Source organism: Galendromus occidentalis, unplaced genomic scaffold (genome assembly GCF_000255335.2).
Source record: "Galendromus occidentalis unplaced genomic scaffold, Mocc_1.1 scf7180000076295, whole genome shotgun sequence".
NCBI lineage: Eukaryota > Metazoa > Arthropoda > Arachnida > Mesostigmata > Phytoseiidae > Galendromus > Galendromus occidentalis.
This window is the reverse complement of record NW_003804284.1, coordinates 338187-399134: the sequence shown is the minus strand read 5'-3', so window position 1 is coordinate 399134 and position 60948 is coordinate 338187. Positions and strand designations below refer to the sequence as shown.

Sequence of the window (60948 nt, the reverse complement as noted above, 5' to 3'; positions counted from 1 at the left end):
TTCGGAAGCGTCCTCATAATTGAAGTTCTCGCCTTATCAATTTATTGGCGGCGATGTTTCTATAGAACCCAGGTGATCGGTCATTCCGTATTTGTAAAACAGAAGCTTCGCAAAAAGTTTCGTAGTGGAACAGATCTCAGTCTCGCGGATCTGGTTTCGTGATTATCTCGCCGATCTTACGCGATCGACGTCAACGTATAGTGGCAGTGCTGAGTGATTTCTCCAGCCGGTCAGAGGAATGCTATCAAGAAATTAAAACTTTATTTCATCTCTGCTCTAGAGGAGGAACCCATCAGGCGTAAATCAAGCGTACTTAGGGACGAAGACGGAGTCGGAGATGTGACAATGGTTCACCTTGTCCCTGGATATTTTGGCGTAGCCATGTTGGCCCCAGAGCGGGCCCCAAGAGTTTCTGATGATCCAATATTTGCCTTGAGCATTCGAACCATAGCCGACAACCATGACTGCGTGGTCGTATGCTCCGGGCTCGAGGTTGTCGCAAACCGCACTCGAGAAAATATCATCTTCACCCGGCGTGAAGTCCTGCAGACCGGTCATGTTGGTCCACATGTATACTGCGACGGGTCCGCGGAAAGCAACAGCTCGCAGAAGAGCTTCATCGCCATGGAGAATCTCATAACCCACGAGATCTTTCATGTCGAAAAGGTCCACATAGGGTTCACGGCAAGGCTCTTTCGAAAGCGTGTAAGGATACGAAGCCTCTGAGGGGATCTTCTGCTTCTCGATCACGAACTCCAGTGCCTGGAAGAAGCAGAAGCATATGTAGAAGTTTTGACGAAAGATTCGTCCCGGTCCTCACTGGGCTTTGCAGCGGTTCCGGAACCGCAGGAACCGCACCAAAAATTCAGTTCTGGAACCGCAGGGGAGACATCGCTCAATTCCAGGGGGAGGCGATAGAAGGGTTCTTCGATTATCAGTCCTCTGAGAGATTTAGTGCTTCAATGCCCGTTCTAATTGGAGAAGGGCTCCTCCGGGAGCGAGAGCCCTCTTCCAATCATCTCGCACCCGGGCATAATGAAAATCCTTCGAGTCGCGCGAGTTTCAGAGGGACGAGTTCCCCGGATGGGGGTACTTTTCTCTTGAATGGAGGTCCGATCGCAGTATGAACATGCACGTATGCGACTCAAGCTGACACAGATGATCGTGGTCTGATTCGTGAAGTTCAAAGAAGTGTAAATTTTTCGAGAATCCATTGCAAGAATGAACCGATCTCCATACGCCGATAGGCCCAAGAGCTAGGTTTGGAACTGGTTCGGGAAAAATTCCGACCAAGCACAGTGCGTCGTTTGTACGGAGGTGAGCTCCTTGGAGTTCGATATACATACAGTGGCGGTCAAAATAATAGAGCCACCTAAAAACTTCTTCTTCTTTTTTCGGAGGTCCGTAACATTTTAGAAAATCTACCGAATCGGACGTTTTTTTTTTCAAATTGAAGAGAAATGGATGGGCTTTCCAATGAACACGTCACTTCAGACATTTGAATACGTTTTGAGGGAGTTACAGCCGTCTCAGTTTCGCTCATTTTCGAAATTTCCAATGTCATTTCAAAACCCTCATAAGTCGGGACGAGGGTATCGCATGGGCTCGGTGTGGTCGGCATCTTGTAGCGCAGGAAAAGAACTGTCGATTCGTATATTTACTTTGAAAAATCCGTTCACCTGGAGCTGGGAAAAAAATCGTCTGCTATTTGGAAGTAACGGTCGAAAAAATAGAGCCACCCTCCATAATGGAGCTGGAGGACGAAAATTCGACTCTCCGTTACTTGCATCGGAAAGCTCGTCCTCCGTACAGCGGAATCGCTCTTCTATTTTCCGAAATCGGACCAGTTTTCGAGGAGCTATGCAAGGATCAACGAGACGACCTTTCGCCTTCCCTTCCAGCTCTATTATGGGTGGCTCTATTTTTTTGACCGTTACTTCCAAATGGCAGACGAATTTTTCTCAGCTCCAGGTGAACGGATTTTTCAAAGTAAATGGACGAATCGACAGCTCTTTTCCCGCGCTACAAGATGCCGACCACACACCACACCGAGCCGATGCGATACCCTCGTCCCGACTTATGGGGGTTTTAAAATGTCATCGGAAATTTCGAAAATAAGCCGACAGAGCGTCGAGCTGTCGAAATCGGCATGAGTTCAGGGCATTGCGGAAAATCGACGTCGGATGGGAGACTGTCGCTTCCGAGACTCTCCGAATCACCGACCTTCCGAAGGCTGGATAAGTTCGAGATAAAACAGATCCCAATTGATGAAAGTGTTTTTTCGCACGCTTCATATTGTCTCCTACTTCGATCCCTGGATCTCAAGAATGTAAGAAACACGAGTACCCGAAACATTTGCTGACACAGCACGGAATCACGGAGGACAGCCCCATCCCCGGATCTTCGATCCCCAGAACCGAATCGTGAACGCCAAACGTCAACCGGGGGTCTCTGCGAGACCCACTGACAGAACTCGCCGCGGAGGAGGAACGTCCAGCATTCCGAAAGGAACCTGCGCGGAAGAAACAGGAACAGCTTCGGGAAAAATCATTCCTTCCCACGAAGAATTCATTGAGGAATGATATAGCAAGATTGATTTTCGAATCTAACTTCAGCATTAACCAGATCGTGGCCTCCGACGTCCTAAGAAAGTTGCTTTCTGGGAGGTACCCAAGCGACCCACCGCTCCCGAAGGCACACAATCAGGCGTTACTTACGAGGAGATGCTGAGATTATTAAAGAGAAACTTCGCATCACTTTTCGGGAAGCTCGCGCGCCAAATATGCAAACTGGGACTGGACTCGGACCCCGGAAACATGGATCGATGGATTAATGAATGGTTGATCCGAGGTCCCATTGCTCAGGTGCTTCCATAGCTTACCATTTGAATTATGAGTCACAATGGTCACGAAAGCAGTGCCCGAGGGAACAAGGTTCGCTCCTCCAAGATCCGAAAACTACTCAACTACTTCCACGAGCCTCAAGTTCCCCACGACCATCATCACGTATCCTAAGTGGAAAATCGCTTCGACTCCGGGCCTTACCCCTATCCTTTCCTTGCACACGAACAGTTCAAGATTATCGCATTCGATGGAAAGGGACGGGGTCGAACTTACCTTATCAATGTGACCCCCTTCACAGCTCCGATTGTCTGCGCAATTCACGAGATATTTCTCTGAGAACCTCTGCTGCGTCCCTTCTCTTGCGCAGTAACGGAACTCGAGGAGTCCTATCGTTGCGAAGGCCCAGCAGTTCCGAGAGCATGCGGCCGTACTGGCACCTTGGTCTTTCGGTGGTGTGAGGCACGGATTCGTCCGATAGTCGACGGAGGCTGGAGGTTCTCCCTCCCAAAGCTCGGGACCGAGATACTCAGGTGGCGCGGAGAAATTCGCGGTCGGAGGAAGAGCCCCAAGGAAGCCCGAGCGCTCTTCAGCAGTCATGTCGGAGAACATGGTCGGACCCCTTCGCCACGTGACAAGCTTCAAATCGTAGAGAATGTTGTGCTCGATGTTGTTGCGTGTGGACTCCTCGTATATCTGACGTCGGAAAGCATCTTCAACGGACGAGTAGTTTTTGTTGAATTTACGCTTGTACGATGCCCAGTCCGCACTTGAGAGACACCACAGACCGACGACGAACGCGACGCGGAAGAACATGGTGATGTCTCGGTAGGGCCTCTGATCGAAGAATCCCAGCTGATCCGCAGTGGCCGTTTGGACTCTTTTATTACACACAAGCGACCGAGGCTCGAATATTGAGATTATCGAGGAGTCTTTCTGCACCAGATAGCGTGTGCAATCGCTGGCCTTCAATCGCCTCGCCGACAGAGATTCGGACGGGGAAAAAACTCTATCGCTTCGTGCGTCAACGGAGGCCACACGTCAAATACAAGCTCTTTCCCGCGTCTACTGAGCGGGTGAAATGTTTGATAAACCATAATGAGGGAATAGACCGCCATCGACGGCCCTTCTGATCATTCGCCAGCGTCGACAAGATTCGACGCGATTTCCAACATTCATCCAATCATCGCCATGTTCCAGTCGACGTACTCACTCCTTATCTCATGAGAAACCTCGCCCATGAATTTTCGCGTCGAGGTCGAGATTCGCGCCAATGCCAAGAACTGGCCGCGATTCCTAATCAATCTTTGATAGAGTATCATGTCAGACATTTTAGACCCGTCAATGCCTGAGAGTTGGTGATTCTTTGCAGCTATCTCAAGAGGGTCAGCTCGTAAGTGCATCGCTTTCTGAGCGCAGTAGCAATTGAGCGGAATTTCTATCTACGATCTGGAAATGATGACTCCAGGGGTTGAGAGGTGAGACAAGAGGCCCGACATGTCAGGTTCTGTTCGGCACTGAATCCTTCCTGGGATGGAAATCGGACAGCTTGGGTTAGGCTTCATGGTTCGCAGCCCGACTCGAGTTAATCTACATTCTCCCCTGCCTAGGATTCGGATAGCCTAATACTATCATGCTCCGTTCGTTCTCACCGAACCCTACCTCACACTACTTCGCGCGAATCAGCTGGCTCTTCAGCAGGGTCTACTGATCATTTTCAAAGGAGTCGTCCGAGAAAAGAGTTGAGAGAGCTGGGAAAATGAATATCGGAAGGAAGATGAGAAGGCATAACATGAAGGCTGCGGTCTTCTGAATTAGACTTCAGTTGAACCCCAGACCACGATCGAGTCGAGTACCATAGATATTCATCACCGCGGCCTTCATCACTCATTGACTCCGAATTCACTCATATTCCATGAACTCACTCTTGATTCTGGTCATCCCCTGCAGGCAGGAACAAGTGAGACAGAGAGTCCTCCATATAAGGTTGTTCCCTCGAGATTTTCCCCTTCAGCTCGGGCATTCGTCTTTCAAATATGAGCTTCTGTGAGACGACCCTCTCGCGACAGAGGACTATCTATGCATTCTATGCCTCCGAACACCCCCGAGATACGCCAAACGTTCTCGACATTTTTTTCTGGTTCCCACAGACTTCACGTCCACCAATATGTCTTTCTAGATTCGCATCCTCCGAGTTCTAGGGAATTTTGCTTCCCCCAATCAATCCTTATCCTCACAAGACAGCGAGACAATCCACATCCCGTACACCGCAGCGAAGCTCCCGGTGACATTCCCAACGAGGTTCCAGACCGATGATAAACCCACCTTGCAATACCTTCCTTCGGCTCTGAGTCCTGACATCGAGGTGCCCTCCGATGATGACTAATATCTCAGAGGATTCCGCTGGTGCCGAAAAAAGAATTTTCCCATAATCTCCCCGACGCGACGCTAACGCCTGTGTTCTATGTATACATATAACAGATTTATTCATCAGGTATTGGCAGCAATTGATATCTCTGTGTTGATGCTGGTGAGCTCTTCCACCGCTTCCCTGAGAGAGGATTTTAGGGTACATGTTCAAGTCATAATATGGTATCTACCTATGTCGGTAGAACCGCAGAGTTCGCGTGTGCATTCTTCAGGCTCAAAACAGCCCGGACTCAAACACATAAAATGGTGAAAGCCATGCCAGGTCACCCGACAGACGATGCCAAGCGCGTTTAGCAGTGCGCCGACGAAGCTCTTCCCCCCGCTTCTTCTTCGGGCTATTCGTCTCCCACATTCGTCGCTCCTCGAGCAGCTACCGAAGAGGCGTATCTTATTTTACTGATGATCTGGGGGTGCGCTCCGACTGTGTCCACATCGCAGCGCGGCGGCGGTGAGAGCGACCTCCCGCTTGGAGCACTCCGATGGCGGCAGCTCTCGGAATTTCGGTGTGTACTCCGAGCCCCGAGGGTCGATATTTCATCGGGCACAAGCGATTCGTGTGAACGAGCGCCATCTCCCCTTTCTACCATTCTTGAGTTGAAATCGCGGGAACTCCATCGTCTGGCATTCTGCGGATTCATCTCCCTGTCGAGGGGAACAATCGTGGGAGATTCGAGCGGAGTTGGTCGGACTCTTCCTTCCGAATGAATACGAATCGTTTGTCTCACAGCGCCGTAAGAGAGTTGGCTCCAAAAGCTTTGACGTCATCAATCCCGCCGACTTGCCGTTTTCCCGCAACGCGACAGGAGGTACGAGCCCGTCTCGTCGATTTCAGTCTGCGCAACTTCGTTCCGGTTCAGCGTGACCAGGTAGATCGCCATCGCCGTTCCTCACCCATGACTTATCGAAAAGTCGCTCGTCAGCTCGTGTACTAAACGGTAATTCCGATGCCTGCCCGCAATACTGAAAGCGCGTCGAGAGCTTATATGAAATGTATTCATGATTGTGCAAAATGTGAGCACCCAACTCGAAGGAACTCGGCTAGAGCAGAGCTATATAAGCAACTCCACATATTCCGAGATATCATTCGCACTGCAATATATTTGGAAACCTCATCTACGATCCTTGATATTGATTTCCTATCGGGCTGAGGGAGCCCATTCAAAGGTTGAGGGAAGATCGTTCAGAGCCCCCTCGAGTCACTGATAATTAATTTCATGCAATTGAGCATTGCACACGATTTGCGAACTTTTATCAGTCAGAGCAATACCGATACCGCAGTTACTTGAAGCCAATCGCCCGCGCTAGAGAAGTCGCATGATGATATTCAGCTGACAGCTGTGTGACGGACCGTGAAACCGAGAACGCCCTCTCGACTGTGGCGAATACTTTCCTGAGCACACTGAAAGCAGCGATCTCTATCCCGCCCCCGACCCTTTCCGGAGTGCCCAGCCGTGCTCGGGACACTATGTGACTCCAGTAGTACCAGCTGAGTATCTCGCCAGCCGAGGATACGATGCTTATTTTTTGTTGAAGGAACTCGCTCGGGAAGATCCCCTGTTCTGCGAATAGTGATCGGACGACACTATTCCAAGTATTCGGACATATGTGCAGGGCCGTACCCAGCATTTTCTCTAGGAGGTAGGCTGGGTTTGGACCCGTGTGGGGCTGTGATCCAAAATGGTGATCCGTTCCTCTACTCACGCTCGACGAACAATTCCCGGGTGCGGGGGAGGGCCAGATCCCCATCCAGCTCCTGGGTGGATAGTGGGTAGGCTGCTGCCCAGGTATCTTCCTTCGGTATCACGCTATGACTCATTCTCAGCGACCGTCGAGACTTCGTGACCGACAGGCTTTCGGAGACCCTAAGCAGTCCCGAAACTCGCTTCTGGGAAGGGGAGTTTTTCTAGAGGCGAAACACCGCATTCTCCTGTGGCCGGACATATTGTATCGGGTGACTGGGTTCAAATCCGAGCAATAGAGGTTTTTCTTGGAGCGCCCGTCGAGAGCTGGAACGACGGAAAATCGGCTCCCCTGCTCGCCTGCGGTCTAGGAAAGTTGGCACAAGACTCCGAAAGCTATCCGCTCTCGGAATTCTAACATTTTTGAGGTCCTGAGAGAATCTGTTCTTGTGCGATCCATTCTGCTCTCCACAGTGGGCTCGCGACAGGAAAATGTCAGAACTTACAAAATCCATTTTGGGAAGAGCTGATTCATTGAGCCGAGCCAGCGAGATCGATCGAAAATACTAACAGCTCCTTTACTGTTATTCAGATGGATTCATTCGTGTACCAGAACGACCTCGGAACTACCCACTGCTAATCAAGTTTTATGACTGAGCGCCCACAGAACCTCGTCTTGACCTTCGAGCCGCCCCCAAAACTCCTTCACGAACATCTGACTCAAGGAAAACTGCTGATTCGAGACTTTCTGCATGAAGTCATGCCCCCATGCTACCACGAGAGGAGACAGAATGCCGGATATTTACGAAGCTCGAAGTTTGCCAGAGGTTTATTTCTGAATCCCATTCCCATTCTTGGATAGCCCCAGGGAAAACTTCCCCCGGAAGACGGCCGCTCGAGCTGATGGCGAAGTCTCCAGCAGAGTTTGTCGGTTCCCCGCGACTCCTGAGCTTGAGGCAAGGGAAGGCGAGTCTTTGAGTACATGGAACAAGAGATAGTCGATCCAGCGCATCGATAGCTCGCCGTTTGACCGGGCAGGGGCGTCGAGGGCGCAATCCACGAGATCCCTCATCAGTTTTCACGCTCGGTATTTCTTCAATATTGATGGGAGAAACCTGAAGTGCCGAATGCCGAAAAAGTTCTCGAGCATCCCTGAGAGCTCCGGCTCCGCTTCATCGCTTTAGTGATGCAGAAGCTTGCCCACCGGATCGGCGAGAGGCTCTTATTGGTCGGATAGATAAGGGACGGATTGTGCAATGTCAATGCGGCGTAAGAAATTCCTCATTTCTGTCCGAGTTCCGGTGACAGACGAACGGCCTTTCTGAGTCAGGTGAGAAGGTCCGGCCAGACCTTCACGCATCGCTTAGCGCTTTTGGTCACAGGGTACGTATATTTAGCTCGGCCGACTTCTTCACAGACTTGTCGTGATGTTCCAGTCGACATGTTTCTCCTCCGTGCGGCTTCAACTTCGGTGGGACTAGAAGGCGCAGAGCGGAAAATGCCGTGGCGAGAGATGGATATGGACAGAGGGGCTGTAGAAAGAAAACTAGAAAGTGACCTGTCGAAACCTCATAACGTAGGAAAATACGACGGCGGAACGATAGGGTGCTCGAATGCTCCCGAGCTGTGCAGAGGTTCAGGGGTTGCCGTGGATCTTTGATCGACCGATGATCATGGATCTGTTTTGAAAATCAGGCGGTATACGACTCGGATCGGCACGATCCTCCAATGCGAACTTCGGTGTGGGACCAGCTGTTTCGGACAGCAGAGTCTAATTATTGTGAGTCGTTCTCACACGCGCGACAACTGACTCTACCTCATTCCAAAATTGGTCAACCTCATCCGGATTGTCGATCAGACTACCGCGGGTCGTGTAACGGCTTTGTTTGGCTGTCAACCTCTGCATCGGTTCACGGAACACTCCGAAGTAGCCCGAAAGATTGTCTGCGTAGAATCCAGCTATTGTTGTTCACGTTTCACGTGCCATGCCACTGCCTGAGTGGCGAGTGTAATCATCTCGCTGGCGACGGGTGAGATGGACGAAGCATCTTAATGCCGCCGGGTAGCATCCATTAGGATTATCATGTCAGCCTCCATCGTTTCCCAGGTACTCGCGCTTTCAAACACGTGGGAGATTCTTCTTCCGTATCTCAGCACCGCGGAGATGCGGTATATGGTCATGGAGCTCCTGCGTTCCCTTTACCTATACCCATAGTGTACAAATATACGATACTTGGAGCGGAACTCCCATCCTACGACGATCCGCGTATATGCCCGTGAACACTTCCGTGTATCGCAAAACGAAAACACATTATCGAAACCCCACGAATATTCGGTTTTCATTCATTATGGTCTGAAGCTGGGGCGTGATGACAGAATAAAGAAACCGGGAAAATATCGAATCGTCGGGACTACTTGTACTTAGGAACGAACAAATAATCCGATATATGACAGTGATTTGCTCTATCCCGGGAAATTTTGAAGTACCCTTTCTGGCCCCAGTCCGTACCCCACGAGTTCTTCACGAGCCAATATTTTCCGTTGACGTTGGATCCATAACCCACGACCAAAACTGCGTGATCAATCACCCGTGGTCCCGCCTGGTCGCAGAAATCATCGCTGAAGATATCGTCGTCGTTCGTTGTCCGGAAAGCAGTCAATTTCGTTCCTCCGGTAAGCATGTAGACAGCGACAGGTCCTTGGAAGGCTACAGCTCTCAGAAGCTCCTCATCACCCTGAAGTCTATCATAGCCGACGAGGTCACTCATGTTAAATGTGTCGCTTCCGGGCTCTCGACATTCTTCATAGTGAGTCGTGTAGGGATACGATTCCTCCGAAGGGATCTCCTTCGTCGCGATCACATGGTCTAACGCCTGAGAGGGACAGAAAAATAAATGTCGTCACGTATATGTCGTCATGTAGTATATCGTCCTCACACCGAAGTGCCGCCTGGAAGAGGTCTCATCAAAGAGAAGACTTCCGCATTCGAGTCAATCGCAAGAAATCCTCATCTCGAGATGGGGTCTACGTGGGGTAGGAGGTCCTCTCAGTCACGATTCCACATGCGCAGGTGGAACAACCGGGTATTTCACATCAGCGAGAACGATATAGAATAATCGAGAATCGGGAAACGAAATTCACCTTATCAACATCTCCGGCTTTGCAGTTCCGATTGCCTGCACAATTGACGAGATACTTCTCGGAAAAACTCTTCAGAGTCCTGTGCTGCATGCAGTAATGATATTCCAGGAGACCAGTGGTGGCAAACGCCCAGCAACTGTTTGCGCATCCTCCAGAGCCGTCCTGGTTTTTCGGTGTCGTGATGCACTTGCTGTCCCTCCAATCGATAGAAGCCGGAGCTTGGAATGCCTGGTAGAATCCCGAACCGAAGTGTTTGCGCTTCATGAAGAGCTTCCTCGTGTCAGTGCGAGCTCCTGCGAAGCGCGATCGTTCTTCCACGGTCATGTCAGAAAACACCGTCAGACCTTGACGCCAGGTGGTGAGCTTTCGCTCATAGAGAATGTTGTGCTCGGTCATCTCCCGCAGAGACTCCTCGTATATTCTCTGTCGGCGAGCATCTTCGTCCGGGGGGTAGGTCTTGTTAAATTCTCGCTTGTACGATGCCCAGTCGGCCCTAGAGACACACAGCAGAGCAAGAAGAACAGTGGCAACGCCGAACATTGTGACGCGTCGGCAGCACTTCACGTCAGAGACTCGATGCTGAGCGACTGGAGCAAGTTTTATACTTCAAGGCCGCGACGAGAGATTCGTTTTCAAGATCGCGAACGCGGGAGCTGGGTAACCCTCACGCTCAGTCTGTCCGTGGCAGCGAGCTCTCGGTGGCCTAATCGATCAACACGTGATTTCTGCAGACGGATCCTCGACTCCGTATCGGCTGGATTAACTAGCGTCTTACGAATTAAATACGTGACGGCTCTCTGTATCGTGGGCGTTCTCTCGAAAGGCCAGACGGAGTAGCTCTCTGTCCGACCAGTCGCCAGATTTTGGCGGACGTGACACCTCACTCCGGGAGAAAATGAATAGAATCAGCGGAGGATGATAATCCTATTACTCAGAAAGCTTCTATGAGCTCTGGACGTCACGGTTCGGAGTGAAAAAACCGTATCGTATTGTGAACTTATCGAGCTCTTCATATTCCTCTCTACACCGCTCATCATGGAACATGTAGAGCGCAGAGCGCACATCGCCGTTTCGTTTTCCTGACCGCGTGATTTCCTCGAAAGCCGTTCGTTTCGTTCGCTGCACGCTGCTCGGAGCTACATTTCTCTAAAAATTACATTATAGAGGAGCTCTTCGTCGAGGTCAAGCCCAGGATGCAGGATGGAAGGGAAATGTGCCTCCCACACGGGGCGTGACATGACGATGTGGCACCCGGAGCGAGACTCGAGAATTTCACCCATCCTCGGGATCACATACTCAGACTCCATGAGAGATCTAATGGAGAGCCTACTCCTGAATACGCTTGCGGACTGACGCCAGTATAGGAACTTCTTGCGCGGTAAAGGGAATAAATGTATTATGTAGTCTAACGAATTCGTCTACCGGGACGTGCAAGGAACGAAAAACACACCGATGGAAGAGGTTTCCTCCCAGGCCTCTTGCTTCGATTGTGGAAGACAAAAAAGGATTAGACTTCGGTCGAAGACCATCTGATGAGGACGCCTCAAACTAATGATATCATAGATATGGTATCTGGAGATATAGTATGGTATCTCCATCGTGAGCCTTTGTTCACCGAGATCTCGAGCATAAATCCGTCTTGGAGGGGAAGACACATGCTCCCGGAGAGAAAGAAGGAGTTCCCCTATAAGCTGGGATGGAAGCTCGCCGCTGAAATCAGATTGTAACGAAATTAGAATGAGTAAGTCCACTGTGCATTTCAGTCCCGTGTTTAGAAACATCAACCACGTCCGTCCCGGTTCCAAACGAGAAGAGTTATTATATAGTATTGTACTCGAGAGCCGCTTGAACTCTGGAGGCAAGCGAGGTTATTGTCATCATAATATGTATACATCTAGACCTGAATAGTGGGATAATAGGAAAATTCCGGTGTGGTGGGCTCCACAATCTGGACCCGAGTCAAATTCCGTTGCGACGTAATAGTACGTCATAAGTCACGAGGCTCGGTGCTGAAGGAAGTCCTCATGGGTAGTGTAGGACACTATTGCTCATCTCTCGACGCGTCCGCGGGGTCACTCGACAGCGTAATCTCGGCGTACAACTACACTCCGAACGCGACGATCAATGACGATACTCCAGCAAGGAAATTTTTTGGTCGTGATATCAAGACCCCGTTCGACATCTACAAGCCCGTGAAGGATTCGTCGCCGCATACCGCATATCAGAGATCTGTCAAGGATCAGTACGATGCTCAACATGGAACGCGCGAACGCCATTTCTCGGTGGGGGAGACGGTAACCGTACAGCTGTCTAACGGTAAGCGCGTTCCTGCCACGGTTCGGAGTTTCCGGGGGAAAGCTATGGTCGTCCTGGACTCTGACGACGGACTGCTCGTGCGGCACCGCAACCAGCTTTGGAAGAGATCGTCCGGAGGGGCTCGAGCCATCCCGGCAGAGGTCCCGCCAGAGGGGAATGGATCCCTTTCGAGAGAAAACGACGACTTGGAAGAATTCTTCGGGTGTCCTCTCGCCGTTCTCTTCCCACCGACAACCAAGGCTCCACAAGCACCGTTAGTCCCCGAAGATGCCGATGACGCGTCGGAATATGCACTAACGCCTGACGGCGTGCCGGACTACCAGCACGGGTTTGACGACTCGGTGGGCGACGCAGTGCCAGGGCCGGCCGTGGAAAGTGAAACCGTCGAGTTCCGAGAAGGCATTTCCGAGCCGCTCGGGCTGGAACAAGCATGTTCACAGGATCCGCCGCAGCGTCGTATTCAACCCGCTCGAGAATGTAAAACTCGCAGTCTTTTCGGTTGGGGATGGTCACCAACTTGAGCGGGGAGATGTAGGGATGCTTGGTCGTAGTAGAACCTTCTAGCTTAGGCCGGTCAGGCTTCTATGAAAGTCCAATAAAGTTAAGCGTTAGCGCTTCACTAATCAGAAGTTGCTGACGAAGTTACCCACAGCAGTCCACGTTGTTCTCAGTACCCTTCAATTGAATTGTTGCATAGTACGAAAGATGAGATCATACTTCGGAGACCATCCTCATGAAGCTCAGCTCGCTGCAGGTATTTCCCGTTTTCGACCGACCGCATGGAGGCCATCCCGTCGAAAGGTATTTTTGTTGCATAGTTTGACACCGGAGGCGCCGATATTCGCAGAGACTGATAAGTGGGCGGTAGAGTCCGCAGTAGCGATGAGACTGCAATACGACATCATTGCGAAATTATTTTCAAGCTGGTAAGAGTCTAGAAGCTATGATAACTCCCTCGCCGCCATAATGCAGCGGTAAGAGAGCACGAACAAGCGTTTGCTTTTCCATATTCTACGATGCCGATTCATATCTAGCCTCTTAAGTTATTGCTGATTGAGAGCCATAAAGAAAGAGAGGAATAATTGAAGTCCTCCGGGGATCAGCCTGAGGGCCCTCGTGACGCGGCGATGCGGCTGCATGCGTCGAACGCCCTATCTGCTCAGCCAGCACGCGGAATGCTACGAGAGGAAAGATACAGGTTAATATGTACTACTACCAGTAGCTCTGATGTGGGGGATACGCATCGCAGGGAAGAGCTGACGGATCTCATGAGTTCCGTTGTGAATTGTGTCATTGATGCAGCTCAACCGGCGCCCCCGTTCTAGTTCATGCATTTACTCCAATCTTCAATTCAAAATATTATTAATCATGTAGATCATATTTCAATAATCACGAACCAAGATTTCTCGAATAGAACATCAAAAGTCCTTCTCATCGACGGAATCTTGAGGCAATCCTCATATTCGGAACTATCACTTTCACGTCCATTGCAGATGATGCATACGGTTATACAAAGATCAATTCAATCCGTGGCTGGACATGCCTCAATTTTTCGTTCTGGACGGCGCTGCCATCTGTGGGGCTCTAGGGCCTAGGGGGTTCGCGGATGTCAACGCGCTTCCCGAGTCGCGAGAGCGAGTTGTTATAAGTCACAATCCCTCGCGACGACTTATGAGTACGGTAATGTTCCGTCCTCTCCGTTGTTTCGGAGTCTGCGGTGAACCATGAACTTTCCGAGCGGCCTGGGCTGATCGAGTTCATGCTCCTCTCCTCGGCGGAAAGCTTCCGGGCCCAAATGAACGTCAAATGGCAGCTCGATGAACTTTTCCGGCAAGACGGGATCCATGTGAAGGAGAGTTTGAGCTCTCTGTCGACCTTCTATTTCCGGGTACATTCCATAGACAGTTATACCTCTGAGCAAAAATCGAGGCTATCGTCGGAGAAGTAAGTGCATTCGAACGAGCTCGTTTCGCTCCATTCCTCGGTCGCTATATCTATCGGTGCTATACCGGCGCGAGGTAATCTCTCTTGATCCGAGGTTGGGCGAATCCGCATACATCTTCTTGAGAGCTGCGCGGGATCTATGGCGGTCGACCTTGTCGGACGCGCTCTCGCAACTCGAGGTTGATTCGCGACCCAACATTTCAATGTGGGGAGAGCGATTGTAAGATTCCTCGAGACAGACGGCAAAAAAAATCGGAGTTGGATTTCCTCTGCATCCTATGCACAACGTCCTCATTCTCGTGCATCTGCCCGTTCAGTTCTCTGAGAAATCGTGACCTCGGAATTCGCGGGTCTCAAAATTCAGCCTCTTCCCCTCAGAATCGACTGTCTCTCCCTTGTTGACAGGAATTTCTGCGTCGGTACGCTGTGAAGACCGCGTAATGAGGGGAAAAACCCATGGATACCTATGGGGGACCATTATTATCCCGTACTCGCCATCATGGGAGAGCTGTCTACGTATCCTATATACATATGGTCGGAATGAAAGCTCAGGATTCCACATTCATTTTATAGAATGCCTTCGGATGACGGGTTGCCCGGAGTAGGGTGATCATACCTTATTTACTACGTGAGAAAGATCAAGAATAAGTAATATATGATAAGTTTTATAGGGCTTTCAATCACTATATATACTCACTAACGTCCCTTGCATACATTTCGAATAAATCTTTTAGAAAATCCCAGATTTTATAGGGCTCGATGTGGATAATTGGTGCCTGACTCGCGGCTTGTTTCATAATTTCATTATCTGTACTTGGGGACGAACACGAAATCAGAGATGTTGCAGTAATTTCCTCCATCTCTCGACAGCTTGAAGTAGCCATTCTGTCCCCAGTTCGTGCCCCAGGAGTTTTTCACGATCCAATATTTGCCGTTTTGGTTCGACCCGTACCCGACGACAACAACAGCGTGATCGAACCTTCCCTGCTGCGTCGAGGCGCAAGAATCGGCGCGGAAAATATCATCCTCGCTCGTTGGCCGGAACGTGCCCAGGTTCGCTCCTTCCGTGAGCATGTAGGCGACGACAGGTCCTCGGAAGGCGACGGCTTTTAGAAGTTCCTCATCACCATGCAGCCTTTCGAAGCCCTTGACATCGCTGAGGTCGAAAAGGTCGTTGCCAGGCTCACGGCATTCTCCGAAGAAGGTCGTGTACGGATATGATTTCTCCGATGGAATATTCATCGTCCAGAACAGATGGTCCATTGCCTGGAAGGGAGAAACGTCCGAGATTTTGGACTATTCGATGTCGGAACTCGTCGAAAATTCAAGATGAGACGATACCTTCTCGAATAGTCCTCCTTGACATCCTTGGACAGTGAACACGCAATCCACGAGATACTTCTCGGAAAAGCTCTCCAATTTCCCATGTTTCTTGCAGTAATAGTATTCGAGTACCCCAGTGGTGGCGAAAGCCCAGCAGGTCCGTCTGCAGTCTCCAGGGCCGTACTGGTTTTTCGGTGGCGCCACGCACTTGCTTTTTCTCCAATCAACAGAAGCGGGTGGTCTCCCTTTGTGAAATATGGGAGGGAAAGTTCCGAACGAGCTCGCAGAAAAATTTCCCATTCCGCGGAGACTGCCGGTGATACCCGAGCGTTCTTCCTCGGTCATGTCGGAAAATACGGTGAGACCTTGCCGCCAGCTTGTACGGTTCTGCTCGTAGAGAACGTTGTGCTCGTTCATCTCCCGCACAGACTGTTCGTATATCTGTCGTCGGAAAGCGTCTTCGTCGGGCGAGTAGTTCTTGTAGAATTCCCGCTTGTACGAGGTCCAGTCCGCAGAGGATAGACAACAGAGAGTGAGGAGAATTGCTGTGCCGCGGAACATTGGGTCGTCCTCGCAACTTTTCACAGATTTCACGAGCCGCCCAGAATAGGATCTGAATTCAATCCATCGAATGAGCACTTATATCGATATTTGTAGGCGCTTGCGTTGCGAAAGATAGCCGAATATGCATGAGCATTACCTAACGTCTGATGGACTCGGGATCGGAAACCTGTCTCGAAATCTTATCGGAAATTACGTTTATCACCGAGTTTGACCGAGTCGCTCTAATAGCTATCAACGGCATAGTCGAGAGTCCCGCGGATTAATCGCATGGGGACCGAACATTATTGTTCGCTTGTCGTCTCCGTCGCGCTCAGCCGCGACAAGAGATTAGAGTCACTAACAGAGTCGACATTCGAGCATTATATCATTCAGGAGCTGTGGTATCAGACTCTAGATATAAAGTAGAATACATGCAAATCATGGTCAAGTCTACGATTGAATTTCATTCGAAGGCATATATATTATAAAATTCTTTCCCTCAAAAACTCCGGGACACACAAAATACACGATTCGAACGAGTCCTTGGCATCATAGGTAATTGGTCTGACCTCCTATGAATTTCTGCAGTTTTATATTTCTCTCGCGCGTGCGACCTTTCCTTCTTTCGAAACAAGAGAGCGGATGGAGGCTCGGATTGCTCTCTCTCGATTCCGAGTCCCGAGGTACTTTTCTCACTCGGGCTCGCCATCGGATGAAGTTTCTCAAGCATCATTCCCGACCTTCACGCGGTGTCCTTGCCGTGCAGATCACTAGAGGGAGAAGATCAGGGGAGGGACAAGGAGGTCTTCCTTTACACGGTTCAAGCGGTGTTTTTTTTCCTTCCCTGTTGGCATCATGGAAAGTGGGAAGTGTTGTGTCCCTAGCGCATCTGCCTTAGGCATATCTTCGATTGATTATTCTCCATCACGGCAAACACAGGGACCGTTGGGATGAATACTCGCGAATGGGCTCGAAGCTGCGCGACTCCCGAGTCGTGAGAGCTGAGAGCTGCTGCAATTGATCACGAAGCCTTTCTATTGGTTATGTTATAGATGCTGATCGCTTCCTCTCCGAAGGTACAGCGCGGGCCAAAGAACCCGAGTTCCTGCCGGTAGAGGATGGGCATACAGCGTGGCTCAGAGGACGCTCAGAGCCAACACACCCGTGAACTGTCCGGAGGCTCCCGTCCTTCACTGGAGCGGATGTTTTGAATTTCAGCCAGAGCTTCCTGTTTAATTATCGGGCAAACAAAGCGAATCTCACTCTGAGGGAAGATTCATTCGCTCGTCTCGGATATTTCGAGAGAGAAAGAATTCCGGCTCTTTTGACCACATGACTCCTTCTCACCCCGGAGTTGGTTTTTAATCAGAGCTCGCGGATTGTCCTCAAACCCAAAGCTCTCCGAAGTTGAATGAGCCCCAGGATGAACGATCACGGGACGTCGACAGTAATGCGGAGCACGTACATACAGACTCCGGATCCTAGATGTGTATGCGTGATACTGTCTTGGAGGCCGAAATAATCGCTGTAAGCCATGGCTATCTGCCAGACTTGCCTTTCTGGAAATATGATTGGAAAGGTCATTCATCATCTCATTTAAGTGAAAACAAGAAATTTCAAAGCAAGGTCAGAGTCGACATTTGCGGTAACTTATCAAGTGAAAGCTGCTCAGAAATTCCTTAGGTAGCTAGCATGTCGAACCGAGCTCATCACAGGGGTGATCAATCATGTATCACCCTATCAGAACAAAGCCCCGCTCCCCCTAGTTTCTCCCGATGAATGATAGCACAAGAGCATGATGTCCTATATACATCGCTCTCAGTGACAGGTGACGCGACGAACCGCGAGCCTGCGATAACTTCCGTAGTCGCAAGGGCGTCATCGAATGAGAGCTTCTTCTAAGCAGCGTCTAGCACGGGCCGATATGCCATCATGGAAACTTCACTGTAAGCAGACATCTCGCAAGTTCGGCAGCCTGTTGTTTCAATTTATCGTGAATTCGCGGATAGTTCAGGCTGCGCGCGTAGCTCGACCACCAGCCAGCGGTATCGGCGCGGTAACAGATGATGCAATTACCGAGGCGATTCCGCTGCGTGATCGATAGCTTGCCAGAATAAGTGAGATAAAAAGTCTCGCCGCTACCTCCAGACGCATCCTCGGAACGTGGAGAAGAATCGTCCATTATGACCAGAAGGGATAAGCGCGATCCAGCGAGATGATGAATGGGTTCTCGCATTCTGAAGTTCGGCATATAATTATTACGAATGATCCCCTCTGACCGAGAGATGCCGTCTGAAAACATCGAATACACACCTGAGTTTCACATGCTTCCGGAATATTTTCTCCTTCGAGCGCTGTTTTGAAATGGATGAACAAAGAAACGCGGGTCTCCCTTGTCTCTCGTCAGCGCAGTCCTCGTTCTGACAGAGTAACCTCCGACCGAGATCTCGATACCTAGGCTCGGTGTTCGATCGAGTTTTTGCCCCATTCCTCGGCGGCTCGCGGTTTGCTTCGAGCGCTTTGTGAAGCGGGCGAGATAGTCTCTGCTGATAGTTGATATACGGAGTATCAATAAATCATCGGGGCACTTTTCGGTTGATCGATATCGCTCGGGCAACAGACTCATCAAACTGCAGAGCACGATGAGGCCCACTTTTCAGCAGGATGGTGCTCGTTTTTGATGGCCAATCAGAAGCAATATCTTTATCGTCTCCCGGAAAACTGCCCTCTCGCTCCTTCAGCATCCCATCGATTGAATTGAAGGAACCAGGTTATCAAGATGACTATTTAGCACGTGCCGAGATAAAATGGCGATTCCCAACATGATTATATCTAGATCCTAGATGGTCCGAGACATAGGACCTGGTTCTTTTGTCATCAATCCTCGAGCCCCCTACTCACCGATGAATCGTCAGTATACCCCCGGGAGTCCCTTGAAGTTACGCGGGTCCGGGAATATTTCTCAGAAAGCAAGTTCCTCGCCCCTGGAAGTTCGTAAGGCTGCCGCGTTCAGTACCAAGACTCTCAGCCTGCCCTCTCTAGTGAGCCCAAATATGAGCTCCTGCTGCGGAAGGTTGTGCCCCCTTGCTCTATCTGGAGCGGCCGATGCTCCGTCATATTTCTCCGGAGTCCTGACTCCAAGCAAATCCTGTGCAGAGGGTTCAACGCGTGAGCCTCATAGAGCATAGACACGCTTCTCGAATCGGTGGCTCATCATTGACTTCGTGATAGCGAACTATCGGTCCTTATTCTGTTCCCAATCATCCCGGACGAGGACTCAATCGGGAAAACTTTTCCAGGACGAAAAGCCGGATTGGAAATCTCCAGTGGGGTAGCAATCGGGATCGTGGAGCACTTGCTCCACTTCTCGCTCCCTATCCAGGTATCCAGGGACCCCCGGAGGAGCAAGCCGTCGGTATCATGGGAAACGTGCAGCCGGTTGCTACGGAAAATGCACTGAGCATGCATCCACCGCTTCACGAGACGGCTCGCTGCCGGAAAAGATTGGCTCGGCCGAGACAAAGCGAAGAATTCGATCGTAATCTCGGGGTATTGTCGACTAGCCAACCGTGGAAACCGCGGAGGTGTTTTCTGTCTCTCGAGAAAAAGGGAGTTGGTACCACGGTCCAGAATTCGGCACTCGAATGTTCAGGACCCGATAGGGCCGTACGCCGTACTTCATGTCGAGTTCTAGCGGAATTAGCCCTCACGAACCAGCGAATTTGCTCGTAGCTCCCCCACCTCCCCCTTCGCCCCCCGGCGAGTTCAACGGAGCTTCTATCGGTCGGCGTTCGATACCTTCCCCACAGGCCTCGATCTCCCGTGTAACAATGAGAAGCACGGAATACGTTCACATACCGTCGGAGGAGCTAACGAAGTCAAGCGGAACCGACCGACAAACGAAGCGCATGGCGCGTCTTCTGTGCTTGTGGAACGTGTGTGTATGTAGTTTCTGTCCGTATCCGTCGCCGCTATGAATCATACATCTCCCTCCGGAACGGCCTCGATAGTGTGATCACGTCGGCCGCGAGCGAACCATGGCCTAGTCTAGCGACTACGAAACCTAATCAATCTCAATGAGAACATAGTTCAACTACAAGCGCCCCAGACAGAGCTGTTGTACGTCTTGCTCCCCTCGACATCTCTCAACAATACCAAGAAAACACCTATGGCAACGATCGAACGAGCCGTCTCACATTTGACAGATCGTCCGTTTTTCGGTACACCGTATCGGTCGGGCATCGATTATTATTATCAATAAATAATTGGTCCCCATCCGATGAAAATCATCGATGATGTTTGCCCAGCTCTGGAGAAATCAACGCCCAGTGGGAGCGGAATCGGCTAGTGAGTTCCGCGCAACGTACGTAGACTAGGATCATGAAGCTGTCTGTTTGACCTTTGTGACTTGTAAAAAGACGCCTCTGCCAATGTATTCTATAGATTGGGTTAGCGTAGGTGCGCCTTGAGTGTCCTAGTCAGAATGAGCTCACTAGGAAAGTCCCACCCCTCGATCGTTGGCACGCACAGACTCCTTTGTCTGGGTCGAATCAATTTTTCAGGACTTGTGGGCTTTCTCCACCAAGACTCAGATAGGTACTTGAATGAGCGCGCCATCTCGGTGACCTCTGGCGATGAAGAGCCGTTGCGGTAGTCGGATGTGTCGTCCGACCAACTGCTTCTGCCATTAATTATTATCGAAGTCTGCAGCGACCTGTGGTGTCCGCTAATGACCATATTATTTACGGCATCGGACTCTGATCAATCTATTTAGATAGAAGGCTCCATCGATTGCGAATGCGCGACACCGAAGCCGAAGGAGACAGGTGAAAGAGAGACAGACTTAACGATCTGGTGAACGGATGTCCCCTTCCACTGCCCCGGATCGATCCTGAACTCAGCGCCGGGCGACGCCGATGCGTAAATTATTCGTGACCGAGAGTGGCTCGAGATGAATTGAGGCAGGGCTGGCTGTTGGTGGTTTCTCGCAAGCCGCGCTGACGTCGTTTCGATTGTGGTCTCGGAGCGAGCATCGATTCGATCAGATCCTCCCTCAACTGTTGGTAAGGTTGAAGGTCAGCCTAATGGAAAGCGCGACCCCGAGGAGCTCGCCTCGAAGAGGTGGAACAAACTCGATGATGTCCACCCAGAACTCCTCGACACACGTGCCTCAGATCCTGGTAGATGATGATGAATAGCGTACCACGAGGAGAGACCCACCATTCTCAGACGGACCATGCTTGGTTCAAATTAGCTTACGTTATTTGCGTAGCGGGAACGTCAGCAATAGAGGGAGTAAGATGCTAGAGCCAGAATGACCCAGAGAGAGCACAAGGTCGTAATCAGAGCTGTGCGCCGCGTCACGAATTCGCCGGCGATCGCCGCCGCCGACCTCTGGAGTCCGCCGCCGCCGCCGGAACCCGAGCACGGCGTCCGACGGCGTGACGGAACGCCGGCGCGCCGTGCCCAATCCTCATGAAAAGTAACAGAAAACCATGGAAAAAAAATTGGAAACTCGGTTCGAGGTACTGAGCTCGCACGAGAATGCGGGGACGTAGCATTCGAATGAGACGGGATGTTTCGGACCGAAGCTCCGTGGTCGCTGGGAGCCCTGAGTGATCAATTGAACTTGAATTTATCGGAAGATCGCACTTGTCTAAAAGTATTTCATCCCCGACAAATGAGGAGACGCAATTAGAAGACTTTCGAACGTGCGTTCCACCTGTCCCGCGGCGCGCTATAGGCTCATCGGTCCGCCGAAAATCGCCGCGGCGCCCGCCGCCGCCGCCCGTTTTCCAGCCCGCCGCCGCCGCCGACGAAAATCCCATGGCGCACAGCTCTGGTCGTAATTCAGGACCGATGATTTCTGTACTTGCTCCAGCCTCTCGAAAAGCATGGCCCGATTCACGGAATCGGCGAGGCCCACGGCCGACGGACCGATGGGTTGAAACTGGAAACCATGGGATGCCCACCTATATACTATCTGGATTGGCGCGTTTAAGACGGCGAACGCGGAACAAGCATTGTCGCAACGTCGCGATGCCGCTCGAGGAAAAGACGGCGGAGTCTCGAGAGCCCGATCCCGATGGCCGCGCCGGAGAGACTTTCGCAAGCTTTCTGGCTCTATCATAGGTAGTCCGGATATACTCGTTCTTCATGACTCGTCCTCGGGAGAAATACTGCGGTGATACCCGGGACATCGATATCTGGCTGTAAGCCTGGAAAAATAATACGCTGCCTCACGGCATGGCTCATCTTGTCTGCTCCGGATACGAGTACCTCGCCCCATTTCATGGGCGTCCAACTCGTCGCTCTGGGCGGTTGAAAAATCGCTAATTCCCCCAATGAGACTGACGAATGCATCTCACACCACATCACCTTGATGCTTCCGCGATACGAGAGCCATATCTTTGAGTGAAAGAGCATGGCAGCACACCGAATCAGGTACATACATATGCCCTGAACGTGTTCTGTGGGGAAATGCACTAAGAGCCCGGGGCCTGCGCCCCAGACGGCGACGGCGGTCTGGTTTCCGATCGAGAAAATGAGGGAAACACCGCTGCGCCGTAAGTCGTTCGTCAGGAGGCGGATCTTTCATCATGAATCCAGTCGGAGGAAGAAATTCGAGAGAGCGGGAGTTTTGGTAAGCGATCGTTAAGCAGCTCCGTCGTTGGAGCGTAAAGAAGCGTACAGAAGTCGAGCCGTAGGATTCAAATGTTGAATTTATTCGAGGGATGACTCAGACGGTTGGGTAGGAAGCTTGGGAAGCAATTCCACACTGATTGTCCTTGTTCCTCGCCATCTTGATGTATCCGTCCTGTCCCCAAACGGTGTTCCAGGAGTTCTTGACGAGCCAATAGTCGACACCGTTCTCGCTTCCGTAACCGACGGCCAGGACGCCGTGGTCGAGTTGAGTAGAGGAGCACGCGGGTTCATCGTAGATTCCTTCTTTGTAGAGCTGGAAGCTGTCGTTCGAAGCATCGATGGCCACAGAGACGGGTCCGACTGTGGCGACAGCCTTCTGGAGAGCTTTCTCGCTTCCGGAGTCGATGTCTACAAATCCAGTCACGCGGGCACCGACGGCGTTCGATTTGAAGGCGCAGTCTCCGTCTTCGGCGTTGTAGGGGTAGGATTCCTCGGTATCGATCCCTCCGTTATTCTTGATGTAGGTGAAGCCCTATGAAGACGGGAATCATAGGAATAATTGAAACGACCGCCATATTCCGAATCGCGCGGATGCATGTTACGATTTCAACTCAGAATTAATTACCTGGTCCATGAGGCCGCCCTCGCAGCCGTTGTTTCCTTCGTCTCCGGAGCAATCGACGAGATTCTGTTCGGAGAGCGAGACGAGCTTGCCAGTGGCCTTGAAGTGCTGACCCTCGAGAGAACCGGTCGTGGAGAAGGCCCAGCAAGATCCGCACTGTCCTTGGTCCTTCACCGGAGTGACGTATCCCTCCTTCCTCCAGTCGACACTTTCGGGCAGAGAAGCCTCGTCGACGAGCTCATCCTGGAAACGCTCCCCGGACCGGATCGTTTTCTTCGCGTCGAACTTAAGACCCTTGTACGCTCTGAACTCGTCGTTGGTCAAGTCGGTGAACTGGTTCAATCCCATGCGGTAGTTGGTCAGTCCGAGATCGTGGCGGAGGTTGTGCGCGTTTATCCTGGCCACATTCTTGTCGAAGAGGGATCGTCTGAACGATTCCTCGGCAGGCCTGTAGCTTTTCCCGTGGACTTTTTTGTAAAGTTCCCAGTCGGCGGAGCAGAGTCCCAGAAGGGCGACGAGGATGGCAGTGGTGCGAAGCATCTGGAACAGATCTCGAATGAGTTCAGACCGCAGAGAAGATCACGGGCTCCGGATCACAGTGAACTACAACTCACAATGGTGCCGATTGTGAAGCCTGCGGGGGGAAATTGGTTTTTATAGGCGCTCGAATCCGTGGATTATGATTGTACTAATCCTCTTTCGATCATTCGTTCCATGGGAGCTGGGTGCTCAACTGTGCTCCAAAGTTCGGGTACGTTTTGTGCCAAGTCATCATACGTTGGGAGATAGTAAATTATTATACTACATCGAAAGCCATATTCCGGCCGACGCAAAGTTGAGTCGCCGTCAAGTTCCGGAATCATACCCGGAGAGCTCAAGGCACGCCTGGCCTGCCCCGCACCGGAGTTCAATCGCCGTCTCCTCAGATCGATTCTTCAACGACGCCGCGGCCTGATTTCGGCACTTGCTATCCATTGATCGCTATCAAAGGCTCGCCTGAGAAATCTCCCGCCGAGATTAGTGGATTAAAAATTGAATCCGGTAATTTATAGCTCAAGTATCGTCGGACGCTTCACTCGGGTCAACGCTGGGAGAGGATTAGTCGATCTGCTTGCGACAAGTTTCTGATGATTGAAAATTTTGTGGATGCGGTGTCCGGGAAGGGAGTCGACGGTCAGGTCAGCGCACAATGAAGCGGTGCAATACGCGACTATCCGGGCCGGGTCATCGACGATGCGATGGTTCCAACCTCGAAACGCGGAGGAGACGAGAAGTCTCCTGAGCTGACCTGCGTGAATAGAGCCCATGCCTCGAAAAAGTGGCTGTGTGAGATTGTGATCTGAGTGATAAGGGCTTCAACAAAAACACATCGGAACCGCTTCATTTCTCGTCAAAAATAGCTTCCTTCCTCAATTCTGAAGCAAAGGATAGAGAGCGGCAGTAGCGGAATCGCGCTGTTTATTCTTGTCCTTTGGCATTGCGGTCTATCTCTTGATTCCCCTCTTGTCCCAAGAGTTGTTGGTAAGCCGAGAGTCTTTAGCTTTGTCGTTGCACTGGCCGATCGTTATCAGATGAAATTATCAGTATGGGACCATGAGCCGAAGTTTTCATTGTAGATTCCTTCCTGGTGCGAGCGGGTGAAAGTGTTGGGATCATCGTTGATCCGGACCACCTTATTCTCGAAGGCACAACCGCATACCCCCGATTATCAGTCGCGCGATTATCCGTTTCCCGAATACTCGCCCGCCGACTTCTCGCGGACGCTGCGCAAGCTTCCCTAGTGTCTCAGGGCTCCTGAAAAATGCTATAGCATACAAAGTCCAAGGAACGTCTCGAGTATGGATCCTTCTAGACGGAGAATCTTCTGTGTAGGAACAGAGAGGATCTTGATCTTCGGAGCTACGAACTTCAATGCTTCGTCCCATAGCTTCCTTGAGACTCGAGTGATCGCTCCAAGTCTGCTGATAGCCCATTTTTCCGCAGGATTAAGAAAAGTCATTCCAAAAGAAGAATTTAAGAATACTCTAAGAGTTATCCAAATATGTATAAGAGTAATCTAGAAATGTAATGAATGGAGTTCGGAAGTTCAGGCACTCAAAAATCTCAGAAATGGCAGGCAGAAAGGCACTGAAAACCCTCGAAAAAGGCACCGAAACTAGGCAAAATAGGCGTTATAGGCAGGGGAACACACGCATCGAAGCGTCCATCAGTGTCGTATTGTGAGAATTTCATGTGGTAACATGGATTCCCATCGGTGAGTAATCGACGCCGATCCGATACGAGCATTTTACGAGGACGAATTTTTTTGCGCGCTCTGGCGGAGCATCGGAACTTGTCGAGAGCAAGATGTGCTCCTGGAAACTAGGTTCGCCGACCTCATCTCATCACCGTTCTCAATAAGAAACCCTCAGTTTCCCCCGAAATCCTCGGGATTCGGCCCATCAGAAGCTCGAGAAGGCACTCTGGGCACGAAAAAAATGAAACAGGCATTTTACATCAAAAAATGCCGGAAAAAGCAGATATAGGCATTTAAGGCATGATCCCTCAACTTCCGAGCTCTAGTAATGAAGTTTGCGCTCCGAGGGCAGAGTTCCCCCAAAGTTCGAGGCTGAGACTCCGGTTGTACAAATCGCGTCACATTGCGAAAAATTACGAGAATTTCCTTCTGTGAAGTTATCGACGAGCACCCGTCAGATATAATTCTGAGACGCTGAAATTTACCTTAGGCGGAGTTGTGTGACGATGCTCGGAGAGCAAAGTCTGGTTTCGAAAATCGGATCGAGAAGGTGGTAGATGAAAGGTCGACCATCTTTCGACACGACTCACGACCGTATTTTCACGACGACGACGAGTGTCGATTCAAGATCGCGATGGTCAAATTGGGATTATGAGAGTGTTATGATTATGAGAAGTATCACAGTGAGCTCATTGCAGCCGCTTCTGCTAGCCGGATCCTCTTACCACAATCACGGACAGTCTCCGAGAGACGCCGCCAAATCCGCGGGTGAACGCTTGGGGAAACGATAACCAGGGGACTGATATCCGAGGGATCGATTTCCGGAACCCGATCGATATCCCGGATTATCCGAGGGACGGAAGCTCGAATGAAGCCCTGAATTTGACTTTAACTATGAATCGATCGCCATCGGAGTCCCACCCAAGGTATCTCTCACCGAGATTGGCTCGAGACAGTGCCGACGCTTGTGGCCGTCGGAGTCGACGAACGCTCTCGAGAAATCGTTTTCGAAATCGTTCCAAGCCGGTAACGGCTGAGCGAGGGTTAGTCCGCGGCACTCTCGATCCGTGGTGAGATAGGCTCTCTTACCTAAGTGGGTCTCGTATCATCTTGTTCTCGATCTATATAAAATTCAGAACTCTTGTATCTCGACGCGAGTTAGAAGAGTTGAATATGCGATCAGTCGGGGTCTTCGAGGGCGATTTGAGCCCCCGAAACGAAGAATCGTGTAACCGAGCCGAGTTACACGTGTCTGCGGAGCTTTTTTTGCATGAATTTGCATGAATTGATTCCCAGCCATTCACAGCTAGGTAGGTAAAAAGGTCGACTACTCCAGAATCTGATCGGGGAAACGAAGGTTCCAAGGAAAACACCGTAGAATCGGTTTATTCTGAAACTGTTCTCGTCAATCTCAAACCAGGGGGTAGGAGGCGGCGGTGGCGATACCGCATTGGTTGCTCTTGTCCTTCGACATTTTGATATATCCCTTGATTCCCCACTCGTCGCCCCAGGAGTTTTTGACGAGCCAGTAGTCTTTACCCTTCTCGCTTCCGTAGCCGACTACCAGGACGCCATGATCGAGCTGGGACGTAGAGCAGGAGCTTTCATCGTAGATGCCTTCTTTGTAGAAACGAAAACTATCTTTCGAAGCATCGATGCCGACCGAGATCGGCCCAATTTTAGCGACAGCGAGTTTCAGGGCTTGCTCGTCCTCTGCGGGAACATCAACGTGTCCTGTGACCCGAGCGCCGATGTTTTTCTTCTTAAACATACATTTTCCCTTTCGACCGGTATATGGATACGATTCCTCGGTATCGATTCCCCCGTTCTTCTTTATGTACTCGAAAGCCTGCAAGGACAGACAGAAAACGTCTCATTCAGGCGACAAAAATGTAGTCGATCGCTCTGGAAAACTCTCTCGGACCTTCTCCTCACCTTATCCATGTAACCGCCATCGCACCCTTGGTTCTCTCGCGAGCAGTCAAGGAGATTTTGCTCGGAGAGCGAGACCAGAGTACCATTTTGTATGGAAAGCTGCCCTTCCAAAGAGCCGGTGGCCGAGAAAGCCCAGCAAGAGCCACAAAGTCCCTGGTTCTTCACCGGTGTGACGTGTCCGGACTTTCTATAGTCGACTTTTTTCGGTAGCTCACGGTCTGGGTTTTGAGTCAACGTAAACGGATGCCCGGTGCGAGCTGTCTGCTCCCCGCTGTACCTCAAGCCTCGGACCAACTCGTACTCCGAACGAGACATGTCGGTGAATTCATTCAAACCCATACGGTACGAAGTGAGCCCCAGATCATGAGCGAGATTATGCGCGTTTATACGGTCCACGTTTTCGTTGAATATACGCTGTCGCTCGGCGGCTTGCTGGGCATCGTAATTTTTACCGAAGGTAGCTTGGTACCGTTCCCAGATGGCTGCTGTGAGTTGCGTGAGGGAAGCGAGGATTACGATGATTCGCAGCATCTGAAAGGTCCAATTACGTAAACTGTGACGAGGTATTTTCCCCATCGACGAGGAAGCCTGCCCTAAATATCCAGACGGGTGAGGCCAGGCGGACTTTCTGGGAGGAGACGCTCCGTGGATGCAGAACATCGAACGAACCACTCATCACACCAGGTTCCTACACGATCAACTGTCCACCGTCAAAGACCTCTCCGAGGATGTGAAGAACTACTTCGAATTATTCGAAGGAAAAGTCGCATCACCTGGATGATTAGCAAGCCTGGCACGGTAATTTTGCTCGACGCGAAACCGACTCACCGTGGTGATGGCGTCGAAATCTAGCGGCCGACCCATTCGGCGATTCCGTGGCCGCCCGACTTGATCAAAAGCGATCTCAGCGATCCCGAATTAGGCAGCTCTAAGCGCCGCATCACGAATTTCTAAGATATTTTCCGCTCAGGAAATGAATCACGTGACGAAATTGATAGTTCATATTGATAGCGTTCATATTGCGAGCGGCTCGAGCAGCTCCCTCGGCGAGCAGACACCGGCAACGACAACAGCGTAGGCAGCAGAAGAGAAATAGCAGTCTATCATGAGATTCTCAGATCTGTTTCTGCTTCACGAAATTCAGGATGGACGTGATCGATTGGCGCGTAAATATGGTATCAGTGTGGTTCTTCGAGACACTTCAATTCATTTTAAGGCAGGGAATGATGAGGCCGAATGCTCAGCTGATCGACTTTATTTTCGAGAGATTTCTAGACGGTGGGGTAGGACGCCATGGAGGCGATTCCACACTGGTTCTCCTTGTTCCTCATCATCTTGATGTACCCATCCTGTCCCCAAGTGGGGCCCCAAGAGTTCTTCACGAGCCAATAGTCGACACCGTTTTCGGTACCGTAACCGACGACCAAGACACCGTGGTCGAGTTGGGAGAAGGAGCACGAGGGCTCATCGTAGACTCCTTCCTTGTAGTACTGGAAGCTGTCGTTCGAAGCATCGATGGCAACAGACACAGGTCCAACCGACGCAACAGCCGCCTGGAGAGCCGCCTCGTCACGTTGGGGAACATCTACGAATCCCTTCACCCGAGCACCGACGGAGTTTTCATTGAACGCACAATCACCGTCCTTTCCGGTGTAGGGGTAGGATTCCTCGGTGTCGATTCCTCCGTTCTGCTGGATGTAGGTGAAGCCCTGAAAGGACAAAACGTCAGAGTTCAGTGAGGTCCCGACTCATCATATAGTTCTATACTCATCGTATAGTAGGTATTCAAATGGGTCCGCGTAATTACATTGTCCATCAGACCACCATTGCATCCGTTGTTTCCTTCGACTCTCGAGCAATCGACGAGATTCTGTTCAGAAAGCGAGACGAGCTTGCCGGTGGCCTTGAAGTGCTGACCCTCGAGAGAACCGGTGGTGGAGAAAGCCCAGCAGGATCCGCACTGTCCTTGATTCTTGACGGGGGTAACGTATCCCTTCTCCCTCCAATCGACCTGTGTCGGGAGAGCCTCTCCGAGAAGTTCCTTTTGGAAACGCGTTCCATTGCGCTTGGTCTTCGTGGCATCGAATTTCAGACCCTTGAAGTTCCTGAACTCCTCGCTGGTCATATCGGTGAACTTGTTCAGTCCCATGCGGTAGGTGGTCAGTCCGAGATCGTGGCGAAGGTTGTGAGCGTTGATTTTGGCTACACTCTTGTAGAACAGCTGACGTCTGAAGTGTTCTTCATCGTGGCCGTAGCTCTTGCCGTGAACCTTCTTGTAGAGGTCCCAGTTGGCAGAGGCGAGTCCCAGGAGGGCGACGAGAATCGCGGTGGTTCGAAGCATCTGGAAATTGTCACAGGACTAAGACAGTTTGATCCGAACACCGCAGAACCTCTAAGGCCTGCTTCACAATTCGCGTCAACGTTCGCTACGAGCCATGACGCTTATGACGCTGTGAGCACTTCGTGAAGTCGAGTGATATTCCTAGAATGTTGGGTCCCATTGACGACTGTTCCGGGTGGAAATCTCGAGTTCTAACTAATCGTGTTGTAGTTCACAGAAAACCTACCTTGACTTCGATGTTGTTCGAATCGCAGTTTCCGGTTCTTATACTGTTGTGTCGCTCTCTCCAGCAAAGACTCGGGAGGAGATCAATTCAAATCCATTCGATCTCAAACCAGGTGGATTATCGGGCTTTTCCGGACTGATACCATCGATGTAGATCTGGGAGTTTTTTGGAAATAATCAGCTCGAGATAGATAATCAGAAAATGAATGAAACCGTCATCGAGGTGACAAACTTCCCCCGTTTTAGAGTTTTCGCGAACGAATTCCGGAACCGGATGTGAGCGGGGAGAATAATTCGAGTCGGATTCTCATGATCGACGGAAGAGCAGAGGATCGCTTCCGGAAAATATGTGGAGCGTGCCTGCTTGAGGGCGAGAAAAAGTATTTGCCACGTGCAGCCGTAAGTATTCAGAGAGCCGCCTCAGAACGTTACACCTGGGACAACGGCGAACGACAGGAGCGGCAGTACGCGCGGAAGTCTCATCCGATCGAGTTCCGACTCCGGCCGACGGGGAAACAGAGAACAAACATACCTACCTACCTACCGGGGACGACGCTGAACCGATCAGAGTCGGAACTCCGGTCTCCTCTTAATGCGCCTAACAGGATAACCGCGCAGCTGCTGATTCGATAAGCTACGTAGTGTGTACTCCCAGCGTTCTCAAACGAACTTTAATTCACGAAAAAACACTCGAGCGTCAACCCTACTCTCCTACTCAGATTCTCCCTCTGATCGTTCTGGTCCGGTGGAAAAATCGGATGAGCGTCCATTCCCCTCGGACAGGATGATTTGAAAATGTTCCTGATGAACTTTCGATCTGGAAAGAATAGTTTAGCGAGAAGAGTCTCCTCGTCGTCCCTCGATATATTCAGATATAGCTTATGGATTGACCACATACCTCTGACCTGACTGAGAGATCCAGCGATGATCGAAGAGACATGATCGCATTGATAACAATCGTTCTGGGAGCGAGAGCGATCGCCTCTTTTCGCGGCAAGGTGTACAATAAATCGTAATAACCTAACCACAATCCTAGCAGCATTCCGCTACGGAATAGCTGCCCCTGAACGAGCCCGCCGGGTGATCTACGCTCAACGATTCATCGACCGAAATCTTCCGCATTGAGTATACGTAGTAGGTAAGATCGTAGTCGTGGTCGCTATTTGTCGAGGCCGCCTCCGCGGGTTCGTATCTTGTTTGTTCCCGCTGTAGGGTCGCTGCGATGAAAGAGCGGATATTCGGGGCGGTAACCCGATTCTCACACGGACGCTTGTCCGGGAATCAACGGATGGCTCTCCGGTTCTCCGATGGGAGTAGGCTAGGAAACGAGCGACGGATTCGGTAGGTCTTCTCTTAGCATAGATTCACGCGAGCGAGAATCCCAGGAGCGTGGAAAGAGCAGTTTCGCGGGCTGGCAGGAATTCCTGTTCGCTCGCAATGAGTCTTGATCATTTGCGCAGCTCAGTCGCTGAATGGATGCGAATGAAAGCCCCATGCTCGGCAGCGGTGCCGCTGAGGGGTCAAGCGAAGGCTTGCAACAATTGACAAGATCGGTAGAATTCGGAACAGTCTCGCGCAACAAAGCTCGAAGACTTCACCTCCCTTCCGAAATTCCTCGATCATCATCGAAGCGATAATTTGACTTAATGACGCCTTGGCTCGTATCCCGGATGGGGGACGAATTTTCGATTTGTTGCTCAATTTACCTGATGATTTCGACCACAAACTTGTTCATCCTCTTCCAAGCAGAGGCGAAATCTCACCACAATCGATGATCAATCAATGAATCAATCATAAGAAGCAATAAATGTATACCGCAGATCCGACATTCGTATCTATTCGATTGATTGCAGTCGGAATGTATAGGTATTTTTCTCGTCACAATCATGTGATGTAATGCCGGAAACAGGATCAACAAATCTCGTTCTGGGTAGGGATTAGTTTTTCCAGATTGATCGGCGCACAAAATTTCCACCACGGCGCGTTCGGTCACGTGCGGTCATGAATCATCGTCCATCGATGCGCATTTGACACAATCAGTTGTATCCGACCAAATCACGAGCTCAACTAGAGCTTTGATGAGCCGCTTACAAGAGATATGTCTGTCTTGATAGGAACGACCAAGACTCCGAAGCCAAGAGAGCACCGTACCTACCCGGTCCAACCAAGCCGACTCGCCTCCGTGTAGCATCGTTTTCACCCGGCTGATGTTGTGCGACGAAGGCATCTTCTCTCACAGTGATGCCCCCCCCCTCCTCAGAGAAAGAGCGTGATGGTCCTGATATGCCCCAGGCCCTCAATTTCAAGCGAACAACTGTGGCCTGTGGTCTGCGGCTATTATTTTCGCGGTCAGCGAAAACGACCGATTTTTTTCCTGTGTCCAGAAGACTGAATGTTTCCCGCCCTGACCCATTTCCGTCTAGAACGACCCGGCGTGCGAAGTCTCGAGCGGAAACGCACCGAACCATGCTGCATGTAGTCGGGATACCACAGAATATACGTCTGGCCAGTCCAGACCTTGCAGATGCAATGCGCAAGGGGGGGGGGCATCCGTCTCCGACTTTCGATTGCGGGCCCTGTCGGTAGACCCCTTCGATACTCTCAAAATCAGCCCCGGGAGACCTCTGATACTGGCTTGGCTCCGTCGGGCAGCGCATTTTGGGAAGACAGCGACTCCTCGGTTCTCGCGCCTCATCCGCATAAATTCTATTCCAAGGCATGCTTTCTGAGAGGATCAGAATCGCGTTCTGCTAATTGCCCATCGTCGAACGTTGAGCATCGAGACTTGGGAGCATACAGTGGAGACTAGGAGCTAACTCCATTGGAACGCTCTACTTGGAGCTTCCATCGATTATTCAGGCTGATTATCAGTTGAGATGGTTCTCTATGTTCGCGCTTCAGAGATTCCTTGCCGGCGGGTAGGAATGAAGGAAATCAGCGCGGACACTCATCTTGCGGAAAAACAGTCGAAATCAGAGGAAGTAATTAAAACTTGGATATTCGTCCGACTCGGCGGTACTCTCGCGCTTTTTGCGCTGTCGACGCTTCACACATGGTGGACGATGGTCTCGTCTCTCTTTGAACATGTCTCGATGCCTGCTCGGAACATGTTCGAGCCATGTGCCTGATTCCTTAGACTCCAACAGGAAGATGATGATACTCCTGATGCCTCTCCTGAGTCACTGGAAGACTCCACCGATCGATTTTGCGATTCTCTCGGCGGGAAAAGAGACTCCGGGATGCAGGGACACGCTTCACTGGAAGTCAACGAAAATTCGGAGACTAGATCGATCGGTCGGTCGCTTGATCCAGATAAGGAGAGCTCTTCGCAAAATCTTGACCGCTACCCCCGAGTCCAACAAGCTAGACTCTCACAAGGCCAGCTCCAATGGAAGCTCGATCTTTAGACCGACTAAAAAGGAGGGCTTCCTACATAAGCCGTGACTTTTTAGTTGATATGTTGCTCATGGAAGGCTCGTCACCGGTAAGCTCCGGAGGTCTCTAGAAAGAGACGGCGGCACAGCTTTGCAGGTGTTTCCGGCGAGATTGGTCCCGTTCCACAGATTTCCTCAGCCCCTACATCCGCGCGCCATGATGCTGCCGCCGCTTGCGGGAAAGTCCGAAACCCGGTCTCCGAGTCCGGGCGGCGATTCTTGTCGCTGGTTCCTCCTCGGTCGGGGCTGTGGTAATAGCGAGAGAGATGAAGTCGAGGTTCGCAAGAATCTGACTATGACCGCGATATCCAACAAGGCCGTTATGGGGTATTCGTCGAGCTCTCTGGGACAGGGGCATTCCACTTCACGATCTTGAAAATTTTCGGCAGCCTGAGGAAAACTGCGATCACACCGAGGGTCTTCGCGAGAGACTGAATTCCAGCTCATGAGCGCATGTCCGTACATTCTGCGAAGCTTCAACAACTCACTCGGAGGCTTTGCTTGCATAACCTTCGACGATAGTGCAGCTGATGGAATAGAAGTAAATCTGTTCTGCATTGTCTGGATAGAGCGCCCAGAACACTATCCCAAGTCAAAGATTTCGTGATCGTCCTCCTGGACTGGATACGCCCATGAGCTAGAAAATGACTATTTCTGACTTTATTCACGGTGTTCTCATCTGCGTTCAGATTGCTACTTGGTATATGGATCCATCGTGTGATCATGACTCGGGGATCTTGTTCCATCTCGACCCGGCAAGCGAGGATGACGAAGACCTCCATCTCAGGGAATCGCATAAGAAGCCGTGGATGGATCGAATCTTCGCCAACTTTCAGTTTTCCAATCCATGGGAGAGCGAATCCGTGATTTCATGCCGTCTCCGTGCCATCAGCAGGAAGCCATGGATTTCTTTAGCTCTGATAAGATCTCGAAACTTTTGTGTATCTCCCATGGATAATATTCGAACACGGCACCGAATCATGATTCGGTCTCCCCAAGACTGTTTTATTTAGCTATCCAGTCCGACGATGGTTCCGGTGTGACTGGGGTCGTTGGAATGGTCGTTGGAAACTATGGACGAGGCATTCTCGCTTTGTGACCCTTTGGTACACCAGATGACCTAGAATCCTAGAATACAGGCTGAATGCAGCTTGGGAAACTCGTAACGTTGGGGCTCTGTGTTCAATATCGCCTAGGTGTGTTGAAAAGTCAGACGATTTCATGTCGGAAGACCCATCGATCTTCGATTGAGACTCGATCCAGTTCCCGAGAATAGCAATGTGAGTGATAAGCTCAGGAGAATGGGTCGTTGTTCCTACCAACTCAGCAAAATATCTCGAGGCCACCTAGCCCTACGAGCGGTACATTGGCAGCCGGAGCACTTTTGCCTCGATTGTCAGCTTCACGAACGTCCCGGAAGTTGGCCCCAGATCTACTCCTGTGGACGCTCGAACTCGAGGCCTATTTGCGAGCTTCCATTCATTTACTGTCTTCGACCGTCAGAGATGATTTCCTTCTGATCATGTTAAGGACTCTACTGATGATTCTACAGCTTGGCGCACTCATCAGTCTCGTGATCGATTCCGCTTCCAAAGAATCAAATCATTCGGGGATTCGAGCAACTTTCGACAGCTCATTTCGAGCCTCGTCTCAGTGAGCTGAAGAACTTTGCATTCCGTGTTCTCTAGAAGTCTCCTCCTTGAGCCGTGACATACCGATATGGTCAGCAATCGATGTGTTCTCCGACCTTACTCCGTCTCCTTATACTGTTCAAACATCGACCCCAATCGAGGCGAAACCGAGAAAGAGAGCTCGAACGATCAGGCTGATCTGGCTGATTTTCGTGGTCCCTTTCGGACTATTATCCGATAGGGACGCTTGGGGATATAATCGTGCGGGCTCGATTCCTGGATCTGCATTCTGGGGATCCTGATCGACCATCACCAGGCCCTGCAGTGGGACTTAGGCTTTCAATCTCTGATTCAAGCGAAAACTAGTAGCGGTATGTTAGGAATCATCCGCCACGGTCAATCTAGAAACCCAAGCTCAATATTCGACACGGAAAAAGTCAAACGTCCCTCTGGTATTTCTCGATGGGCGACGGATACCGCAGGATATTTTTATGTAGGTTCCAGACTGGGAATATCGAACGGTTCCCGAGCCTTCCCACAGAGTCGTGATCGATTGTTCGCCTTAAGGGTTCAAACTACCTGGGAGTTGACCAGAGCGTGGATTTACCTAACCACGATCGCATCTTTCGAAGACGCCTCGAGGCTCGATAGCTGGTCCCCGGAAATGTCGCTCCTCAGAGACAGCTTTCCCCAGGCACATTGTATCCGAATCAAAAACTGTGCTGTCAGGGTCATGTGTCAACAACCAGATGTTCGAAGCATGAACTTCCATGACTTAGAGATTGCCTGCCAGCCGGCTCCGAAAGCAGCCCTCTGATTCAGCCAGCTGAGCAATTGACCTCTCTCAGATATTGAGCGATGACACCAGCCGTCTTTATCTAACGACCTATCTACCGACTCGACTGGGAGACGACTCTCTCCATACTTGAGGAACGAGGTGATCTCGTTTGTCGACATAGTGGCGCTCCCCCGAGTGAAACAAGAAATTAATGTCACGGGTATCCGTCTACGGCGGGCGGGAGTCTATCGTCGGCGGTACGATCGATGTACCAGTACGTGACGGGGTTCCGTCGGGCTCCGCGGCTGCCTCTGGTAATCTGAGTCTCTCGGAGAGTTCATGCCTCTTCTATTCTTCGCTGGGAAAATCCGAGCGGCGCAGGAGAGCAGTAGCAACACTGCGTATGATACAATTCCAGTGAGTCATTCTTTTGGAAAGTCCCGGAGCCAGGAGACCGAGAACAGGTGGCACATTTCTACGTCAACACTCTCCGCTTAACACATGATTCGTCATCGCGGAATCTCGTGCTCCACATTGCCAGGGAAGGAGAGAGTCCATGTCGAAGCATGATTCATACCGTGCAGAGATCTGTTTGATAGAATATAGACCCATAGAGACGTCAAGGTCGTCAATCTGCAGAGCAGCGCAGCGTCTGAGAAAAACGTGTAGTCGCTTGACATAAAAGCGCGGACTCGGTGTCAGGCCAGCAGGTTGAACGGTCATGTAAGTTCAAGTCCGCGATATGACATCAAGTGAATACGCCTGCGATTCATATCTGATATTCATATAAAGGCTCTCTTGATTTTCCAGACTTATTCGGCACCATGAAATTCTTCGCCGCAGCCCTCGTGTCGTTGTTGGGGCTCGCCAATGCCAACGTCTGCACCCAAGGAGTGAAAAAATTCTGTTCCTCCAGGGGAGGCCAAGCGACGGCTTGCATGAATTACCAATGTTCGGCGGCGATCAAGACGAGCACCGGTGACGAGAATTTCAAGGAGCAGATGCTCAGAGCCCATAACCGGTACAGGACCGAGGGTTTCCAGGGACAGAGCGCTGCCGATATGCTCGCCGTCAGCTGGTCTGACGAACTGGCTCAGACAGCTCTCCTCTGGGTTTCGCATCTCTGTGATCAGAACAGCATGTTGGACGGCGGTCACGACAAGTGTCGAGTGTCTCCGAGTTTCGACTCCGTCGGACAGAACCTCGCCTGGGGTGCCGGAAGCGCGTGGGGAGGCCCTATTGATGCAGACAAAATGGCTGTCAAGGGCTGGAACGATGAGAAGAAAGACGCCACCAATGGTATGATGTTCCCGTTTTCTCCTCCTAATGGACCGGTCATCGGACACTACACTCAGGTCGTCTGGTCGGGGTCCTACAAAATCGGCTGCGCCTACGTTACCAGACGTGCGGATCGATACGGATACCAGGGATGGATCGCATGTAACTACGCCCAGGCGGGGAACATGGTGGGAGACAACGTTTTCACAAGAGGGTCACCGGGCTCAAAGTGTCCCCAGGGATCCTCGAAGTCCTCGAACGGTCTTTGTACAGTGCAGAATGAAGATGCCCTCCGACGAGCTCTCGGCCTCAGACGACTCGACTGAACATTATCCCCGGTGAGGGGAGGAATAAGAGAGAAAAATAATGAGGAAAAAAATACATATTCGTAAATCGTGGGGTTTTCTCTGTATCGTAGCACCCATTGAGCACCGACCCGCAAATTTCGCGATCCAGACGTTCGATCCGTTGCTGATGATCACTGTTCCATGAGCGGGACCGAGACTCTTCGTTCGTGACATTCGGAGGCTTAGAATGAGAATGGTCTCGCCCGATGGCAGAGACTTCTTTAACGAGTCAAAGGGACGAATCTGGTTCTAGATTTCCTAGCCCTTACCACAGAGAACTCGAGTTTTCCTTCTATACGCTCCGTAAAATCTGCTCTGAAAAAAGAACTCATGGTTCCAGCTCTCTCCGTCAACATAAAATCGAGTCCATCAGTGCTTGGAAAGTCCCGGAAAAAGTCCCACGACTGGTTCGTTTGCGCTAACTGACTCGGAAGAAATCGAGTTCGCCCCTTACCCGGGAAGTTTATGACGGGGAATAAAACAAGACGGCAAATTTCTTCCATCGAGTATTAGAGACAGAGAAACAGACCGCGATTTTGAAAGACATCCCCCGAACAGAACCCATCGCAATTACCGCTTCTGGCTGAGCTCGGACGTTGAAAGCGGCCAAGAGAACCCGCCTAATCGCTTCCGAAGATTTGTTAGTGGGGGATGAAAATCCCGTTCCGGCGTCTTCAGAGATTTCCGTCAAAATTAGCTTCTCGCCATCCCGAAGCTAGACGCTATTAGTGTTGTGGCTCTCTGCGAGGCAGCTGTGCTTTACGAACAGACGCCAGGAATTTTTCGGGGTACCTAAGGCTCACGGGTGTTCATGAGGTGGGCAATTCTGGAGAATGGCCGAGGCCATTCTCAACCACAGATCCCAATATTTAGTTTTCTCAAGTGTATTCCGGATCTTTGACGGCTCTAACGGTAATGAAAGTGGACAACAGAAGACAGTCTCGTACTTTTTATCAAAGCGCTGACAAGCGGCTAGCACAGAGACTGGCTCAACGATAGCAATCGTTTTCCGATACTTAGCTCCTGTTCTCGAGATTATTGCTTTGCAGCGATCGACTCCTATTGTTTAACATAAGCATCCGATATTGAACTCATCTGAAATAATTAGCAGCCTGGTCGGTTTTCCAGGCCCTTATCCGAGACAGTCGATGGTTTGGTTTGTTTTATTATCGTAGCGGAGATTTATATGGGATTAAAGTCGGAGGAAACGCACAAAGGAAACTTCTGGCGTATTTCCAGCCCAATGCCCTTTCTGGCGAACAGTCTGCGAAAGTCGAGGCTCCTCTTCGTTTATCTGAAGCGATTCTTCTAGGACTTGTTCCAGCTGGAGCGATTCGGCAGATTGTCCTGAATCGACACGCCGAGCCGAGGCATTATAGGAGGCAGCACATTTCGATTCCAGCCTTGCTCAGTGATCCACGGATCTGAAGGTCCGCGAGAGCATCGATTCTCGCAAAGCGCGAGGTCGAACGTCCCATTTCTCGGGACAGCTACTACATGTCAATCCGGCGCTTATCGGTCTCTCTTTTTCCCGCTGGAGGGATTGCATAGAAGTGATGAGTAACATGTGAGCGTCGCGTCATCCGAGCTCTCCGTTCGACCTAAATACGGAAGCGTATCCAATCCCGAGAATCGGTTGACGGGTATCTGATAGGTGCCGCGATGACCCCGCTTGGGGAGTCATCGCTTACAGCATCTCCTTTGTTAGACTTGTGAACGTAGCTAATCCAGTTCGGGCACCGCTTATCAGATAGTGACCGACCGTAAATTGGATATTTGGATCCGAGGCTTTGAGAACATTTTAGAAAGCACTACGTATGTAGGTATATTGAACCCATTCGTTCCTACGCTCTCACGCGCTCGCGCGAGACACAGCCCGCTTGGGTCGGGGGTCGAGGCCCATCCCCTTCTGGACCCGCTCTCAGACCGCCGAAAATTGCAACTTTTCGGAATTCGGCCCCAAACCATCGAGAAGGTCTGTCAGAGCATTTCAATTGTTTTCTCTTCCTATGGGAACCGGTTCCCGCCGCGCGGGGCGACTCGGTCGTCACAGAATCGGGAACGCGTTGGAATTCGCTATTCCACAAGTATTGTTTCTGTTGCGAGCGATTTTCATAAAGCCGTCGATGCCCCAGTCTGGGCCCCAAGAGTTCTTGATCAGCCAATACTCAAAACCGTTCTCTATCCCAAAACCAACGACGAGGACAGCGTGGTTGGGACTATCCGGATTGCATGCGGGATCGTAGAAAATACCATCGCGGTAGTGCATGAAACCGAAAGGAGATGCATCGATTGTCGCCGTAACAGGTCCGATTATGGCAACCATCTCCTTGAGTCTCTCCTCGCTCAGGTAATATTCTTCGCGGTAGAAACCGCTGATCTGGTACAATCGAGAGGAATTTACCCGATGGCAAATGCCGTCACGCGCGAGGTATGGATACGAATCCGCGGTATGGAGACCGATCGACAGCAGATCGCGGAGGGCCTGGAGCGAGTTCAGTATGTTGTCGTGGAGGCTTCCGGCTCAGAACAAACTTCGCAGCATGTTCGATCGTATCAGAAAACGAAAAAAATACATATTGGTACTTACGAGTATCGGTGATCCCCCAGAACAGCCGAAATTCGTATCGCTACAATCGATCAAGTTTTGGACGGACAGGGCCGTCAGATTCCCCGTCGACTTGGAAACTCGCGCTTCGATTGCGCCCACGGCAGCGAAGGCCCAACACGATCCGCAGCCCTTCTGGTCCCGGGACGGAGTGACGAAACCTGCTTTATTCCAATCAACATTCGCTGGGGTTCCCCTCTCGGGAACGTAGTTCAAGATGCGATCGCTGGTGAAATCGTAGGAGTCTCCGTAGAGTCCGTAGTATTGTCTGAACTCTTCGTGGCTTTTGTCCGACCAGGGATTCACGGCCATACGGTATGATGGCGAATCCCCGTCATGAAGTCGCTTGTTGTGCTCCGTGATTGTCCTCGAATTCCTCCCGAAATTCAGGAGGGCGATTTCCTCGGCACTGGTCGATCTGTATTCCTTCCCGAATTGCTCCTTGAACTGAGACCACTCCGCGAGGCTCGCCCCGTACACTAATGACAGGAAGCGATATAGGTGCATCCTCACCGGGAGAACCTGCAGGCAAGCGCCGGGAATTCGTTTCTCATGTAAGTCTCGAGATCGAGTCTCCAAGCTATTCCAGACCGGAGAAGCTATGCTTGCTACATAGTTTCAGGTTGCGCGCCCTTGAAAATTTCGGTACCATATGAAAATTGAGCTTTGGCACGAAAGGGCACCAGCCTTCCCCTTCCGGAGTTCGTGGGGGAACAGAGGTCTCTGGTTTCAAATTGGTCTCATTTGGAGTCGGAGAGATGCACCGCTGCTTCCAGAAACTTCGGGAGCGATCCCTTGAAATAGATCTCGAGACTGGAACCATTTTTGAAGAAGAAATCCGAGGGTCTCGAGAATTAAGATCGTCTCCCGTTCCAGATCTCGGCCAGATGCCGAAATAGCTGTTGATGATGCCCGCCTTACCTGTGCAAACGTCCCTCCAGAGCTCAGAGAGTTTAGTAAATGTTCGAATAGTCGCTCCTCGGGGCAAAGTCACGCTCTCTTCGGCGAGGAGGTGAAGCTCTTTCAACCATTGACGAGTAATCGGGTCAAAGCCGAGAAAAATCGCTTTCACGGCCCCTGTCTTCTAGGCCGTCCAGCCGTCGATATTCGCTCCGTTTGATGAAGCGTTCGTTTGATAAAGCGGATCGCCCGCAATGTCCAAGATCTTCCTCGGAACGGGGAAAATGAGAAAAATGCCTTCTTCGATTCGGAGTCGGAAGCGGCTGCCGCAGCGTACGAAACTCTTGACCTTTCCTCGGGAAAGGCTCGATCGATAACCTAAACTGTAACGCTCTCATGGAGATGAATTTTCTTCGACGGAAAGATTCGGCGCATCCATTTCCAGAACGATGATCCTGATTTGGGATACTGTTCGGGTCCGGAATGCAATGGAGTTGAGCTCGGACAGGATATTTGCGAATCTCTTCCGCTGTCCTAATCAATGTTTCGTAGCCAACACGTAACCGTCGACGTCGCGAACGAGGCGATGACGTCATCTGGGGAAGAGAAACAGGAACCGACCAAGAGCCCGTTTCCTTCGTTCCTCAGATCACGGATGAGCCTGCTCCCGCAAATTCTTAGACAATGACGATGCTTATCGCCCTCGGAGCGACTCGTTGATCCGATAACCGCCAAAATGTCGGAAAACAGAAAAACGTTCCCGCGATGGTGTTTCCAAGCCCTTAATGAGTTCCCATCAGATGCTTCCCTGGATTGACAAGTTGAGATGCAGTAAGAATTCGGAATCAAGTCAGCACCTACCTAATTTACTCGAAACAGTCGAACAGAACTCCTACTGATCGCGAGCGCGCCTCGTTTTTTCCTGCCTGCCCTCCGACGCGGAGTCTATCCTATGCGTCATCAACCGATGTCGTCCCGCCGCTGCCATGCTCCGCTGCTGGGATGCTTCAGTAAACAGGTTTCCCTTATGAGCGGACCCAGGGGCGAAACTAAATAGCGTTGCGATCGGAGCATTCTCCGGAGCGGCAATACGTGGTGTGCCTACGTCTACGAGACGCCAGAATAATTTTCTCATGGCTGACCTTCACCGATTGGAGCGCGACTCTACGTTTCCGTGACCTTCACTCATGAGGAATCCGATTGCCTGTCCCTCTGACTGGATCATGTCTTCGCCCGATTCGGGTTTTTGTTCCTCATCGAAGCTGCAAGAGCTCCGGAGCGAACGAGAATCGCTGGGGACTGCGGTAGGATGTTACGGCCGCGAAACAGAAACATGACGTTTCTTTATAAGTAGGTTATAGCCGGATCGCTATGTTCACGACTCCTGCACCGCGGCCCTGTTTTTTTCGGCGTGATCCTCATATTCCCCTCAGACGGCTCCGCGGTCTCCGAGTGAAATCATCCATCCTGGCTGATATCGGAGATTCTTAGAAAGCTGTTGCTCCGGCCATTCTCCGACCGGCCCGCCCTTGATTACTCGCTCCGACGGAAGAACAAAGTTATAGAAGTTGACGGAATCGTGTAAGAAATATTCTTATCCCGGCCAGAATGAGCAATGATGTACATGCGCGCAAGAAGAAGAATCTTGCCGCCGCGAGAGCGCTCTAACTAACTCGATTAATACCCAAAAAATCAGTTTCCGAGTTCCTCTGTGCAAGTGTCGTTAATGAACGTTTGCCGGTACCGCTTTATTTTTAATAGCACTTATCTAGAGCGAGATGGAACAAAGTTTCTAAATACTCCACTTGGCCGGCTCCATTCGGGGAGATATGCTATCTAGAAGCACGGCAGAAGAGCTATCCTGCGAGAAAATTCATTTTGAGCCAAGCCAGAAATTCGTGAGAGGAGGCCAGCGAATTTCGGACGAACAGGGTGGAGCAGTATAAATTCCCCATTTCAAATAATCCCCTTGAAGTCCGAACCATAAGGGCTAGCGGAATTCTGCTCGCCCTAGAATAAACACGAGGACTTGCAATTCTAGAAGGAAAATCCTCTGGTCCGAGACTCCCCACCTGTCGGACGTTCTGAGTTCACTTTTCGAAATCCAGAATACGCCATTGTCATCGAGCTCGGGTATTAATTCCTGAGGAGAAAACCTATTTTCCTCGTTCTCCCGCTGATTCTTCTTCGCCAACTTCGAGACATCGAACCGACGGTATTTTTTCTGAGATGGCAAGTCCTCGTGATCACCTTGCCGCAAACAGAACTTCGCCAGCCCTCTCGGCTCGGATTTCATGAGCAGAACAAAATGGGGGAAATATACTGCCCAACCCTCTATTTCGGTCTCCTCGGCGCCACCACTCTCCCGGCTAGGCTACGTGCCTTACTAGGGGATTCTTTCTTGAGTTGACGATTCTCTTGCAAGATGAGCTCAATCCGAGTTATCGCTAATGGACATCTGACCTAGCGTGAAAGTCCCGTGAAGCGGGTCTTATGGAAGATCAGACGAGATGAGAGTACCGAAAGTGTATGTGCTGAAGGCTCGCTCAGACAGAAACAGGCAAACACGTTCTTACCTCCATCGCGTTACGAATGTCTGTCGATGTTTGTACATATATCGATTCCTTCGGCCGTACATTTTCTATTTGGCGAATAACCGGAATTTCGTGGAGGAAGCTGTAGCTGCTCGGGAAGAATGCTTGCCCGAACCTTCGGAGCCGTGCCGGGGGCTCATGACGGCCGGATATGTTGTAGGTTCGGTTTGGGGCGTCCTTGTGCTCTCTCCGGGAGGTCGATGCAAACAATTCTTGTTCCATCGTTTCTGACGATTTGAATTCTGAGCTCTCGGTTCTCGTGGAATAAGGGCTCGCTCGTTGGGAACAGCCCGACTTGTCTTGGTATCCGACAGAATCGACAGGAGAGATCTACGGCTATCTGAGCGAATTCATATAGCTCTTCGAGCCTGTCCCAACACTCAAAGGGGGAGAAAATATCCAGAAAGGGAAGAGAGGACTTCTGCGATTCGCCGGGAATCGAGGTCCGGGCGGATACATGTTTTTCAACATGAGGGGGTTCAATGATATCCCTTATGCCTCATGGCTGGGGCAATTTTTCTGATCATTGTTTGTCTTCAAATTACACCAGTCTGATTTCCATAATTTGCCGGCTAGGGGGTTCCGTCAGATGTGTCGTACCCTGTCTGAATGCCTTGGATCGGTGAGGTGAGGGCCGGGAGCTCGAGTCCCGCACTACTCGTGTGTCACCGGGCACCTCGGCTCGAGGCTCAGGGAAGCGAGCCGGCATTATTGCTCTGCGACCCCGAAACTCTGTCTCTGCGTCTTTCGTCGAGTAGGCCGTCGATCGAGCGCGATCCCGGAATGACGCGATCGCAGAGATAATCGTTCGTCCTTTTCGAATTGGCTGAGACTGGAGACGGAGGCGTGCGATAGGACAAGGAGATCCAAGAGTCCTGAACTACATTTACTCTCTTCTCGGCTTCCTCAGTGGAGCGACGAGAGCTATCGTTCGCTCGCATACTAGATCGGGTGAGCCGACCGAGTGGAAGGAAGCTCCGTCGTATCTCTTGAAACAACAATCTAACACGGAGAGAAAGCGAAAAGCCCACCAATCCGACGTTCGATCCAATGACTCAGGCGTACACCAAGCCTTTCCTCCGTGGGAATCCCATTAAGGTAAAAGAAGTCTCAGGTCTAACCGAGGCCGCAGGTCCTCGCGGTCGCCTAATGAGAGTGCCATTCGACTGGGCTCTGAATTCTCGAATTCAATTCTCTGGATTTCCTCGTGTGGGCTTCTGAGAGCTAGGATTTTGGGAAAATTCTCAGAGCCATTAACCTTCCCGTGCGCCGCGGGCATGACATATCAAAAAAAGGAACAAGGCCGCGGCCTAGAAACAATCGAACCCGCGTCCTTCCAGTGGGTTGGATTCCTCACGGAATACCGTACTCCATGACTGGCAACGGGAAATTGTTGGGCTCGACTTATCCCTCAGACGTTTCCCCTCCCATATTATTTTCTGTATACCTACATATGTTCAAATACCTGAAATACATTTTTCTTTCCCAAGGACTTCATTACGTCTGTGTCTCATCCCCCGCTCATGACCCGTCTGCAGGAAATCATTTTTCGAAGTCTGATGCTGCGTGCTGCGTGAGGTGGGAAGGAGAAGACCGCCCCGAAACCGGCGCGGCGCCTACTCGTGAATCGAGGAAAGCGTTGGAGTTTGATGGGGTGGTAGGAGATGTGTCCGGGCGCTAGGAGACATGGATTCGCAACAGCAATTCCAACGTGGAGTCGGAAGCCCGGAAGTGAGAAGAACTCCTCAAGCAACGACGTTCGGTTCCGGCCCCGTCGCAATGCTAACAGAACGAGGGACGCGTCGCAGGCCTACATTAGCTGTTTTCAAAGAAAATGCTATGCGGGAAATGGCGTTAGAGCGGAAGGAGACTACAGTGGGAAGAACGCAGTACGATCTCTCGGGTATAACCGACGGTCTGGATGCTGAATTCATGCACATTTTGTCCCGAATGGCTTTTGGACACTTTTTCTGTACTGTAAACGATTCTACGAGTTCGCGACCCAGATGATCTTCACCTCCGATATCTTAAGACGGCCTGATTATGTCAGTCGCATGGGCTCGGGAGGTCAGTCTTATCAGAACGATTGATGTCGAATCAGGTGTTCGAGACATGCTCCGCAGCCTCATATTGCAAAGGAATGGACGAGTTCGCTTTCCGAGTTCAAACTCCTCTCGTGTCGATTGGAACACAGGAAGGGCAGATCCTCGCGAATGAAACCGGATAGGGAGTCCGCAACGATGAAGTCTATTGGCGGCTGAGTCTCGCTCGCTCAGAAGTACAAGTAGCGAGGACCGATGAAGGGGACCGTCCTTTGTCGCCTGGCGAGCCTCGCTCCTTGCCGAACCTCCGGATTCTAAAAACTCGCTTCCCCGTCATCGATTGTATCGCCTGCTGTACACGGGCATCACATCCCATACTGTCTCATAACGGTACTGTAGCATGTACACGGTGTGAGAAAAAACGTGAAAACTTCAGATATCTCTCTGTTATTGCTCTGGAGTGTCCGGTCCCGGGGCTGCGAGCGCATTGCCGATTGTCTTTCCCTTCTAGTCTTTAGAAACGGACCAGCTGTCGGTCAGAGAGGATTCAAACTGCGAAGCATGGCACCGTTCCAGGAACAAGTCACCATTAGGCTCTGTTTTGATGGGAAAGTTAACGTCTGGTGTTATTCAGCGGGAGTCGAAGCAAATGCTCGTTTACGCGGCCGGTTTTTCCGCTTGTTAAGCCCCTCGGAAAGTCAACACAGGGACCGCCATGAACGAGCTGAAAAATGTCCAGTGCCGCCTCCATGACCGGAATGGGAGACTAATACAGCAACTGCGTCCATCTTGTCCAGAACTCCGAGTAGGTAATATAGTCGAACAGTATGCCTGCAATGAATTCACCACTCGTACGAGCGGCGACGGCTTTTACTCTTCTGTCTAGGAAGAAAAACGGTCGTCTACTGAATGGCACGTTTCGATCTCTAGATCCTCCTGCAGGTCTCTGCCTGCGAGGCCGGCTGTTCGGAGTCGGAACAAAGTCCACTGATTCCGGAGTTTGTTCGATTTAGGAACAGATTTCTGCGCGTGTCGGGACCGGAATCCGCCAATGCCGAAAGTCGCTCGATCTTCCCGACGGACGCCGTCACAATGAGTCCGTTGGCGATATTTCCGCTCCGAGCCAGGGAGCTCACCCCGGGCGCATCTGATTCTAGCAACTACTCCGTCCCGTACTGAATAACTAGAAGTCATACGCAGACGACGTACCCCTGCCCCTTGTCTCCTGGGAGAACAAAACTCCTTGATAAGTGAGTGACACGAGATACTCTCTCTCCCGTTCCCTGATATTGTCACTTTATACCTACTGCTTTTCCCTTCATCTGGAAAGATGTTCGAACAAGGCATAGATCAAAAGGAAGGGCGGAGAGAGAGAGAGCGGACGAGAAAGGGAACTTCAGCCCCGGTGTTTGTCGTCGCCTTCAAATATCCAATTTCGGCTGATCCTGAGCGAATCGTGACCCGGGTAAACACCTGTTGTCGAAATTTCGCGACTGAAGCGGGCGACGCCGATTGCTCTAATGGAAAGACGGGGTTACGTCTTATCCCGTATGTTGCCCACGGCAGTGACGGCAAAATGACGGCTTTGTGACGCCGAGATGACGGCCCCAAGATTTATGAAGATTCCTCCTCCCTTCGCTCGTGGGGAGTCAGTTATTCCTGGCCGAGTACCTCGGCGCGAGAGCTTTTCGGCTCGTTTACACGAACATTTAGCAGAGAGCTATCCGGAGGAGCCTGAGCGAGGGTCCGGAATTCATGCGAAATGAACTAGCGGATTGCAATAAATTTCAGCTTCTTTCCCTCGATAGTGCTGCGCGGAGCTCTCGGGAACGAGCCGAGGGGTCTCTTGTGGGCGGTGGACGGGTGTCTATAAAACGAGAAATAAAGGAACTCCGCTCTATTATAGTCTCAGCGACAGGCCAGGTAACTACTACTCCTCTCGTGCTCGTCACCATGGCAATAATAAAAGAGCCCATGAACGCTATGAGTGTTCGATGATCGCCCACGGGACAAACACGTTACCGGATTGTATTGCTGACTCCGAGAAAACATTTCCTCTATCTCAATCCCCGCGGCGGTCTCCGATTCCTTCCAGCGAACGGAGCCCAGTAGCAATTCCGATGTCGCAAGGTCCCCCGAACCTGGTCGCTGCGAGACAGAAATCAAGTGCATTCCTCGTACTGCGAGTTTTCCGTCACCGGGACGTGCCCATTCGTTTCCCGCTCAGCTCGGAACAACGCCTTGCGTTAGCTTTGTGGATGAGTTTCGTTTTGCTACGACGCCTCCTTAATATCAGCGTACATCGAGCTTATGTGCTTTGTCTGATGAAGCTGCATTCGTATTATTTTTCGTAGTAGGCTCAACTTCCTTTGCTCGACTATTCCTTCTTCTGGTCTTGGCTTCTCTTTCTGGCTGTCAATCTTCATCAAAGTAATCGGCTCTCGAGAGTTTGTGTGTCTGATTATTCAGTCAGTCAGTCAAGCAAGCAGCTGGAGTTCACTTCAAGGAAGGTTTTCCCGGGGCGACGCGACGGTCTCGCCGAGACAAAGGCTAAATGTTGATTGTACATATCATCAATGGAGCTGGCTCGAGGCTCCACCGGACAACTCCGCGCAGAACCGCGACTCTTTGTCCGCTCCGCGCCTTGGAGTTCTCGAATTACTAATAGCGAGAGCCCTGTTTTCTCGAAGAAATTGCGCGTAGGTTGCGTGATCTGCGGGAACCGCTTCCGATTGGGAAGGATCTGATCCTGTCAACCGGGTTGCCCGGCGACGCCGACGGGAGGAAACCCGACCACGATCGTGTTTGCGGATGACGCTCTCGTTCTGAGTCTCAACCTCTTTTCGGAAGCCTAAAACGAGAAAATGAATCAGCGCGATATGAAGTGTCTCTCTCCGGGAAACTGAGGCCTGGTTCGAAATTCGGAGCCTTGTTGCGAGATTTAAGAAATTCCATGGCGCAGCCTCGACCATCCTCAGCGTCAATGTCCAGAGATAAGATGATGAGCGAGCGCTAGGACTCAGATTGGAGGGCCATCCTCAAATCTAAGCAGTGGAACAGCCGCAGTTCTTGCTTCCTTCGAATTGAGGTGGAACTTTGTTGAACTATGGCCTTAGAGTCAATCTCTCGGGATTCCACCGCAGAGCAGTCGCATCTCCCCCTAACGGATGATCAGATATGGACTGAAGTGGACTCCGGACCGGCGTCGGCGTCGGCGTCGGCGTCGGTTCCCTTCTGGCCAGGCTGTAGACGAAGAAGGGTCTCCCAATGGCTCTGTCCGGATCAACAGAATCGGGCCAAAAAATGTACGTACAAAAAAGTGTACGAGCTCGATGGATCATTCGGCTTATCATCGATTCTTCATCCGTAATCTCCGTGCCCCGATCCACGTGAGCTGCGGTCGAGAGCTCGGAGAGGCGTCCCGTTGAAGAGTGTACGTCGAAAAAGCCGATGCCCTTCGGAGCGGATACATTTCAGGCCGGCGATATTGCTCTACTCCGGAAGATTCCGTTGTATCGAGTATCCTTAATATTCACGATCCCGGGGTGGTGCTCAGACAGAGGTCCATGTTTTCGACCAACGAGCTTTGGCGGATGTGCTGATGGCGTTCGAGTCTCGCAGTCTGAACACCGCACCAAAAGTCGTCCGTTTGTCAAACACGGGAAGTCCTCGTGCCTTTTCAGAGGCACAGTCTCGCATATCTGTCCGGGGGACGAGCTGTGTCTCACTTCGTCCGAAACAAGTACACCCGCACATACAGCATACGCGCGCGCATCTCAATTTCGAATGTCGCTGACAGCGAACCAAACAAAACTCATCAGTGGCTCTGAAAACAAACGATGGCTAATGGATCTTGTTTGTCAAATGCACTAATTTCATTCCTGCTCGAAGTTGGCCGAGATGAGGACGCCACCAAAAACCGAGCCACGCAGAGACAATATAGTCGAAAGTTTCTGTCGTTCTTCGACAATTTTGATCTGAGAGAATTCTCCCTCAAACTCGAGGAGCTGACATCGGACACCATCAGAAGGGTTGAAGAAGCTCCATGCAGCGATCCAGTTGGGTGAGTAACGATCATCCTGGACAGGGCTACAGGGGATTCTCGGAGAGAACGCGCGCAAGAGAATGTCATCCCGAGATTGAGGAAGCCGGTCGTCGGCGAGCGGATCGAGCTCTCCCAGTCGGTGTTCGAAAAATCCGTTGTGACTCCGTCGAGGGAATTACGAGAGAGGCGCATTCCGCAGGAAGGACTTATTGATGTTTGTGACGCAAGTCAAGTTAGGGACGCTGCGCGTACTGCAGAGTTTGAACAGTGTCGAATTGGATGCGTGCCGGAAATTCGTCGATAAAGGCAAAAAACTACTCGCGAAACAGTTTTCCAAATCAGGTTCGTAAATTTCCAATATCTAATTATTGCAAGTCCGAGAGCTAGGCGGAATCCATTCTCAGAGAGAACAGAGAAGAGGGAAAAGTAAGTACGGAACGGTGGATTGTTCTATTTTGTTTTTCCTAGTGAATCCTGCGAGCTTCGACAGTTCTCCAAACCTCGGTCTGGAACCTGGAGGCGGAGTTCGTTCTCCGAAGAGGCCGCGGAAATCGAGGACCAGATCTTCCCGGACCAAGCGTCCAGCAGTTGAGGAGCGCGAGAGCTCTCCAGAGGTGCCCATCGAAGACATTTCAGAGAGAGATCTTGTGAGTACGGGGTTAGAGGTATCGAATCCACCGGCGCGCGGTTGAGTAGTGTGCAACTTGTCCACACGAATCTCGCTCCTCTGACCCATTCCCCTCGAGATCGGTATTGCGGAATATTCGTTCCGAGTTCAAATTCCCCAATCATGGAATTGCAAACATCAGTTATGCAGAACATGGATGGTCGCCAGGACGATCGCGCATCACTGGGCGCTCATCTTCGCTCGACTCAGAAATGGTATATTCGATTCCAGAGCCTGCATGAAGATGGAGGTTTCAGAACGACAGTCCAAGAGGATATTACGCATGATCGAGACATCACTCCGGAGAGACCGGTGTCCCCTTTCGAGCAGCTCGATGGAATTGATGTGGTCGTAAGTTGTCCTAAGAAAAAATGGATGAAGCTCAGTTAGACAGGACGATATTCGAGCTTAGCGATCTCGTCATTGGGGAAAATTGACTTTTCGTTCCTTCTGACCAGGATGAATGGGCTGAGTTCAGCAACGGAGACGCAGAGCCAAGCTTCCAGCTGGAAACGCTTTCTCGGCCTGAACCGGGTCGGACGACCCGGAGACACAAGCGGTTGCGCGGAGTCGATCGACAAACCCAATTGAGCGTGAAATTCATGAGGCAATGCTATCTACACGCGTACAAGCTGTCCTGGACCGCGGCTGAGCATCGGGATTTTATCGATGAGTGAGTTGAGTAGTGTCCTTGTTCCCCCGCGGCTTCAAACGGTTGCCCTGGTATGGGGAGTTTTCCGGTCAATATTGGCGGCGTATCCTCCGTCATAGATCCTCTCAATCAGAGGTTTCCCGAATCTTCCAAGCGGAGTGTCTGGAGAATCTTCCTTTCCGTTCGATTCATAGAATTTCGTTTCCAGTCTTGTCTCAGAGGATATATCAGCGGAGCATCTGCTGCGAGCGGAGCCGTGGGTGGAACGCGGCGATGCATTAACACGGTTTTTCACGGAAAAAATCAGAGCTGCGAAAGTCCTCACATTTGTTGAAGGCGCGCCGACTGAACAAGAGAGACCACCCCTTCCTCGAGATGAAAGCGACGAGATTCTGCACGGAGCCATGCCCGCTACAGGTGAGAGGGATGTCCGCGCGGACACTCAAACCCTCATAGACCCCGAGTGTCCTTCTCCGATCGATGACGCAGGGGGAGGGAGACATTCGGAAGCCATTCCAACACCTACGCTTTCTTCCCTCGTGCTGAGATTCTATGGTGGCATTCCTGTCGGAAGGATCCGATCTCATTGTCTGCTTTGAGGGTGGACGATTGAACTTTTCGAGACTTGTCGAGCACTAAATCTCAGACGAGAAGGTCGGCTCGCTCGTCGTATATTCATTGACTATGACGCCATGCTGGCTTTGAGAGATCTTGTTTTCGACTCGATTCGAAGAATTATTCCCTGAAAGATTTCCCTCTGTCCTCAGACATGCCTGCCGCGATGATCGATGAAGATTCCTTTAACGACGGGAGAGACTTCAGATCGGTAAGGATCGATTTCAGCGTGAGAACGCGCTAGCTTGGGTGACAGTTCAGAATTTTCCTCTCGGCGGGTAGGGTGAGACCGTGCATATCTCGACTCGCTGGAAGCCATGAGCGGAGGCCGGACTGAGGAGGAATTCTGACCGCGAATCAAAAATGGATCCATATGAACTAAAGGAGTCGAGTTTTAATGTATGTATCGGGTGTGGAGTAATGAACGGTCGGTGAATATGGAAAACCCCTCTATTTGGAGTCGTGCATCTCCCCTGTTCATTCATCGGTGGTCGATTAGCCTGGAGCAGCGGAGCCTCGAACTCGTTTTCCTCTCGCACGGGCTGCAGCTCCGGGAGAGAACGAGAAGCGATCCCCTCTGTCACTTTGTCGCTTCAAGACAAAAACCGGAGCGAATGAAAGAATATTCTTCCAAGGCGTCGACGACAAGCGACATTTGAGTCGATCCCGGGGAATCTCGGTGCTGCGACAGAGATGAATGTTCAAGGGCCCGCGCTCGACTTCTTCTAGGTCGCTCTTGGGATTCCAGATCACAATTTTTAGGCGAGCAGCGTAATCAGTTCGGGGCCGGTTCCTCTGACGACAGTTTCTTCCAGAGTTCGCGAGTATCGCCGGATTTGCACTCCTACGATTACGCAGGAGGAAATGTGAGAATAGCGACCGTTCAGCGTTTCCGATCATGAGAATCGCATACTACGTTCGCTTTTTTATCTGAGATGTCTCTCCGAAGGTTCCCCTTGGTGAAGGCATTCCCGGAGAGGAATTCGGACCGAGCTCGAGCCTCGAGAGTAACCTCGAGGACAGGGCCGAAGACTTCCACGCTCTCATTCTGAGGTGAAGCTATAGAAAAAAATTTCGACTTCTTTTACGAAGAATATCTCGAGGTATTCCCAACGCAATCGACAGAGACGTCAACATTCAACGTTTTTCCTTTCCAGGAACGCGAACCGTTCCCATCGGGGAGGAGACCACCGCTTGCGCTACGCTTGCTTGAGTGAGGTCGCCCGCGTGGTTCCGGTCAGCGATTTCCCAGCTCTATTCAGGTGTATGCTGCTGCTCTACGAACGCGGTCGATTGTTCTTGATTCAGCCTTCACCGGGAAGTGTCCAGATCTTCATATTTCCTACGGGTCAGGCGCGGCACCGAGCGCTCCGGACCTGATCCATGACGTCGTGACCGGAGTCTATCGTTCACCGCCTCTCCAGAGATATCCTCCTCGAGCGAAACAATGCGTTTCAGAGATGATACGACTTCCAATAATGGCCTTCGCTGTTCGTTCCTCATCCCGACCTTTGACAAATAGGAACCTCGACATGAACACATTGTGTCGAATTCTCTTATCCGCCGTACGAGAGTAACTTTTTGCGGAATCCAGACAGTCGGTTGTCTGATAACATCAAGAAGACTCGAGTCCCTTCGCTTGAAGTGAGTACTTCGCGTCTAGAGGTCTTCCGCAAACATGGAAGTCATATAGTAGGAATCTGACGGAGCGGCCACCGAGAGCCGAACATTGCGGAATACGCACGCCATGCTCCATAGGCTCGACTCTGGGATCTGGAAATTGTTCTAGGCCGTCGGAGAGTGCGCCCCTACGGAGTGACCAGCGAGGAGGTCGTGCGCAGTATCGTTAACCTGAATGGTGTCCCTGCACTGAGAAGAGACGCTGAGGAAGTCGCTGTCCATTGTCACTCATCTGACCGCACTAATGTCAAGAATCACGCAGCGACACGGCTTTTGATGGAGAGAAAAGACACGCATTCGACCAAAATAGGAGGGAGGACAGAAATTCCCTTCTGTCGAACGAAACACAGGAGAGAATAGACCTCCGCTCAGAAATCAACTTACGGCTCTGAAGTAGTTCGAAAATGTGATTTGGTGAAAAGCTAGCCAATGGCCCTGCCGAGAAAGACTAATGAGCTGCATTGGTGGAACTCGATTGGCGGAAAGCAGACTCTTGTGCGGAATAAAGACAGATTCCGATTGGGAGGGTTAAATATTTTTTCTCCTCTCGGAAATAGTGAATTCCGATCGCTAAGGGCTGGAAAACAGAAATCCCTCCACATTGAGACCGCAAAATCCCGTCCTTGAGTATTAATGAGCTCGGCAAACTTGAAATGGCGGCGAATGAGGAGGCTCAGATAGGGAGGACTAAGTTCTTCAGAATTCATTAGTAAGGAAGGCTATGTTCAAGCCAAATATAAGGCGTCTCCTTCGTCTTCCCCCACGGGAATGGAAGCCAGAGGATCGGCTGATTCTTCGAGCTGGCTGTCGCCAAGCGTCTCTCGTTAGGCTGTAGCTCCGACTGAGAGTCTCTGGTCCTCGCCGAGCACCTCAAGTTCGGGTTCATATTTTTTTGTCGCGATTGTGTTCATGAGCGACACCTACTCGGGATAGCTGAGGGACGAGGTCTAATTCGATAGCACTCGGTCGAAGGCGAGTTTTGAGACTCCGGACATACCGTTGAGCCAGAGCATGCATCGCAGGAGCAGCCCGCGGATAACTTTGCGATTACATCAGCGAACCCCTGTATTCGTGAACATCGTGACGCTCCAACGTATAATTCCCGAAATAGAATAAAAATTTCGTGCATCATTTTCTGATTGCCTCGCTTATCGTTCTTAGCCCAAGTCATCAGCATCAGAACAGCCGGCGTGGGGGGAAGGGGGGACAGTTGACGGAGTTGGAAATCGCGACAATCGTACGTGTTCCCGTCCACGTTGCGATGCTCGACGGAGGCATCACCGGCTAGGCTATCATGATAGCATATATCTGCGTGAGGTCCAGGACGACGCTAAATAGGCGGATTATGCTGATTGCGGTACAATATGAACAATTTCGAGCCAGTACCCTTGAATTAGTGAGATAGAAATTAGGTACTGCGAAGCGATACACTCAGAAAGTTACGTGAGACGATTGGTGGGACTTGGGGAGAGTGTGCCGCAAGCGAGGAATGAGGATCCAAAGCCAGATTCTCCGACAGGTCGGAATCCAGGAAAGGGGAAGTGATGGAGGCTTCATCGAGACCCCGAGACGATCTGAGGTTTCGTGCAAACTCATCGAAGATCACCGAGTCTCCCTGAAGGTCCCACGTTCGATTCTAATGGTCAGCTAATAGGTCTCGTTGAGGAAGTCGGCTCCGAGATCCGGGAGTGAGCTGATACGGAAAAGTGAGAGGTCAAAAAGATGCGATAGCGCGCACGCTGGCTCCCTCGCGCGGAGGGAGGTGTCAGCACGGATGACCTCATCGACATCACGAGATATCGGCGCCTTCGAATCGACGCAACCTTCTTGTCCGGGACATTCCTTTCCCCATGAACCAGGCCGGGTCAGCCCCCCGCCGGGCGGTCTTTTCCGATCCATATGAGGATACGGGTTTACGGAGATAGGATTTGCTGCTGTGCTGTCCAGAAGGGCGAGAAATCTCACGTACTCGAGGTGTTACTCGCGTGAGAAATCTCCCAGTTTCCGGAGGCAGGGTTTCGAAGCCAACACGGGACTAGAGCACTTGTCGTTCAGCCGAAGTGCCATTCAAACCAGCTGCGCTCCCCCAAACCTCCCCTGCGCACCCTCCGGCGGTGTTTCTCCGGGATTCTTCTTTCAAAGTAATAGTTGACGCGGGCATAATTCCCTCATGATTCACAAAAATGAGAGCGTTTCGGGTTTCCCTCCACGGACAGCATCATAAGACGCTTCTGAGTGAAGAACTTCCTGATTTCGATACATCGAATGTGTGTCCGATTATTATGCTATCGAGTCTGTCTAGACTCTAGAGAGACCTGTCAGTAATGGGGACTCGAAATGCTCGTTACGCGCTGTTTACCCGAGCTGCGCGCTGCCCTATGTTCCATGAAGATTCGAGTGCGGACGGGAAGTCGTTCCTCAAAGTTCGGAAAGCTTCTGCGAGAACGCTGCGTCTGGGTCTACGGCTCCGTTCCCTCGATTGGTCCCCTCATGAGCCTGACTCATGGGTGATCAAATCTTCATTCTGAACTTTTCTTTCTTCCTAGAAGGCATGAAGTCTCTCGGGTGAGCTTTCGTGGGATGGACTCTCTCAAACTTCCTATTGGAAATCAAAACGATCTACCCGGCTAAATGAGTCGTCGGCTCTGAGCTATGATCCCGTACAGTAGTTTTATTGAATCACATATCCATAATTCGACGTCGACTTCTGAGAAATGACTAATCCCTCAGTGATCTTCCCCCCTCCCGAAGTGCGGTCCAAGAGTACATTATGTAGACCTCATAGCCGATCAATATCGGTTCGGACGATGAGAAGATATGCATGCCATCAAGAAAGCGAGATGTCTCGCAGAGCTCAAGACTTCGCCATGCCGAGCCTTACGCCTGATCGTTGAAGGAATAAAATAGCTCTACAATGGCCAGCCACCGAATATCGAAGCGGAGTCGCGTCACGCACGAAATCAGCGGGTGTCCACAAGAGATAATCGCGAGCGTGCTCGATTAATGCGTCATTTGATAACACAGTTGCACTCATTTTCGATCGCCACAGTCTCGATAGCTCCCCCTCCGTCGGGGTCGGCCACGAAAATATCGAGCCTGACGGTATTTTGAGCATACTCGGCCGCCAGTGAGCTTCCTGCTCTAATTCCATCGCGAGTCCCGGTGTGTTCGCACTTGTCGACGATCAAGAAACCATAGGGAAAGGACTCGCTCATGCCCGTTTGTCGGCAGTCTTCGGTTGAGACAGGCTTCGTGCTCAGTTGGACACACCGCGCTCTCGGAGCCTCCGCGCGCGTTCATGGATTCCAAAATTTTCGCAGCTTACGGGTGTGGCTTTAGAAACTCCTGCTTTGCCGTGTGATCCTGGGGTCGAAGAGACAAGAAGTGGCGATGAAGCTCCCTACGGCAGGAGCCAGGAAAATTGAGACACACAACGAAAGGATCAGGCAGAAAGGTCCCACGTGAGCCATCCTCGATGTATCGAATCGATAGAAAAACGTGAGAGCGGCGAGCAAAGAGCGACGAGATCTATCTGATGGTGAGAAGGAGATTTTCCTAGAGAGCGGAAAAGGCCCGCGGAAATCAGTCAGACAGGAGGAAATATCCCAAATGCATCGAATAAAGATTTCCCCATGCCGGCCGCGGACATTCGAGTGATGGATTCGAGCGTGAAAACACCTTCGGCTCATCCGACCCACTAATTTGTACGCTCCAATACCGACGGGAAGCAAGTTTCGTGCTCAGGAGTCGGCACAATATTATTGGCGACCTAGAGCAAGACGATTCCCTCGTGTGGGTTTCCCCGGAATCATATTTCTTCTGCTTCCATCGAAGGAGGAATCATCAATAAACAATCAATCCATCCATCGAACGTCTCATGATTCTCATATAATTCGTGAAGAATCTTGGCATCTATCTGCGGAAAGCTGCCGAATCGGAATCGACGGAAATGCTCCCGAATCGTATCATCGGAGCATCCTCTCCCTGATGCGCTGAAGCGAAACTGTTTCTCGGAATTAATTGTACTTGCCATTCCGTGGCAATCCACCGTACGAACTCACTTGTCTGCGATTGGCGAGATAAGTGGGCCTATTGTTCCATTTGCGAGAATCCATGCCGAGCGGGGAATGGATTGCATCTCCGAAAAGCTGTCGCCTCACTCACTCAGTGAGACCAGAGGTCGATATCTATTGCTCGCACGTTGCAGACGTTGGCTCCTCTCGCCATGAGTGGGATGTCTACGATAATCCGATATGCCCATCAACGAACTTGAATCGTGCAATCCCATGCTACGCAATTGTGAACGGAAACGCGACGGAAACTCCCGGGAAATCGACTGCAGAGAGGCTGCAGGCATCGGACCCGCCAGAAAGTAGACCGACCAGTGCGGGATCGCTTCCGCAACCTTTTTTCCCTCGGGAAGTTGGGAGAATAGCACGCTTTGATGGTGGACGGAAGCAGTATGATTCTGGGCTTCCAGACTCGGTTCTCCTATTACTCGTGTGTCAACATGAAACTACAATCCCCGAGACTCATACTGCGGTGGAATCGGATTTTCCGTTTAGGGGATACCTCAAAAATTCAATACCATGAAAGCGAATATTGTTGGTCGACGACACTGCACTCGTAGCAGTTTTTCGTCAACAGAGGGATCGGTCGATGAGCTCGGAGCTCGTTGCAGAGCGAAACTTCGGCATGAGTTCCGAACTGCGATATCGGAGTTCCCGGCGGAAATCCCCGGAGGACGCCGCCGGATTTTTTTTCCAATTGAATCCGCTCGTGGAACGAGCTCCCGGAGGCGAACCGAGACATCCTGTTCCGCCCGAAATGACTTCGTCAACCCGAAATCCGATGCAGTCTGTGCCGCCGACTGGGTGAACGCTGGAGCTCAAACACGGGAAAGGAGCTCATTGGAACTTTCCTTGAAGCAGTCAGAGATGCCGGCGCGTCGTCGGCACTGTCTGTCGGAATAAGCGGCTTTCCTATTGCCTCGGCTGGCTGGAAGATTCCGGGGAAGGTGTTCTTCGAGATTTGTCGTAGGTCCTGATACATTCCTGAGCCGCGAGACTCCTCTCATAAATATTCAGTCAGGAATGTCTTCTATAAACTTCATCCCGAAGTCTCCAAGCAGTGCGAGATGGGTTTTTAGCTGTCGTGGAATCTCTGGAACGCGAGCCAGAGGGACAGAACTTCCGCGAGGCGAGCTGCGAAGTGAATTCACCGTTAATTTCTGCAAGACCCGGGAAATTCCGGTCGAATCCGCGTTGTCGCGGCTGACAACCGCGTCAAAGTCAGCCCTGTCGACTATTCTCGGCAACACGCGTACAGCACTAGAAGAGACGCCGCTCGCGTGTCGCTCGGCGTCGTGCCGAAAATCCAAATTTTCGAGAGCTTTCAGGATGTCTGCGAAACTTTCCGCCTTTGTCGGTAGAAATTAATCAGAGCGTGAAATTGATATGAGCGCAGAGCGGTGGGCCTCACGGACTTTCTCGGCATACGTGTGAATGAAAATTTCTGTCGGTATATGACTCTCCAATGGGGAAGCCTCGACTAAGGAGCTCCTCGTGACTCACGGTGACCGTCGGGAAAACCTAGACAAACATAGACGAGGGGAATCATCTCCACAAGTAGCTCTGACGCTTATATGCAGTTTGTCAGCGAAGATCAACGACTGAGGAGGCAAAGTGAGGAGTTCCGCGCGGGCGACGTCATTACCTCGCCTTGCATTGATGTCATGGAGTTCGCGCGGAGGACATAGAGCGCGAGGACGGAGGAGCTTTTTTTATTTATTCGGTTTCGGAGCACAGATGCAAAGCTCGCGTGCTCTTCGGCGGAGCATATCTCCCATTCCACCAACGAGCTATTCGCTGATGGCGGAGAATCGAATCAGACCACGCTCAGTCTCCTAGGAGAGGAGATCTCCCGCCTTTCGGAGCTTTTCCCGCTTTTGACTGACTTCCTCGCATCGATCAGCGGAGGTCGAAGACCACCTGGTGGTGGAAGCTGAGGCGGCTGGCTCTTCCCAGCTTCGCCTTCCAGGAATCACGAAGGTTAGATTCCCGCTGTTATATTACTCCCACCGTCATTCCCTCACAGGTAGTCGATTCTACGTGAAACATGTAGAGCTCCAGCCTTCTTTGGGGGCTCCAGCATCTGTGGAAGGCGGTAGAGAGTCGCTCGAGGCTGATCTGGACACTGTCATTCTTCCTCGTTGGGAATTAGCGTGGAACTCCCCCGAAGCTCTCATAGGCGGGTGCTCAATCGTCCTGATTGAACTCCCGTTCACTCTGTCGAGGCCGAAGCAAAAGGGGAATGCGATCCCTTCTTGTTGTGGAGTTGTGTTTCTGGTGGCAGGCTGCTATCATTAGGCTCTCGGAATAGACCTTAGCGAGTCGATTGGGATACAGTCACTCATGGAGGTACGGGAGTCTCTACCACTCCGAGCACACACACAGAAGTCCGAGGCAAGCTTTTTTCGAGAAGAAACAAGCAAAAGAAAAACAGTCCTCGATAAAGTTCGTCCGCTGTTGACGGGTGATTTCAGTCAGAGCTCGTCCAGGAAGCTGTACCTGCTTCTGTCTCGAGGATATCGGATTCGGAGCGAAAACCGATTAGAGGGCCCGGGAGCCTGTCGAGTCCAACATTCTGAGGTACAACTCTCGGCCTCACAGCAGACAGCTGACAAACTTTGACCTGACGTCGAGCCGCATTCATGCCGGCTGAGAGGAGCTGTCATAGATCAAGTCTCATCTGACAGATTCTTCATGTAAAACGCAACCTGTCGGAGCAATAAGCAGAATACCGCATTTTTTTCTGATGGATGCCCGTCTTGGAAAAGAAGCATCCCTTCGATGGAAGGTACCCTACGGAAAGAATGGAAAATAAGGCACCCCTCCCAAACGAGAGCCTCCCTGGTTGAGTCCAGCACCGAAACGTTTGTCCAATGCATGCTTTCAATGCATATGCATTCCGATAGGATTCGCTCTGCAATTATGTATTTTCGCCGATTTTCCGGATCTGGTGACTTAATTCCGTCGAGTTGCCGAATCCTTCCCGGAATCCGCCGACGGGAGCACGGCAGCCGCTGATAATCTTCACGGATACACCGGACACTCCCACAGCCGAATTAATGAATTGAGACCTCTCCAGAGAAGTGCTCTTCGAAGACAAATTTTCCAACTCGGCTCACCCGCTGTCCGGATAAGGAGCTGTCTCCGCCCGTCTCGCCATTGAGAACTCAGATACCTTTTGTTCCGGTTTTTGAATAATTAAAAATGTCCACGACTTGGATTCCAGAATCAATTTTTCCATCAGATCCTGCATGTAGGTCCCCGCTTTCACTCCGAACGCTCGCAGGGCGAGCGAGATCGTCGAGCCAATAAACTCGGGACCGGTCTCTCTCCGTGTCTCAGAGACAACGTTACAAAGTTCTGGTCAGACGCTTATGTGTATCTCCA

At 51.2% G+C, this 60948-nt stretch overlaps 7 protein-coding genes across 7 annotated transcripts; 1 reads left to right on the top strand and 6 right to left on the bottom strand.

Moving 5' to 3' along the window:
- Nucleotides 1-303: 303 nt before the first annotated feature.
- LOC100902578 (cathepsin L1-like) lies at nt 304-6148 on the bottom strand. Its single transcript, XM_003738705.1, has 3 exons — nt 6053-6148; nt 3117-3677; nt 304-762 (listed from the first exon to the last, which is right to left on the bottom strand). Exons 1-3 carry the CDS (start codon nt 6146-6148, stop codon nt 304-306), a joined length of 1116 nt encoding a protein of 371 aa, XP_003738753.1.
- A 3118-nt stretch (nt 6149-9266) lies between these two features.
- On the bottom strand, nt 9267-10800 carry LOC100899060 (cathepsin L1). Its single transcript, XM_003738682.2, has 2 exons — nt 10091-10800; nt 9267-9822 (listed from the first exon to the last, which is right to left on the bottom strand). The coding sequence occupies exons 1-2, from the start codon at nt 10628-10630 to the stop codon at nt 9361-9363; spliced, it is 1002 nt and encodes a 333-aa protein (XP_003738730.1). The 5' UTR covers nt 10631-10800; the 3' UTR covers nt 9267-9360.
- Nucleotides 10801-15154: 4354 nt separating this feature from the next.
- On the bottom strand, nt 15155-16234 carry LOC100902438 (cathepsin L1-like). Its single transcript, XM_003738704.1, has 2 exons — nt 15692-16234; nt 15155-15616 (listed from the first exon to the last, which is right to left on the bottom strand). The coding sequence occupies exons 1-2, from the start codon at nt 16232-16234 to the stop codon at nt 15155-15157; spliced, it is 1005 nt and encodes a 334-aa protein (XP_003738752.1).
- A 6686-nt stretch (nt 16235-22920) lies between these two features.
- LOC108865115 (cathepsin L) lies at nt 22921-28538 on the bottom strand. The gene is made up of 5 exons (XM_029113087.1): nt 28483-28538; nt 27655-28185; nt 27242-27568; nt 23487-23675; nt 22921-23393 (listed from the first exon to the last, which is right to left on the bottom strand). Exons 1-5 carry the CDS (start codon nt 28516-28518, stop codon nt 22956-22958), a joined length of 1521 nt encoding a protein of 506 aa, XP_028968920.1. The 5' UTR covers nt 28519-28538; the 3' UTR covers nt 22921-22955.
- Nucleotides 28539-28893: 355 nt separating this feature from the next.
- LOC100898769 (cathepsin L1) lies at nt 28894-30277 on the bottom strand. The gene is made up of 3 exons (XM_029113088.1): nt 30222-30277; nt 29462-29995; nt 28894-29363 (listed from the first exon to the last, which is right to left on the bottom strand). Exons 2-3 carry the CDS (start codon nt 29993-29995, stop codon nt 28926-28928), a joined length of 972 nt encoding a protein of 323 aa, XP_028968921.1. The 5' UTR covers nt 30222-30277; the 3' UTR covers nt 28894-28925.
- A 6421-nt stretch (nt 30278-36698) lies between these two features.
- LOC100899205 (venom allergen 5.02) lies at nt 36699-37735 on the top strand. Its single transcript, XM_018641792.1, has 2 exons — nt 36699-36786; nt 36874-37735. The coding sequence occupies exon 2, from the start codon at nt 36888-36890 to the stop codon at nt 37665-37667; it is 780 nt and encodes a 259-aa protein (XP_018497308.1). The 5' UTR covers nt 36699-36786; nt 36874-36887; the 3' UTR covers nt 37668-37735.
- A 2000-nt stretch (nt 37736-39735) lies between these two features.
- LOC100902297 (cathepsin L1-like) lies at nt 39736-40803 on the bottom strand. Its single transcript, XM_003738703.1, has 2 exons — nt 40279-40803; nt 39736-40173 (listed from the first exon to the last, which is right to left on the bottom strand). The coding sequence occupies exons 1-2, from the start codon at nt 40801-40803 to the stop codon at nt 39736-39738; spliced, it is 963 nt and encodes a 320-aa protein (XP_003738751.1).
- Nucleotides 40804-60948: the final 20145 nt, after the last annotated feature.

What these genes read in the sequence shown, in the direction of transcription:
- LOC108865115 (XM_029113087.1), bottom strand. Translation starts at nt 28,518, where the DNA reads ATGGGTCGGCCGCTAGATTTCGACGCCATCACCACG. An exon ending in ATTTCGACGCCATCACCACG is followed by an intron (nt 28,186 to 28,482) that starts GTGAGTCGGTTT and finishes TGGACCTTTCAG; the next exon opens with ATGCTGCGAATCATCGTAAT. An exon ending in AGGGTAAAGACTACTGGCTC is followed by an intron (nt 23,676 to 27,241) that starts GTCAAAAACTCC and finishes GACTGGAGGAAG; the next exon opens with GAGGGATACGTCACTCCGGT.
- LOC100899205 (XM_018641792.1), top strand. Translation starts at nt 36,888, where the DNA reads ATGAAATTCTTCGCCGCAGCCCTCGTGTCGTTGTTGGGGCTCGCCAAT.
- LOC100898769 (XM_029113088.1), bottom strand. Translation starts at nt 29,995, where the DNA reads ATGCTTCGAACCACCGCGATTCTCGTCGCCCTCCTGGGACTCGCCTCT. An exon ending in ATGGTGGTCTGATGGACAAT is followed by an intron (nt 29,364 to 29,461) that starts GTAATTACGCGG and finishes TTGTCCTTTCAG; the next exon opens with GGCTTCACCTACATCCAGCA.
- LOC100899060 (XM_003738682.2), bottom strand. Translation starts at nt 10,630, where the DNA reads ATGTTCGGCGTTGCCACTGTTCTTCTTGCTCTGCTGTGTGTCTCTAGG. An exon ending in AAGCCGGAGATGTTGATAAG is followed by an intron (nt 9,823 to 10,090) that starts GTGAATTTCGTT and finishes TGTCCCTCTCAG; the next exon opens with GCGTTAGACCATGTGATCGC.
- LOC100902438 (XM_003738704.1), bottom strand. Translation starts at nt 16,234, where the DNA reads ATGTTCCGCGGCACAGCAATTCTCCTCACTCTCTGTTGTCTATCCTCT. An exon ending in AAGGAGGACTATTCGAGAAG is followed by an intron (nt 15,617 to 15,691) that starts GTATCGTCTCAT and finishes TCTCCCTTCCAG; the next exon opens with GCAATGGACCATCTGTTCTG.
- LOC100902578 (XM_003738705.1), bottom strand. Translation starts at nt 6,148, where the DNA reads ATGGCGATCTACCTGGTCACGCTGAACCGGAACGAAGTTGCGCAGACT. An exon ending in TGTCGCGTTGCGGGAAAACG is followed by an intron (nt 3,678 to 6,052) that starts GCAAGTCGGCGG and finishes TTCTTCGATCAG; the next exon opens with AGGCCCTACCGAGACATCAC. An exon ending in AAGGGGGTCACATTGATAAG is followed by an intron (nt 763 to 3,116) that starts GTAAGTTCGACC and finishes TGCTTCTTCCAG; the next exon opens with GCACTGGAGTTCGTGATCGA.
- LOC100902297 (XM_003738703.1), bottom strand. Translation starts at nt 40,803, where the DNA reads ATGCACCTATATCGCTTCCTGTCATTAGTGTACGGGGCGAGCCTCGCG. An exon ending in CTGGGGGATCACCGATACTC is followed by an intron (nt 40,174 to 40,278) that starts GTAAGTACCAAT and finishes AACTCGCTCCAG; the next exon opens with GCCCTCCGCGATCTGCTGTC.